We start from the raw sequence: 72,089 nt of genomic DNA, 5'->3' as shown, positions 1-72,089 counted from the left end.
TATGCATTATATATAAAAATAGTTTATAAATAGGCAAATAAATATGAAAAATAAATAATAATATGCATAATATATACAAAACTAATGAAATAACGGATTAAATATAATCTAAAAAAATATTAAAACATAGTTAATAATAAACCACCATAAATATAAAAATAATTCTAAAAATAGTGAAATAAATGAATACAATAAAAGCGAGATTACATATTAAATAATTAATGACAGAAAATAATTAGTAAAAAATAAAAGGAAATAAATAAAACTAAACACAATGCATTGCACAATAATCACTAACACAACATAGAAATCTGATTCATGTTCCAATTATTTTGCCCTTTAATTATCCATTCAAAAAACATGAGATTAATTAGAAACCCTGTTCCAACCTCATACCTCTATTTCTGTGTTAAAAACAAAAAGGACTTTGTGTCCTCTTACCACATCAGCAAAAAAGAGCATAGTGTTCCTCAATGGGGTACCAAAGCAACAACAAATCAGAACAATAGCGCGGCTACACGTATTCATGCGAGAACTTCAATGCAATTGGATCCGCTCATGCTTCCTCACACCAAACAGTTCAAACAAAACATGGCGGCAATATTTAATGAACGAGCATCCGCGGAGACCTCCGATAAGACTCGCATTTTACAACTATTGTAAAAAGAAGCTTTCTGCTGGTTATTCAAATATGTTCGAACCCGTGCGGCATTTTGCCCAATCCTTTGCACTCTACATCAAAGGGATTCCACGTCAAAGGGAAAAATAAGGAAATCAGGGAGCTGAAATTTCACCCAAATGGTGATAATGTCAAATTTCAATGAGGCATGACCACTTAGGTATCATGCTACCAAGAATGTGAAATTCTTTGGATGATGTGGAGTAAATGACTCAAAATGGGTGAAAGTACTGCATGTTTTGTCCAACCCTTTGGTTTTTATCACAAAAACATTTCACATCAAAGTTATAGAGAGAAAGCACAAAGGATCTGAAATTTATACGAATTTACCCCAGTGCAGTTTGACAACTTTTGGATCATTATTTTCCACATCATTCTCACAGTATTTTAGATAGGGATGGCACACTTCTTGTAGTATGATCACCAAGTGGTTGTGCACTTTTGGTTGAAATTTCAGCTCCCTAGTTCTTCTTTCAATGCTTTCCATTTGTTGTGAAATGTCCTTGATGCAAAAAAACAAAAGATTTGACAACATTTGTGCTATTTTGACCATTTTTGGGTTATTTTTTCCATAACATTCTCATAGTATTTTAGCTAGGGATGGCACACTCCTGGTAGTATGGTATTTAAGTGTTCGTGCCATGTTGTAATTTGACATGCTGTCACCATCTGGGTGAAATTTCAGCTCCTTAGTGTCTTCTTTCACTGCTTTCCATTTTCGGGTCATTTTTTTCCCCTATATCATTCTTGGAGTATTTTAGTTAGGGAACAAAGTGCTCGTGGATGTTGGGTAAAATTTCAGCTCCCTAATTTCTTCTTTCGGTGCCTTCCATTTACTGTGAAATGTCCTTTATGCAAAAAACAAAAGATTGGACAACATTTGTGGTATTTTGACCAGTTTTGGGTTCTTCTTTTCCACATCATTCTCACAGTATTTTAGCTAGATATTGCACAATCCTTATAGTATGATAATTAAGTGCTCATGGGGTGTTGGGTGAAATTTCAGCTCCCTTGTGTCTTCTTTTAAAGCTTTCCATTTGATGTGAAATGCCTTTGATGAAAACAACAAAGGATTGGACAAAATGTGTGGTATAGTGACCATTTTTGGGTCATTTTTTTCCACATCATTATAGTATGATAACAAAGTGATGGTGCCATGTGAAATTTGAAACGCTGTCACCATCTAGGTGCAATTTCAGCTCCCTAGTGTCTTCTTTCACTGCTTTCCATTTGATATAAAACATCTTTGATGAAAAAAAAAAACGGATCGTGCAAAATGCGTGGTATTTTTTACCATTTTTTGGTGTTTTTTTTCCACATCATTAAGTAAGTAATTGATCCTGACATTTTGAAATTTGTCACATCTGGGTGAAATTTCAGCTCTATAGTGCCCCTTTTAATGCTTTAGCCTTGATAGGAAATAACTTTGATGTAAACATTGGACAAAATACCACACAAGGATTGCAGAAACAAGAAATGTCTGCATTTTATCGAAGCGAACTTTTTGATGAAGCGGCATTGAATCAAAGATAAGCATCTATAACAACATTTCTCAAACAAAGCCGCAGCGTTGATTCAGTCCTTATGCAAAGGACTCTAATCTAAGCTCTTAAATCAACTCCCAGCTCCCATTTCAGCGCCCTCCAAAATGTCACCTTTTATCTCAGACGCTTTAATAGCCTGTTTTTGAATAAAGGCCAGGACAGAAACAAACTGAAATGCTCTCATTTTATTTCCTCTAGCACACGATTGCACTTTATTGTTGTTTATTAACGGGAGCATTTCCAAGATTCTAAAGATACGGTAAGAAAATGTATCAAACTATCTATCTAACTGCGGCAAACTAAGTTACAATTCAGTGAAATCGAAATATGGCCTGCCAGGAGCCGATTGGCTGAGGAAGCAGAGAAGGCGGGGCCAAGGACAAGACTGAAAATCCACAGAGCAGGTGAAACAAATCAGACTAAAAGACGGGAGTGCACGGATTGAAATAGAGACTTCCGGCTCATGAAAAATATCTCTGACGTCTATTCCCGTCAATGGCATTGAACGAGTTAAATGGTCTTCCCCAAAATTGCAGATTCTGTTTTTTACTCCAAAAAATGAATTTTTATTCTTGCACATATGCCAACGACGAATACTGGCAAGTAGAATAATTAAGTTATTTACACCCAGCCCAGTCAAAATAATATATTTGACGTCTTTTTCTGTCAATGGCAGCGAACGGGTTAAATGGTCTTTCTTATTTCTATTTTTTATATTTTTTCATTTTTGGCTAAATAATGGTCTAAAAAGGCTGCTAGCAAATACATTAAGTACTAACGCAGATCAATTACTTAAGTAATTGAGTACTACAGTAATTAGATCACGTAGGTAACACAGTGTAAATGTAATCATGTACAAAAGTAATTACTTTAGGTACTAAAATACAAAAGTAATCAACTATTCAAGGTGATAAGGGGATTAATTAATTTAGCTATCAAATACATAAACTAATTACGAGCCCTTGAATACGTAAAGTAAGAGGACTTTAGAACTAAATTACATACAGTACTTTAAGTAATCGATTACTTTAGATATACGTGATTACTTTTGTGCTTACATCTTTTAACACTAGCTAATTTTAGAACTTTGTTTCCAGCGAAAAAACAACAAAGTACCTGGGATCAAATATTTGGTCCGAGAGAAAAAAAAAAAACCCGTAAAATTACGTCTTTGGAATTGAACATTAAAAAGAATGAACGGTTCAAAAGTAGAAAGAAGTAATTTTGGTGAACTACTGTTATGAAACGTCCTTTCTAAGCTTTTCCCGAGCTCCGTTTTCAGCGTATCGCCGAGCAGGCATGACAGTCGCGTCGGCACGGCGAAACAAAGATAACACGTTTCCACTTCACTGACCTGAAACAAACACTTTGCTGCATGACGGCTTTTCGGGTCAAATGACTGGACTTGATTCATGAATCAATAGTTCAGCCTGATAAGTACAGTCAAATGGTGCACGAGAGCAAAATTGATGCTGGGAAATGAACCGACGCATTTTTTGGAATTATACTGACTGAAAAAAAAAAATGACATGATTGATTTTTGCATGAAAAAAAATATAAAGGTACTTGTTGGTTATATGCTAAAAACATAGCATCTTTTAAAGGTATGCTAGGAATAAAGGTATGCTAGGAACAAAGGCTATGGTTTTTTTTTTTTCGAAAAAATGTCTGAAAGTACTTGAAGGAGTTATAATCTACTCCTGCTCATTGGTCGATGGTCACGCCAGGAGCCAATCATGTGTCTTGTAGGAGAAATTTAAATTATTTTCCAACTCAGATTGTTATCATGTTTGGTCAGGCTTGACTCTAATTAGACTTCCGGGCGTCGCTAATATAACCGCGGCTCTCCGTGAGACTACAGCCAAATGGAAGGGATAACAGTACAGTTACTGTATCAGGTTCAAAAATGTAATATTGAAGTAAATATTTGTACTGCAGTAATATTTGTGTTAAATCTGTAAAGAATAAATACAAATAAATAAGAATAAATGTAAAGCTACTCGCTTTTTTCATTGGTCGATGGTCACGCCGGGAGCCAATCACATGTCTTGTAACCGCGGCTCTCTGTGAGACTACAACATGATGGGACAGGATAACTACAGTTTCTGTATCAGGTTCAAAAATTTAATTTTGAAGTAAATATGTGTACTGCAGTAATATTTGTGTTAAATATGTAAAGAATAAATATGAATAAATAAGAATAAATGTATATCTACTCGCTTTTTTAACCCATAATGGCTGAAGGAGAGGTAACAAAAGTCAACCGAGTTGTTTTTTTCCGTTCATTATCAATTACTGAATATCACGTATCACGATATCTGGAAAAAAAGCCCGGGTCGTACACGATGATGCAACACGTGTGCTTCCAAGTGTATTTTGAGTGAGCCATGATAACAAAAGAAAGCTGAGTTGATTATGAGAGTTCAGGTCATATATACGTCTCCCCCACCTGAATTCCCACAAGCAAATTGAACTTGAACTAATCTGACAGCAAGGTGTCACCTTCATGTTCTTGTGTGCATGCACTCCACTTATTTCTTGCTCCTGAGGGGACGAAAACAAATGAGAATTTTCTTGGAGGGTCCTTGTTAAAGTGCATACTAAAAAAAAAAAAACAATATTTTTTTTCCCTCGCAAACCAAATACCCTTTTCAATAAAAGTGCGGTATGTCTGATGTATTTTATTCAGCAACACCAAAAAGATAGATAGCGTGACATCATCAGTTATTTCCAAATAATAATCAGTTATTTAAATAAAGACATATAGTTTTTTTTTTTAAAAAAGCATTTTAGCAGGACGTGGCTTCATGTTCCAATTCATTTGCTCTTAAGTTGAAAAGAAAACGTTTCCTGTACACTGCAAAGAGTCAATCTTAGAAATAAAAAAAATGGCTTATAATAAAAAAAACAATTCTTTTTTGTCTGAAAAATGAAGTACCTTGTCTAGCAAAAAAAAAAAAATCTCAAGAACATAATTCTATAATAAAATAATTAGGTTCTCGACAAGAATTCTTTGTCGTTGACAGATTGTTTTGCTTAAGACAACAAAATGTGCTCTTTTTGCAGTGTAGATTTGCCAAATTAAGGGATGTATATAAATTGAGAAACATCCAAAAAAGACTCATCAGAAGACTTATTCAAAATCCATTTTTCAAAAAAGGGTTGTAAAGGCTGCATTTTTAATTTCATAATAGCATTCAGCCTTTTGAGTTATTGCACATCTTGCCGTAGCTAAAATCCTAAACAACACTCCAAATTGGCAGTCTTTCTTGTGCACAGCTTTCTGCCAAACAAACAACCGACAGATTCCTTCTGACCATTCCAAAACCTTAATCGTCTTCTGGTGAAGTCTTTTTTATTTATTTTTTTCAATTTTGCATTGGGTTGAAAAAAAGAAAACATTCAGGGTAAGAATGGATATTGGTTTGGATATATTTTATATGTATGTATATATTTTATTATTATTATCACATCATTTATTATTATATTTTTAGTTTATCAATATTTATTATTTTATTTTTATATTTATTTATATATTTTATTATTATGATTGCATCATTTATTATTACATTTTTACTTCATTGTTATTTATTATCATTACATTTTGTATTATTTTATTTTTAGTTTATTATTTATTATTATTATATTTTGTATCATTTAATTTTTTATATTCGTGTATATATTTTATTATTATTACGGCATCATTTATTATTATTATGTTTTTATTTTATTATTATTTATTATTACATTTTGTATTATATTATTTTTTTATATTTATGTATATAATTACTATTAAAACTACCATTATTTATTGTTGTTCCATTTTTACTGTATTATTTATTATTATTAATTTATTATTATTCATTATTATATTTTGTATCATTTTATTTTTTATATTTGTGTATATGGTTTATTATTATTACTGCATCATTTATTATTATTATGTTTTTATTTTATTATTATTTATTATCATTACATTTTGTATTATATTATTTTCTTATATTTATATAGATAATTACTATTAAAACTACCATTATTTGTTTTTCCATTTTTACTGTATTATTTATAATTATTATTTTTGCATTCTTTTATTTTTATATTTATGTATACTTTACTATTATTACTGCATCATTTATTATTACATTTTTATTTTATAAATATTATTACATTTTGTATTATTTTATTTTATATTCAAGTTATTATATTTCTATATTTTCTAAAAGGTTTTACCTGTATTTTTTCAACCTGAACATTTTGACATTGTGAGAGCGGTCTTGCGGAATTCTTGGCTGATGAGCCAACGCAATTATCTTGGTCTTCGGGGTCCCGGCGCATTGAGAGATGCTTAGCATCGACGTGTCCACACAAACGCATTCTCATTCATTCGGTCCTTTTGTGGTCCAAAACAATCTAGCAGGGTGCTAAAGTCACCAAGTACATTATAGTGATGGATTTTGGAAAGGCCAATAAAGAGCTTTTTATCAATGCCCGTTCCAATTGATTACTTTTAATGAGCGCAAATAAATAATGCAGGTTGGGTAGAGACGCACGCACTGAATAAAAAGGTGGCTTTACCCTTTGTTCAGATTTCTTTGGGGACTTACCTATTAGCGCACGGAAATCTAATTGTAGCTTATCGGGCGTCGAGACTTTTGCGGTAACGAATTGCAAAGGTATAAAGTTCCCAAATTCTTCTCAGAAAGGATTTGGGGAAAAAGAGCAAAAAACACAACATACCGAATGAAGAAAAGTCAAGGAATTGACATAATTGCATTTAGATGCAGCGTAACGACTAAAGGCTGCTTCACCGTGTTTACTTTGAACTGTCGGCGTGACTAAAAAAAAAAAAAAATGACCCAAGGCAAGTGAAAGTGCTTTCCTGCTATGTCAAATTACAAAATGGCAAATCAAATCAGGCCATCAAATATGAAAATCACCAATAAATAAATAGGTTAATAAATAAATAAATTAATAAGAAGCTAGTTAAAACGCTTTCATATGAATATCGTCATGAAAGACTAATTGTAATGAAAGATTCATTCAAACATACTTGTAATTATAACTTGAATGTACTAAATTATAAAAAAAATACAACCTGTTACCGTAATGCTACAGAAGTTGACGGTTGCCCCGTTGCATTATGGGAAAACTGCTGTAGTTAGCATTTGGCTCACAAGCTTGTTCAAATATATTTGCAAATACCTCACATTTCATGTAGGCTAAAAGCTAAAAACAAAGCATCGGTTCCGATAATCCCATCGGACATATCCCTTTGCATTATGGGTAAAATTGCTGTTAGCATTTAACTCGGAACTACGTCTGAAAATATTTTCAAGTAGATTTGAACGTATTTGCAAATAACTCACATTTCGCGGAGGCTAAAAGCCAAAAACAAAAAATGTATTCCTGTAATACCACGAAGCGTTGACGAGCACATCCCATTGCATTATGGGTAAAGTGCAATTGTTAGCATTGGGCTTAGAACTACGTTTGAATTTATTTTTAAGAAAAATTGAACATATTTGCAAATAACTCACATTTCGCGGAGGCTAAAAGCCAAAAACAAAAAATGTATTCCTGTAATACCACGAAGCGTTGACGAGCACATCCCATTGCATTATGGGTAAAGTGGAATTGTTAGCATTGGGCTTTGAATTTATTTTTAAGAAAGTTTGAACATATTTGCAAATAACTCACATTTCATGGAGGCTAAAAGCCAAAAACAAAAAATGTATTCCTGTAATACCACGAAGCGTTGACAAGCACATCCCATTGCATTATGGGTAAAGTGCAATTGTTAGCATTGGGCTTAGAACTACGTTTGAATTTATTTTTAAGAAAGTTTGAACATATTTGCAAATAACTCACATTTCGCGGAGGCTAAAAGCCAAAAACAAAAAATGTATTCCTGTAATACCACGAAGCGTTGACGAGCACGTTCCATTGCATTATGGGTAAAGTGGAATTGTTAGCATTGGGCTTAGAACTACATTTGAATTTATTTTTAAGTAAGTTTGAACATACTTGCAAATAACTCACAGATAGGCCAAAAACTAAAACAAAATATTTTGTGTCCATAATACCACGAAGACGTAAGTCTGTGGTCTGACGAGTCAACCTTTGAATTCTGACCTTGGTTGGAGGACACCAAAAAAAAAAAATCACCTGAACAACTCAATCCCTAGAATGAAATAACACACGATGAAACACTTCGATACAATTTTTTTTTCAGTTTAAACGTCACCCGTGAAAATGATTTATTTGAATATTAGTCAGACGTCATCTTACAAAATGTTTCACTCCAGATGCCACACAAAACATCAAATTGAGAGAACGCTTAACATCTAATCAGACAAGACTCCAAATACATAAAAAAAAAAGAATACATCTACTTTCAAACACAATAGAAAAATGGATAGAGAAAAAGGCATACCGCGCTGTTACAATCTGCTCCCAACCGTTTCAATTTTTGGTAAAAGAAACCAAGCTGTGTATGTTTTCCTTCTCACCTATTTGTTACTGCGAGAGCACACAGTCAACGGTTAACAAAACAGGAATGAAGGAAAATGTTTGAAGATATACAATATATACAGAGTGTGGACTTTATATATATATATATATATATATATATATATATATATATATATATATATACATATGTATAGACGAGCCAATAGAATGAGACCAATTAGTGAACATTTCTGTTTACTTTCAACCTATTTTTTAATGGAAAAAAAAATTCTACGAATTTTTGAACTCCATAGCATTTAAAAAAAAAAAACATTCACATCTAAACAATCCGTTTTGACAATAACATGGAATAATTAAATGACACCGCTTCTTAGTTTTCATTCTTTTGTAAAATGTGCATTTCTGCTGTGTATATATATATATATATATATATATATATATATATATATATATATATATATATATATATATATATATATATATATGAAAACCTGCTTTGACTTGATAACAGTACATGGCACCTTTTTGAATTTTGCCGGGTGTAGTAAACCACTTCTGTCTTTAACTTTTCACACAATTTCAAGCATTCTGACAGACAGTATTGTTTTTTTTTGTTTTGTTTTTTTTAAATTCCCAAATCATTTTCTCTACCCATTACCACTTACGAAAAGTCAACTAACGTCAATGGCGCTCCTTGCTAGTCTTGTTGACGTCCTTTTACGTCAACGCCACTCGAAGAGTTACCCCCCAAAAAACATGCACAAATATATATATATATATATATATATATATATATATATATATATATATATATATATATATATATATATATATATAAAACACATTATTAACCAAGCTCATTTACCGTAGCCATACTTTCCCACGCTCAGAAAACGCGCTTACGTCAATCCCTTCCAAGCGCAGTAAAGTTTGCCAGCGATTCTCAAGTAACTGTACTAAACACCCGGGAGTTGTTTGGAATTCCAGGGATGAGCTGGGCCTGCCCTTCAGCGCCCACACATCATGCTCCCAGGCTGGAAGGCCCTTGATGAGCAGCCGTCTCTGATGTTATCGCAAAGCTTGACACACTATGGGTCTTTGAACCGCTTCGCCGAATCAAGTTCATGTCCTTCTCGTCTTTTGGAGCGCGAAGCTCAACTTTTGCTTCGTAAGCGGAGAAGGGACTCGGAGGCCAGGGGAGGTTCATTTGAGGTATTTTATACTCGGTTAATGTTATGATTTTGCTAACTTGGCGAAACTACGGGCTTGACTATTTTATCATTACTATTTCAATAATCATTGCGGTTCATTTTATAGGGTATGCAAAATAAGATTTGAATGAGAGCATATTTTAGGCGTAGGCTAGACCACAGGTGTCAAACTCAAGACCCATGGACTAGATCCGACACCCTCAAAAGGCTGATTCGACTTCAACTTCCTGGTTAAAATACCACATTTGCAAAACGAGCATTTATTGTTCCCAATTTCTCTTTTTAACCGTTTTACCGGCCTCCGATTTAGTCCGATTTAGTTCGGTGGTAGAGTGGTCGTCTCCCAGCTGGGAGCGGACTGTGGGTTCCATTCCTGACCATCAAGACCACGACAAAGTGTCCTCGAGCAAGACACTGAACCCCGAGTTGCTCCTGATGCCGGAACATCAGTAGGTAAATGACTAGTTAGTGAAAAACGCAATTTAAGTTAAAGTCCATTTACCATTTTACCATTTTAGTTACACATGTGACAAACACATCAAAAATTATTTGATTTTACAGTCATAGTAGTGATCTTTTGTCCAGATCTTTTGCTTCGCTTATTACTTATTTTCTAGAATATACATCCATTTTCTAGAGCCGCTTATCCTCACAAGATCGCAGGCTTGCTGCTGCCTATCCCAGCTGACTTCGGGTACTGGTTGCCAGCCAATCACAGTGCACAACGGGACGAACAACCATTCATGCACCCAATCACACTTAAGGACAATTCAGTATGTTGAATACACCTGCCGTTTTTTGGCGTGTGGGAGGAACGCAGGCTCGGGGAGAACATGCAAACTACACAGAAGGCCGAAAGTGTACGGTGGACGTGCTAACCAGTGGAAATGAAAATGTATTTAACAATAATAATCCATCATATATGTTCATTGCGAAATCTTGCGAGAGGGGCGGGGTACATCCTGGACCGCTTCTTAGCCCACTGCAGAGAACACCATTTTTACTCCAAGTAAAATATATAAGAAGGAAAAAGCAGAAATCAACCCTAAAACAATTCAGATTTCAAAAGACAAGACAATCATTTGCTAAAAGCCTTTTCTAAATGCAACGCCTTTGATTTGTGTACAGATTCCGTCATAAAATACAACTGGCCTTTTATTAGCCACGCGACGGGGTTATTCCACTTTTTACAAGAGCAAAACGGACAGCGGAGACACAAAGCTAAAAAAGCATAAATCTAATCTAATGACTTATTTACAGCGTCGGGCGATGATGAGAACAGTAGTGAATAAATTTTGTAGATACTCGAGCCGGCGGTGATTGTGAACAGCGGCGAGATTAGCTAGCAGCGTTGTGGGAAAACTACACAATTTAATAACGAGCCTGCGCTCAAGCTGTTGGGAAGGTAATAAAACCTTAACTCATTCAACGCCAACCTCGTTAAAATGGATTTTCGACTTATACAGCTGGAAATGTCAGAGAATGAGTTCGCTTATTGACTGGCGTTTTGAGGTGAAGGACTTAAAGTCACTGAAGCAGCTCCTGAATGCTTCGATTAAGCGGGAGTCCTTGTCCGTGTGCGTCCCGAGACAGACCTTGGCTCTACTTATTATCCGGGTCCCAGCCCCTAAAAAAAAACAAAAACGTCTGTTTCCACAATTGAGTTATGTTTGTCCTCAGGAGGTCCTCCGTTATGCCATCAGCTTCCTTCAGTAGATAGACTAAAAAGTGTTTATGGACAAGTTCAGTTCCAAGTTCTGGAAAATTCATTTTTTTGTATTCATCATTTTTCCGCAGGTGGTGGAGGCCAGAGCGCAAAATCTGAAAAGCAAAAAGTGAAAAGAAATGGTCCAAGAATCGTTCCCTGCGGGACTCCAGTACAGTGGACAAGTCCCTGAAATTCGCCCGTTCGAAGAACATGCTGGATAGCAATGTGTGACATCACAGTTAGGGAGAAAAATTTGATTTGACTTGATAACAGATCCGTTTTCAGAAAATTACTCAGAAATATACACATTTGTGTACCTCCACATTTTTTCGTGCATCAATGTAATTTTTTTTTGTGGGATACTTCAGCTTCCTCACAAATTCTAAAAACATACATGTTAATGTTAAATAAAGATCCAAATTTGGGGTGCAAGGATCGGATATTGATATGAGTCCAATCTGAGTGGACATTTCTTTTTAGGCTTCTGATTCATTTCATTTAACAAAGTCCTAGTGTCCTCATTTGAGGACATTCTGGGATTTCCAAGGGGATGCCATCAAATGTGCTCACTTATTGAGACAAAGTGGACAATGAAAAACAAAAAGCCAAGGCTGGCTCTCAGGTGGATGAAGTAACATTCACAATAATAAAAAATATCGCTAGTACAGTATATAGCAAGCTAGCTAGCAATCAAAATTGGCTACACATTGTATCATTTTGCCATTTTCTGTCATTTCAACAGACAAAAAGTATCAAATCATTGTGAATGAGTTTTCAACAGAGTTGAACGATAATAAAAACTGATCCATATCCCCCGAGATCCAGCTTATTAATTTGTGTCCACTGGAGTGGACATTTAATTTTGGTCTACATCTTTTGACTCATAAGAATTAACCAACCAAATCTTAAGTGTCCTCGAGGGACATGCTGGGCTTTCCAATATTGTCTCATGTGTTAGAGTGGGACGCAATTAGTTTTGATGTCTTGGCTGAGACAAAATGGACGCAAATGAATAGCCTGGATCTCAGTGCAATGTAGTGGGGTCATTTTGTTTATTTTGTAATCATTTTATTCAGTAGATTGTCATGTTTCATATCATGTTTCATGTATCGTATCAAAAACGTTTTTTTTTCTTTGCGGCGTGTCCAGTTTGTACCCCGCTGTTAGCCCAATGAGAAAAATTCTATTAGATAATTCATCTCATTGTTTTATTAATATGTCTAATTTGTGAAGACAGGAAGCAGTTTTACAAAGCCTAAGTGGTCTGACCTTAGATTGTCAAAGCGATCCATTTATCAATACTCCGTGTGGACGTTTAGTAAAAAAATGTTCCTCCTAAAAAATCAATTTGTTGCTGGTGAACCTCCAGAGACCCCGTCTATTCATTTGCGTCCACTGCTGTGGAAATTTGCTTTTGTTCTATATATTTGAACCCATTGACGTTAACTAAGTCCTGGTGTCCTCAATAGAGGACATCCTAGCCTTCCCAATGATGGCTAACGTCTTTAGGTAGGACGCAATTAACTTTAATGTCTTGCCGGGTCAAAATGGACACAGCGGTGGACATAAATAAATCGTCTGGGTCTCGGGAGGATATCACAGCGAGAAATACAGCATTTTATTACGCGCGTCAGCAAAATGCAATAATGGCGAAAGTCATTATTTCTCCAACCAAACACTCAAATTTGTTTTTGTAATGAGCTCTATCACACGGGAAGAAATTTTCAAAATAGTTTGAAGGATAATAAAGTCTCAGCCAGTTTCAATGAATTCTTCAGTGGTCACATACTGGGAATTATTCATGAATTGTGACATCCAATTTTATTCATTCAGAGGGTGCAATACAAATAAAAATGGCAAGGACATGTTTGTTACTTTTTTCCACATCGAAGCTAGCACATCGAAATAAAGCTAAATCTGAAATACGGAAAAAACACCGAACTCCGAGTACCGCTCCTCCCCTTTAAGCCTTGATCGACAAGCATGCACATTTTGTTTCACAAACGAGATGGAAATGTATGCACACTAGATCATTTGAACAGCTTAAAGACAAATGAAACCCATGAAGGCTAATGGTAACAGTCAAAAATGAAATTGGGTTTTTTTTTCTTTTTTTTCCCGTCGTGGTTGAAAGGGCCTATTCACAATGAAAGGCACGAGCCATCGGTGTCAGCTATGTATACGGCACGAACATTAACGCTAGGTGCTTGAAAGAAAACAGATGTATATATCATTTCATATTTATAGATATATTTATAACACAAATATAGATTCTTCTTTTTCCTCGTTCATTTGCGACCGAATGAACCGCATGACCCGGCCAAACCAGAAGGTGATTCCTCCATGTGAGGAGTCCGTTTTCACATGGGAGCGTTGGAAAGATGACCTTTGGATGAAAGGTCATCCGTCTGATTCTAAGGAGGCAGATGTTTGTTTGTTTTTTGTTTTTTTTACATCTCGTAGTGGCTAATAATAATGTGCCCGGTGCATTAATAGTAGTGGCTGGGAAATGAGGCTATACCGTGAAGTCCGTCGGAGGAGGAGGACAGAAAACAAGCAAATCTCGTGTTCGCTTTAAGAGCAAAACAGAGACGGGTGTGAGATCTGGTTTCGACCAAGTCAGTTCCTCATACTTAAGCCCCTCCGCAGATTATAACAAGGCCTCCCTCACCAAACCGTAAGCCAGAAGGACGACAGCTAGTCGGTAGCGGGCTGATATTCTTGTTCCTGTGGGAGACAAAACAAAACAAAAAAGAAAAATTTAGAGTTAGACGCGCAATCAGACTGCTTTCGTTGGATTAGCTACGTTAAACGCGCAAACTAGCTAGCAGTCAGTCATTAAGTCATTATATATATATATATATATATATATATATATATATATATATATATATATACAGTATATAGGGTCAGGGACGAGACATGTTTTTTTTTCAAGGCCAATAACAAATACCGTAATTCTCCAAATATACCTTTTTTCCCCCAAAATGAAAAACAAAAGTATGGGTGCGTCTGTATTCTTACAATAAATACCGTGACAGGACAAGCCAGTGCCTTTTGCAGCTCATGTAAGCTGTAGTTGTTAATGCATTATTTTTTTAAAAAGAAGTGAGCAGACTGAACCAGCGTACGAGTTCATACTCAGAAGAAAATTACTAAAAGGGAGAGGATCATGTAAAAGTTACGGTTTCTGCAGCTGATTCAACGGTTAGAGCTAAGATACTCCATTTGACTCATTTATTAATTTTATATATATATATATATATATATATATATATATATATATATATATATATATATATACATATATATACAGTATATAGGGTCAGGGACGAGACATGTTTTTTTGTTCAAGGCCAATAACAAATACCGTAATTCTCCAAAAATACCTTTTTTTCCCCAAAATGAAAAACAAAAGTATGGGTGCGTCTGTATTCTTACAAAAAATACCATGACAGGACAAGCCAGTGCTTTTTGTAGCTAACAGCAGCTCATGTAAGCTATAGTTGTTAATGCATTATTTTTTTAAAAAGAAGCGAGCAGACTGAACCAGCGTACAAGTTCATACTCAGAAGAATATTACTAAATAGGAGGAGATCATATAAAATTTACGATTTCTGCACCTGATTCAACGGTTAGAGATAAGATACTCCATTTGACATTTATTAATTGTATATAATAAACTTGGTGAAAGACAAAGTCTGTGCAACTTTGGGTATTTATGGTAAAATGAACTCATCTGTTTCGCGAGGAAAATTGATGGTTAAGTTTTTGCTTTGGAAAAATAATGAAAATTTAGCCCAGCACAGTGAATGTGTTGAACAAGATTGTGTACAGTATGCATTTTAGTTAATTCAAGAAATAATCAACATTTAGCCCAGTACAATGAATGCGTTGAGCAAGATAATGTACAGTATGAATTTCAGTTCATGAAACACGAATTGAATCGCAAATTTGCGTTGATTTGACGTAATTTCTGGTTTGTTTTGTACAAAATGTCAAAGTTGGATCATACTGACCTAAATAACGGCCCGACCCTTTCCTGAACCATAATTGGATAATTTTAACCCTACTTTTCAAGTTCACGCTATTTAGGATGATGTCACGCCATTGCTTTTTCCCATACAGCCAAAGCACAGCGAACTTTGCGATTTCTGCCGTCCCTTGTGATTTTCCTCTTTTGAATCCCGCTCGTTTTTTACCCAAGTTCATCACATGCCTCTTAATCGTTGTTCTGCTGCTTAACTTTTACAATAAGCCTCTTAAAGTGTCAGCGTTGAATAGCAAGTGGAAGTGTTCATTTAATTTCAACGGGCAAGCAGCCAGCCTCACAATAAAAAGCACAACCTTGTCAAATTTGAACAATCTCTCCCATCTCCGAGTGCTGCCTCCTGTCGACACAAATAAATTGCTTTAGTTTAATGATATCGAGGCGGGTGCTGTGGCGGGATTAAAAAAATTGCAAAAAAGAGCAACCGCACCCTGGAATGGACACTGATTGGCTGTCGTCGTGTTTGGCATAAACTGATAGGCTCCTGTTGTTCAAGATCAGGAGAAAGAGGAAGACGTGAAAACGGAAGAGCGTGTGAGAGCTGTCGGTCCGATGATTGGTAAATTTCACTTAAAAAAAAAAAAATTACACTTAAAGCCTCACTTACCACAAAAGAAGTTCGGGTTTAGTTTACCCCATAAATGCGAAGCACACAGATACAATCAAACACTCCATATTAGGGCTACCGCGATTGAAATATTTTTAGAGCAAATATTACATTGATTAATCTGATGAAATTTAATTTTTAAGTAGATTATAAAACAAATTTTCCGATTTAGTAATAAAATTTATGATTTTTGGACTAATCAAAACAATATTCACTAGCTTTATCATTTCGAAAAATATTCGAGTGACAGCTCTACTTGGGACATTCGATTTCTTGATTTAAATATATTTATAAAAACATGTTACAACTTTTCATTTAACAGTGTTATTTTTTTTAAATGTTGTTTCTCAGGTTAAACAAATGCTACTTTTTAAAAAAATATAAAAAATGTGGCACTGTTAACAATTCAGAATTTCCTTGTGACCCATTTGCTATTTCTTCGTTTTTAATTACTAATAATAATACTATCATTGTTTAATTTGTTCTGTAAAGCGCTTAAAAACACAATTTTATCAGATTAATCAATGGAATATTCGCGAAAATAAATAACTCGAAAAACATTTGGATCGTGAGAGCGCTAGTAGCTAATGGACGATATTTGATATTAATGTTATATTTAAATGATTTGGCGATTGACAAATGTAAACAACACCGATCCTCCAGATGCTCAAAACTAAAGGTTGCGGCCAGCATTTGGGGCTCGTCTCAAATGCTAAAAGGTAATATATTTAAATTGGAAAAAACAAACAAACAAAAAAAACAATCTGAGTTTTTCTCAGAAATTTTTTGATGATATTCGAACGAGATCATTTTTTTTTCAAATCTTTTGACAACACTCGTCGCTGCGAAAAAAGGCTAGCTTCGACTACAAACAACCAATTTTGGAAGCAGCCAAAAATTAGGAGCGCCGCTGAGGAGCCAGACTTCAAACAAACTAGACAACATAATTTACAACAAAGTCAGTGGACAAAAAAAGCAAACGAGTCGAAGACGCACGAACCCCTTCAGCCGGTCGGGGATCATCAGGGACGGATCAAAGTGAATCTAAAGCGGTCCGAGCTCCCCGTGGAGGCGCCGGTGCTGCACCTCATTGTCTCTCTTTGAGCCTCGTTACCTCGCGGCTTTGAAATTTTACAGAGACGTCTCAGGGAGCCAAAATATTTTTGGCAAACTTTGCAAGTTTGTGTTTCGGTTAAGTTGAACAAAATGAAAAACATCCGATCATTTCCAGCCAGTCACACCGATGCTACTCAGACAAGAGACACATTATTCAGAAACATATCCTCCTCATTTGTGTCCAATGTTGTGTCCATTTTGTCTCAGCTAGGACAAAAAAGTCAATTGCATCCCAACCAAATGCATAAAATGTCACTGGAAAGGCCAGGATGTCCTTGACTGAGGACAATAGGACTTAGAAGGGTAGCACCAATGAGTCAACAGATATGGACCAAAAACTAATGTCCACTACATTGGACACAAATAAATCATTTTTGTTTCATTAGCTCAACTCGTTAAACCTCCTGTTATGTTGTGGGTCAAACTGACCCATTTGAAAAGTTATAGTTTTTAAGTTCTATTTGGCTGATAATGACAATAATTAAAATATAATTCGTATGCAAGACTTTTTTTGTTAATTTTTTGCAACTTTTTTTTATAAAGAAGGAAACCTCGGGTCACAATGACCCGAGAATATCATTACTGTTTCTGAGTGAGAAACCAAGAGGTATGTTAGTTCACAGGATTATACATGTAGACAAAATATAAATCTGAAACTCTTGGATAAATAAACAATAACATCGGGTCAAATTGACCCGAGATGTTACTATTTTGGAGGTACAGAAGGAAGATGCAAGTGGAAGCTGAGTGGTGCTTTTGTTTGTGAGTGTTTTTCCAAACATAAACAAAATTTTGAACACTTTTGGATAAATGCACACACCTCCGGGTCAAATTGACCCAGATACACCATTGCTATTTTTGGAAACTAACCATAAATCACTGTTTAAAAGAAAACATTGGATTATGATTTTATGCATTTTGGACAGATATGGGTGACTAAATACATCCCGGGTCAAACTGACCCACGGACCTTCTTGCTTTTCCTTACAAACAAACAAAACAGTGTCCAGATTGATTCATTTTTGCTTGTTTGTTAGGCGTCTGTCTTGTAAGAAAAACAAAAGAAAAGAAAAAAGTCTATCATGCATATTTACCAGCAAGAGTCCAAACCTCTCAGGTCACAAAATAAATAAAGGGTATGCCGAATGATAAGCGGGTCAGAATCAAGAGGAGAAAATGTTAGCTTTGGGATGCTGGAGAGGTGAACTTTCCTGCCCTCTAAATTAATTCAAACGAACTAACGTGAAGAAGTTATGAGCAAGTACTTTTCATAATCAGGCTTGGCGTGTTTCCAGTCTCGGTGTTTTTTGCCCACGTCTAATCCTAAATCCTCGTCTGCCGAGTCAAACGAAACAGGCAAAGTGAAGTAATTCTCGTAATTCCCAAAAGATAACTTAATAATTAGATTTAGATTTTATTTTTGACACAATTTAGGAATATTGATCTGGAAGCCACAAAGTTTGTGTTTTCATACACATTTTAATGTGCATTTTTAGGTTGTATTCTTACCTAAAATAATTATAAAATTATCTAATATATAATATAATAATAATAATAAATTATATCATAAAATTATAAATGATAATAAAATTAATTATATGATAAAATTATAATAAAATAATTACCATAACGGGACAAGTCAAGTGGACGTCAGTTGGCTGTTAGCAGAAAAAGAAAAGAAGCGAGCAGACTGAACCAACGTACGAGTCCATACTTGTTCCCGCAGAGAAATATTACTAAATCGGAGAGGATCATGTAAAAAGTTATGCTATCTCCAGCTGATTCAATTAAGAGTGCACTGGTTAGAGAACACGAAAATGTATTCCATTTGACACATTTATTAAATGTGAACTTTTGGCATAATCACACAATCATGAATTTAGTGAAACACGGATGCTGCTCAACTTTCGGTATTTATAGAAAAATGAACTCGAGCTGTGTCACGAGGAAAAGGAAAATTAACTGTGAATTCTACATTACACTGGAGAGGCGTTCAGTGACCACTCAGAATGTGGGAAATCTGAAACACACTTAACATGCCACAAATATATAATTACGGACATGAACACAAGAAACTATGAAGATTTTAGGAAGATTATATTTATCCTTTTTTGCTATGGTTTTTAGATTGTTGCAAAAGTATTGGTGCGCCCAATACACGGTTTAATAGAAAATACCAGAATTTGACCCCCAAATTAAGGGTGGATCCAATCTTATATTTGGGGAAATGATGGTATGTTTATGTATTGTAAGGGAAAGATATGGTTTGGAGATTTAATAAAGTCATGTTTTGGACCTCAACCCCACATGACACTTCCGAGTTCATTTCGGACGACAAAGAAAATGGTCTCCCCGGACAAATTGCCATTTAGAAGCATTTCTCCATCTGACACAGGAGTCATGTGAATGTCAATAAAATATAAGTGCTGTTGGCAAGGCAATTTCAGCATCAAATGACATTTTTTTCCCCCCAACTTGCCCATTTTGCTGCGGATCATCATTTTGACATCTATTTTCATCACTTGACTTAATGAACGGTAGAAAAAAAATAATATTTTGTCTATAATCAATTTGATGATAAAATTATTTCCCGAATGAGGAATACCTTTAAAAAAAACGTTTTTTTTCCCCATTTACGGCCGACTGAAAAAGACCAACTGTGCTCAAGGCACGGATAATAGCCAATCACGGCTCAGTTTTCATCAAGCTGAGCTGTGATTCTTCAGCACATGTGATATTATTTTCAGTTGACAGCAAGAAGAAAAAGAGCTTTTTAAAACTGTTAGTTGTATGTGAAAAATTTCATAAAAGCGATGATAGGAAAACTAAACATTTTATTGAAGATATTTTGTCGCGTGAGAATCGGATTTTAATAGAAAAACGGTTTTATTTACATATCTTTATTGAGAATACTTTTTGTAAATTGACTGAAGAAAATGCGCAATTTGCATGATTTTTTTTAATGTTTTGGCTGCTAATTTTGTTTATAATTGTTGCTTGTTATCGATCAGACTTTTTGTATGCTTCTAAAATGACAGATGACAAAAAACTTCGAAATAAAAGAAAAATTAAACATTGAGGGAAAGTTGGGGTTTTGTCTGTCATTGTACGGGTACCCGCTTTGCATACTTTAAATTTCAAATTCACGAATTTAAAACGAAAAAAAAATTAGATGTACTAAGCATTGACAAAAAGTGGGGTTTTGTCTGTCATTGCGTGTGCACAGTAAAGCGTTAAAATTGAACGACGAGTGATGAGAAAACATAAAAACGATGAAAAATGCATTGACGGAAATCGTGTTTTTGTCCGTCGTTGCGTTCGTCAGTCAGCGGCAGTTGGGCAATTCGTCGTCGGATCAACGGACTTCCTGTCGGTTGGTGACTGACGGAAACACACTTGACAGACTAGCAAAACATGTAAAATCGGAAAAAATGGTGGATTTACGATAACGGAAAGGGGCCCGGAGGCGCCGACGAAATGGTTGACCAAGAAGCTGAAATTTTACGTATTCTGACCATTTTCCATCTAGAAACAATTCATTGATTACCAAAAATATCAACTGATTAATTTGGTAACTGATTAGTCGCTCATTAATCGTCGCGCCTCGAAATTCTCCAACAATGGCGGCTCTTAGTAATCGCAAATCAGTTCCATTGACGTGTTAAACCCACACAAGATCAATTCAGCTACCGCATTCAATTTTATAGCTTGAATCACAATGTTTGTTTACAGCTAGTCTGAGTCAGAAACGATGCGATGTGCGGAAACTGACAAAGCGGCATGACATTCATCAGGTTAAGAATAGGGACGCTTTAAATAGCTGTTTTGACATTTCTAACTGGCAAGATGACTCATCCGTGCTCAACTGTGAAAGATATACAAAAGGTTTCATTTTCTTATGGTCGCCTTTTTTTTTTTTTTAAATCTATAGGGGAACAATTTGAAAGCTGTGTATTAGACATCGATATTGTTGACATATTGCAATACCAACTGTGTGTATCGCAGTAAGACGAAGTTTCCAAGCCATAATGTATCAATTTTGACATACCTTATCGTGGTAATATTTCATTATAACAAAGTATTTGATACATGAATTCTAATGATCTTTTTGTCTTTTTTACCAAAAAGGCAAAAATATTCCACAATAGAAATTTCCATTCAGGCAGGCCTCAAGTTTACGAACGAGTTCCGTTCCCACACTGGCAAAGTACTGAAATTTCCGTGTAAATCGGAATTAACTCGTTAAGACCCCTAAACAGCCCCTAAATTTTGAAATAAGTGTCCAAATACATGTATAATATTTCACACGGAAGAGGGTGAGGGTAAAATACGGACTTGCTCTTAAGTGACTGAAACTTATGGCTTTACCGATGCCCGCTGACGTTGCGCCTTTCTCCGATCTTTTTTCTGATATTCAGCTTAATTTCCGTCATATTCCGTCATCGCTGTCGTCTTGGTTGAACCAATCGCTAGAAGATTTCATTTTTGGGGGTGTGATGTTAAAAACGGCGAGGATACAGAGAAAATTACGGCGCACAAATGACACCGGTGGGCTACTGCGGACAAAATGGCGAAAAACTCTCAGTCGTCGTAATGTGAAAACAGCGTAGGTCGAGTACCAGGGAACCCGAGATTTGACGGTATTTATTTCAAGACGCCACGCTGTACTGATGTGTATTATTACTTCAGTACGTGTAATTCTGAATACGCACATCTTAAATTAGGTAGGCGAAATCTTAGTACTGATATTTATCGTTTTTTTTCTGACTTCAAATATTAACACAGTCAAGGGCGTGCTCAAAATGAAAATACGTGAACATGCTGATTTTTTTTAAGAACCTTTAACGTAAGATGTCAACGAAAAATACTCCAAAGAATTTCTCCATTCCATCAAAATGTTTTCTGCGTGTTTTCAATACATTGCGATCCGTATCGCGATACGATTTCAATCGGCAATACCAAGCACTATGTCCCATTTAAAAACCCCAGAATAGGAAAATTGCATTTTCCTCGACAGTTTGAATGTCATCGCAAGATCCTCATCTTCCTAGAACCTAAACCCGGGACGTGATAAAAACTTCAACAGTCACACCTGTCTTCCCGTTAGGTGGGCGTGCACGGCACAGAGACACATTTTATCAGCGTCAAACACGCGCCGCAACATAGTTGTCAGCATAACGTTCCCGTCTGATAATCTACGACACCGAAGCCCCCGGGGTTGATTGAACTTGTTTCCATCGTTCAAAAATAATCTATCCGCGTTTTGCTTTGGGGTGCGGGAGGTTTTTCCAGCCCGGAGCGTGAGTGACTTCATGTTGAAACTGCCTTGACCCGCTGGGGAAATGATTGGCATTTAAAGGTGGGCCAGTAAAATTATGACTGAAATTAGTTTGATAGGGAAAGAAATGAAAAATGTGGAGGTAATGAGAATTTAATCTCCCGAGGATAAAAAAATGTAGACTATCACAGTACAAGGGCGGGTGTACTTTGACGAGTTGAATAAGAAAAGAATGTGACTGCAAATGTGACTATAAAAAGGAAATATTGCTTTTAATTTGGCAGTAAAGTGTTAGAATAACATTTGTATTAGATGTGGGTTTAAATGATGAAGGAAGCCACGGTTTCACACGGTGGTCCAGTTTTATTCAGTTTACCATTGTACGGATTAGCTGGGGGCGGTAAGGCTTAGTCGGGTTTGAGTTTGCAATGAATAAATATGAGTAATATCTTCTGTGGTTGGTTTCTCCGGGAGGGGGTCAGCGAAGAAAAAGAAAAGGCTAGCAGGAATTTCACATTTATGTCAGAATTCTGACTTTCAAATGCTCATCGTTTTGACAAATGAGAATTCTGACTATCCTCAGGATTCAAACTAACTTAAAAGTGAGATTTCTGATTTTCGAAGAAAAAGAAAAGGCTAGCAGGAATTTCACGTTTATGTCAGAATTCTGACTTTCAAATGCTCATCGTTCTGACAAATGAGAATTCTGACTATCCTCAGGATTCAAACTAACTTAAAAGTGAGATTTCTGATTTTCGAAGAAAAAGAAAAGGCTAGCAGGAATTTCCCGTTTATGTCAGAATTCTGACTTTCAAATGCTCATCTTTCTGACAAATGAGAATTCTGACTATCCTCAGGATTCAAACTAACTTAAAAGTGAGATTTCTGATTTTCGAAAAAAAAAGAAAAGGCTAGCAGGATTTTCACATTTATCTCAGAATTCTGACTTTCAAATGCTCATTGTTTTGACAAATGAGAATTCTGACTATCCTCAGGATTCAAACTAACTTAAAAGTGAGATTTCTGATTTTTCGAAGAAAAAGAAAAGGCTAGCAGGATTTTCACATTTATGTCAGAATTCTGCCTTTCAAATGCTCATCGTTCTGACAAATGAGAATTCTGACTATCCTCAGGATTCAAACTAACTTAAAAGTGAGATTTTTGATTTTATTCTCATAATTCTCATGGTTTTAATGCTCAGAATTCTCACTTTGATTGCTGTGTAAAGAAAAAATGGAAAAAAAAGTCAGAATTCTTACAACAGTATAAACTATTTTCAGATTATTCATTTTTATTCTCAGAATTCACACTTTGATAAGCGTTTCATTCTGAGTGCATTCATTCTGAGAAAATTATTTTGCATTCTCAGTAATGTTAAAACTCAGGTCTAAGAACTGTCAGTTTTTTACTCTCAGAATTTTGACTTATTTCTCAGAATTATCTCTAGTCAGAAACCTTACTTTTCTCAAAACTCGTTTTTTAATCTCAGAATTCTGATTTTATTCTGAGAATCCTCAATTTAATAAGGGTGTAAATAAAATAAAGAATTCTGAGCATTAATTCAAAATGATCCCGAAAGTCAGAACTCTTCCTAATATCATAATACTATTTTTTTCTTAGAATTTTCACTTTGATTCGTGTGTAAAGTAAAAAAGAGAATTCTAAGGAAACTGTCAGAATTCTGAGCAAAGTCAAAATCCTCACTTTGAAGTTAGAATTCTCATTTTTCTCAGAGTGAAAAATCTTAAAATAGTCTGAACTCTAAATTCAGAACTGTATTTTCAGAATTTTCAATCATTTTAAACTCAAATATTAAAACCAAATTCTGACTTTGTTCTCTAAATGATCATTTTGCCAAGCGTGTAAATAAAAAAAATAGATCCTGAGAACAGTCATACATTAATGCCAGAATTCAAACTTGACTCTCAGAATGCTGAATCGTTCTATTCTAAGAATTCTGACTATCCTCAGAAGTCTCAATCTTTTTGTTCTTAGAATTCTGGCTTTATTCTTAGAATGATTTTTTTTTAACACAATTTAAATAAATAAACGAGATTCAATCGAAAGATTATTCGATAATCCAAATCATTTTTAGTTGCAACGATACGTTCAGCTACGTCGAATTTCTAGTGTTTTGAGCATCCTATGGAGCATCCTCCTGAGATCCATTGTCCACTACCGTGGACACAAATAAACAAACATAACTCCATTTACCCTGGACAAATTCAGAGGTACGTAATTAATACTCAAAGCATAATCGCGGATCGTCTGGTATGAACTCGTTCGCCTTGTTGACGAGCGGCCTTGGGTAAAAACGGACGACACAAAGAAACCTTCTCGCTCAACGGATGCGATAATAATGTTGGATAACTTCCGGCATGGCTTCTTATAGGCCGAATGATTATGCCCCGGCATGCCCATTGTATCTCGGATGTACGAGAGCGGCTTTCGCCATCTGTTCCAGACGACGGTTATTCGCTTGTTTACAAAGGCAAGTGTCTGCCTTGATTGCTTTTATGCCGTTCACAATCCCGAGCCGCCGCTCGTAGAATATCGCGATGAGCGAATTGACTTGTGAATCCAAAGCTCATCGCATCATATTCAGACGCACAAGGGCACCTTGTTCAAAAAGTATTTGGCGCGGAAAGCAGAAGTTGAAACTTCTTTTCCCAATGAATCAAAAAAACAAACCAAAAAACGGATGTATCCCAAAATAGACAATATTGCCTATTATCAGGTGGATGTGGAATTCAAATTGAATAAAGTTTGACAGAACAATAATGCGGCATAACCTGGTGCGCCTCATAACTGGTTTCCTTGGAGATCGCGGCTTTTCACATTTAGAACCCTTCCTATTTAATTTCTGAAAAATATGGTAGTTTACATTTTTCCGGAAACAGCAATTTTATTAGTGCTGAATCGAGAAATGGATTGGAATAAAATTCCTTAATTGCTGCACTAGTTTGTTTACCTTAATAGGTGGTAATGCGTCGTATAACCCGGTGCACTTTATAACCGGTGACCCTTAGAATTCATCACGCCTTATAACAAGTCCATGTATGGATGTTGGCTTTTCAGTTATTATAATTAAATTACTTCCAATTTACATCGTTGGAAAAATAACGCCGCTCTATATCTGTTGATGAACACAAATGCATTTTTAATTGGGCTAAATCTAGAAATAGATTCGAATAACGTGACTTATTTGCTCTACTGATTTGTTTCCCTTCGCATTTAATATGTCGAATAACATGGTGCATATTTTGCATCTTATAACCGGTATATCTTTAGATACCGGCATTTCAAATATTGTTAAATTCCTTACTAGTTACACAGCCCAAAAATATATAGTACTTTACATCTGTTTATCAATATCAATAATAAATATGTCCCTTTAGATTTCGATTAGTAAAAATGCATTAATAGGGCCCAATCTAGAAACGGTTTTGACTAAACAGACTTATTTGCCGTACCATTTTGTTTCCTTTAATAAGCACGTTATAACAAGGTGTGCCTTGTAACACGGTGCATCTTATAACACGGTGCACCCTGTATATAGAAATCCCCAAAATAGACCTGCTCTTTGAGATCGCACCTTCGAACCTTACACTTTGCCTTATAGTCCGAAAAATACAGTTCCGTACTTTATTTGTATAACCAGAGAGGAGCCAAGTGCGGAGATCTCAATTTATATCATTTCAGAGTTCATTTGGAGGGTATCCATACGCACATAGATAATCACTCTGGTTTCATCTGGATGACTGAAGTGTGGAATCACTTCGAACGGAGACATTTCCATTTTGTTCTCCCGGACTCAAGCGTGAGACATGCATTAATCAGAGCACACAGAGCTCCCTTTGTTCGTATTTTCTGCACCTATGCACACTATCCTTTCAGCTTGATCAAGACTCTCACTGTGACTTTGACCTACGACTGTTTTCCCCGTGCCTGCTCGTGTAATTTGGGAAATTAAGTCATTTTAACTGTGAATATATCGAATTTGGTTCCTTTCCTGGAAGCTTTATGGAAATGACTCAATTGATTTAGTGCGTCGCTACCGTCGGTCTGTCTATTAATGTATGCAGTTAAGCTGACTGCGGTCCTTTCGGCTCAACTTTAAGGAACTCTAGGACCATAATATTGAGAAGTAGACCTGAACTGATTCACTGCCAACCCGCCAAGTAGAAATGGATCTTTGACGTCTATAGTCATGAATGACAATGAAAGAATTACCGTTAAAACGTGTCCAATTGCTTGACTTATTTGCAAGCTCGCTGAATAGCAGAATGAAGAAACAAAATATTATTCAAAATTTTGCAGGATAGAGTCAAACACTAGAGAGAATTCCCATTCTCTCCGAAAAGTGCCAACAATTCCAATGGGTATCATTTAAAAAATATATGTATAACATGACTCAGATGAGTCCAATTACTTTTGCCAGACCGAGCCGACTTTAAATACATCGAAAGAAATAAATGGGGAGTCTTACCTCTTTTAATTGCTAATAATAATTCATGTTGCGTATGTACAGCTTCACGGTTCTCATGAGCATTAAGGTGCAAATACTTACCGTAATTTTCAGATATACTTAAAATCCCTACGTTTTCTCCGAAACTGATATTGCACCTTTGTACTCAGGCGCACCATTATTTATGCATGTCCTCTTTCAGTTTGTCTTTTATCATTTAAATTTCTCATGATTTCCGAAATTTGTTTGTAATTGTTCGCATTGCTTAATATGTGGAAATGTGCTTTCGGTATGTCCCCCATGCGCCTGATAACCGCAAGCACTTTCTAATTAGAAATGTGGAAAAAAAAAACATCTGCATATTGAGACTGCGCTATATAGTTGGAAAAACACAGTAAATAAACAACAATCTCCTCATTTATATACCTGAGCTGGGATGGTGTTTATCCGTGTTGGAGGATGTGTGAGAAGACGATGAGGAATCCACCCTCTGATCTGAACTCATACCGTCTTGGCCCAAAGATGAGACGGACTTTCTTGGTTTCTTGTCTGTCAGGTGCAGAGGGGAGCTTTTCTTGGGCGGCTGCAATGGACGTCTTGCTCTGGCGGAGGCGTTGACCCTCAGCCAAGCTTGGGCTTTGTAATCCACAATCTCCCCGTAGTTGGCCTGTGTCACCCGGCACTCGTACAAACCCTCGTCGCTCTTGCTGACTCTGGAGATCTGGAGCTTGTGGGAGATATCATTGCCCTGCACTTTGACGGTCTGTGAAAATATGCAGGGGTGGATACATTTCATTACACTGAAAAGCAGGACGTTTGGGTCAACATGCTGGCTACCGTTTACCATTTGGTAAAATCCACCGGTTTTAAAAGAGACAGGTGTTATAAATAAACCAATGAATGAAAGCAAATATTACGACTCAGGTCTTTTCTAGTTTCCTTATAGCTCTCCAGGACACTTAGACTACAGTTTTCACTTATCCGTTGGTCGGAACCCCGTCATAACAAAGTCATCGTTGTTTCAGAAAAGGTAAAGTTATATATGTTAAACCGTTCACTGCCATCGACAGCCATCATTGGCAATCAATGCATTAACTGACATCTAAAACTGTATCCGACCTGTCCATTTATTCAGCTTCTAAAATGGCCATGCTGAAGAAGATTGTTCGCCACAGTAAGCAAAGCGAGACTACCAGTGTCGTGAAAGAAAAAATGGCTACCAGCAACAGTGGTATGATTGAATGACTGGAACCAATTTGATGCAAATAATATCCTTCCTCTACATTCCGTTGATTAGCTCCTTAGGAAGAAGTTGTTAGAAAATCAGTTGCTATTGAGTGTATGCCGCATGCATCTGTGGATCATCAGCGAGGTTCTAATATAGATGCCGTTTTTTGCACATGCATACAGCAAATTATGAATTATTTCTTACAACGTTGACTGTTTCGTATTTATTTCACTACTTGAAGTAGTCATACTCAGAACTTCAGACCAGAAAGACAATGACTGGTCAAAGAACCCCCCCCCCCCCAAAAAAAAAAAAAAAAATACAATGCCTCATATGTTTTTTTTCTAGAAATGCAACAAAAAAAGACTCTACTATGGTGCATTTGAAGTAGTGGAAAGACACAATTCTTTTCCATTAATCAATTTATCATTGATTAAAGTACCGTATTTTCCGCACTATAAGGCGCACCGGATTATAAGGCGCACCCTCAATTAATGACATATTTTAAAACTTTTTCAATCACAATATAGTAATACTCAAAGTAATAACAAAAATAACTCTAAACTCTCAATAGCATAATAACTCAATGTTAATATGACCAACTATAAACACACAAAATAAACAGGTAAAGCTTACTTTAGCACTTCATTCCCCATATATGAATCCCAATCTCAATATTGATCCATATATAAGGCGCACCTGATGATAAGGCGCACCATCAGCTTTTTAAAAACAATTAAGGCTTTTAGGTGCGCCTTATAGTGCGGAAAATACGGTAATACTAGCTTGGTCTCAACAGGTCTTGGAAAAAAAATGCTGGGACTACCCAGGTCAAGACTAAAACAAATGTAAAAATGCCCTGGATCCTGAGACGAGATTCAAGACCCTTAAAAAGTGTTCTCGAAACCGTCCAAGTCTGATATCGAAAACTAAAACACTGACTATCTGAGTATTCGAAAGACCACATGCTCTGCTTTTCTTGTGCAGTTTCATGGTAGCAATCTCATTATCAAAGTAACAAAGCCTCAGGAATTTTCTTTTACGTTTTTTTCCCCGATCTAAGCAGCCCAGGTAAATGTCCAAAATGGATCACACATACACACGTGAACTCTAATTCCACAGAGGTCAACTTTACACCATTGTGCTCGGAATTGAGCTGAGGGTTTCCTTGCTTTATTTTCCCCGGTGTTTCAGTTTCTTCCCGTTTCTGTCAGTAATTGCCTTTCAAGTGTTGATTTAGCCACTTTGCTTTGTTTGCCACACTGATTGTCTTTTTGTGTAATGGGCCCTGTGTTAAGGGGTTAAACAGACTGTTTTAACAGCAAGAATGTTTTCGGTGGATTGGTTGGGTGAGCAGCCTAGCACATTTCTCTTATTTCACATTTCTATTATTATTATTATTTACTGTGCAGCGCTTTTCCATTTTTGAGGGCCTAAATATGCACGAAAAGTCACCAAAATTTGCACATTTGTTGGGCCCGGTGAAAAATTTGATATTTTTGTGTTTCCCAAAACAATGCAAAAAAAATAGCTCTGCAGCGCCACCTAAGGTCGAAAAAGTGCACCTGGTCCCCATTACCTACAACTTTGGCATGAATCATTATCCAACTGAGGGGCACACATAGTCCAAATATCGTGAAGATCTCTTGACATAAAAAATGAATCTTCTCCATATTTTTGGGGTGAATGGCCTTTAGGAATGTCTTTTGACTCATATGCAAGCGATCCCCCCAAGATTATTGCAATCCAATCCTTCCGTCTTTGAAACAATCTTGTAGCTCTCGCTTTTTTCGGGCGAAGTAATGATCACCTCTCAGTTCTTCCGTGTGGTGCTGTAGCACCTTTCTGTAGTGATTAAATTCTTTGTATTTGCTGGGTTGGTTGTATTTACAGAAGACACTTTATTTATATATTTTGTTTTATGGCTCCTTGCCTGGTGAGGATTGAGTTCTGGGCTAAGACGGGTAAGCTGTACAAGTTCATCCTTGACCGGCAGCTTTTCAGATATAAAATAACGGAATCCCGTTGTTTAAAAATAGACGTTGGTGGACTTCGGAAGCAGGGGTGGATTCATTTCATTTGAGTGGGGAACGGTATAACTGTCAATGGTTATGGGTGAGCTAAGCTTCGTTAAAATCGATGTTTGATGTCTATAGTCATCAATGGTAGTGAATGAGTAAGAAAAAAAAGATATTCAGAGGTAACTCTACTAATAAAGTTAATTTGTTCAAGAAGTCCATTTCGCAATGTGAATTTTTCTTAAGTAGACGCTTTTTACATGTCAATAGCCTAATTCGTTCCAAGCCTTACCCCCAAAAAAAGTTCCTAAATCTTTTATATGCATAACATACATTGTAGCAGTTGATAATATGAACATAGTTCATTTGTTTGCCTTGAGATGGCGCTAGCGTATTGGTGGTCCACGCAAACAAGTTTGTGTACGTCTTTTTATTTGTACGTTTATTATTTTGCATTTCCAGTGATCGAGGCATCATTTACACGTCCACATCAGCAGCAATATTTATTTGAGGATAATTTTAAGCGTGTAATTAACTTTTAGTTTAGTTTAGTTTAAGGTCATGTGAAGTTCTTCCTGTATGTCACGCTAACGTCAGACGGAACAACATGCTAGTTCACTTGCGATTCGAGAAATATTTTTATTTGAAAATGTACAATATTAGCTGTAGCTAATATCAGTTTTACGTTTGTTAGTACTACGGTGTGTACTGTTGGTGCAAAGTGTAAGACCACAGAAAATAGAGAAAAGAACTGTGTCTCTTGTTTGCAGACAAGCAGGTGTCTCAAGAAATTATGCAAATGTATCGTAGGAACCATAGGAAATCCTCATTAGAAAAGACGACTGCTAGTTGTGATCTTTTACATTATAGTCTTTCTCGAGAGAGGGCTGGTTTCTCGCATCTCATTATTATACGCAAAATATTTCCTCTTTTGTGTCCTGAATTTTATTTCGTAACTAGAGATCATGTTTTTCAAAAGAGACGTTTCGTTACCTGATTTTTTTGTAATAAGAGGCATTCGTAAGGAGAGGTACCACATTAATAGGCCACTGTAATAGAAAAGCTATAAACGGGCCTTGACGTTGACAAATGACCAAAAACGGTTGACGTTTTTTCACCGGCCGGGCTGGCCTCAACTCACACTTTGATGAGACGCTGCCAAAGGATGATGACGCTGCACTGGACAGCTGTCAGATTCTGTCATTGAAGGGATTACAGCTGTGCATTGTCACAAGCTGGTTCATAGGTTTGTTAGCCAATTTACGCGATTAACCGGATTTCAATATGTTGCACGTTTGCTAGGTCAAAGCACATTCAGTGCAGTATTTGTCAATTTGACACCCTATGATTTCCCACAATAGAAATAACCATTCCATACCATGGCGAATTTAATGGAGCTGGACTGCTTTTTTGGAGAATTTCTATATTCTCTCATTATCATTACAACATAGAAAATAATCAACAAGCAGTGAATGATTTTTTTTTCCCACCCCTCGCAACCATTCAACTTCAAGGATCCGAGTACTTCTAAATTGTCCAATTTCTGCCAATTACTAGTCTGACTGAAATCATAATTGGACCTTGAGAAGCACTGGCTTAATGGTTTTGGACTTACACTTATTTTTGTCCCCTCATCATCAGGCTCCGGCGTTATCTCCATCTGTAACAAAGAAAGAAAGACGATTAGAATTGTGGAAGCGGACAATCCGTGTCACCAGTAATGGCTACGTTTGCTTGGACTAAATTGAACTATAACCCTATTATTATTGACAAACATTACATTTCATTTAAAAAAGATCCCTCGATAATGCCATTGCATAAGCTATTGGAGCACATGGCATAATTACAGTCTCCCCTCTAATGTACCCATCTTATTAACCAATTCACTGCCAGCCCCGTTAAAATGGATTTTTATGTTTGTTTGTTTGGTTATTTTTACAGCCGTGAGTGGCCCTGTAAAAAAAAGGTCTTTGATGTATATAGCTGTCAATAGCAGTGCATGAGTTACCCTAACCTCACAGAATTATTATAGAACTGTATTTTTTGTGATGGCATATGGCTCAGTTTTAATCAACAGTTATATGGCACACCGGGTTATAAGATGCACCAGGTTATAAAGCACATAAGGATATAAGGTAGGCCAGTATATAAGGTGCACCGGGTTTTAAGAAACATCGGGGTAAAAAGTGTATCGGGATATAAGGTGCACCAGGTTAGATGGGACTGGCCTATAAGGCGCACCACAATAAGACGCACCAGGTTATAAGGTACAGGTGGTATAAGGTGCACCGGGATGTAAGGCGTACAGGTTTGTAAGCACGCAGGGATATAAGACGCACTGGAATAAAATGCACACGGGTTATAAAATAAACTGGGTTATAAAGTACATAAATCACACCAGGTTATAAGGCGATCGAGTTAAAGGGCGTACCAGAATGCAAAAGGCGCTGTGGGTAATAAAATGAATCGGGATATAGGGTGTAGAGAGTTATAAGAACAGCTGGATTTGAGGTGCACTGAGTTATCAGGCACACCGGGTGATGAGGTGTACCAATACGCAGAGAAATGTTACATATACGGGAATATCAGGTGCAATGGAATATATGGTGCACCGGGTTATAAGGAACGGGGTTATAAGATGCACTAAGGCACAAGATGTGCTGGGATATAAGGTGCGCAAGGTTATATGACAAACCAGGTTATAAAATGCATCGGGTTATAAGGCGCACAAGGATATAACACGCACCAGGTAATAGCGCCGGGATATAAAGCGCACCAGGTGATAAGACACACCAGAAAATAAGACGCGAGGTGCAGTGGGTTATAAAATTCACCAGGATATAAGACACACAGGATTACAAGAACGTTGTGATAAAAGGCACACCAGGTTATCGGGTAAACAAGATTATAAGGTGCACCAACTGACATCAAAATATAAGGCAGACTTTGACAGTAGACCTATTCTCACACACTGTAGAAACAACAAAAAAAGACCTTCAAAGAAGGATTCCGTGAGACAATATTTCCAGAGGAGGAACTGTGCCTCAATGCCATCAGTGTCTGCAGTAAAAGTATTATTACCGAATAAAGCTTATGACAATAATAAAAGCATGAAAAGTAGTAAAAATTCTTTTTGCGCCATGCCAGCACAATTCTTGACTACTCACTCTGCTTTGCATTGCTTTTAGAAGCATTACCGTTCCGTTTTTTTTGTTACGTCGGCTATACGATGGATGTGAGTCATGCCTGGTAAGAGGAGTTCCTGTGATAAAGTCGAACGGGTATGGGCAATGAGGGAGGACATGAGGACCGTCTAATGCCTTCCATGACTGGAATGAGAAGAGAAGGGCAATAGAAGGATAAAGATGGCTACTTATGAGCATTTGCTGCAGCGAACACTCCTTCAACTGCTGTAATTAGCATGGAGAAACCAGCGCTGCTCTCTGGAGGATGCGCTATGGACAGGTGATTAATGAGCAGAATTACTGCTGGATCCAGCTTTCTCTGCTCGCATGTAGTGTGACTCTTACATCTTGATTTCACAGATGGACCTGACATACTCTATTGTATTGAAGAGATGTCTTTAATGGGGAAGCATAATTCATTGCCCTCTGCCGTGGCATTAGACCGTTTCATGTCATTAATTTCAGCCTCCCCCTTTACAAACTTCACAGTAGTTTTATGGGCTGGCTGTGCAGTCTATATTTGTCACCTGAGAAGGATAAAGCATTTCACTGGAGGGGAACTTCTCTACCTGCTTAAATGTGATGCAACATACACTGCGGATGTTCAACAGGGGTTTACATGTCTCCGCAGAAGGCGATTTAGTACGGTTTTCGATACGTAGGGCGCAAAACCAGTGAAGGACGCTTCGATTTGAAAAGGGGAACGGTTTCATTCGGTACAGCTCGGATTGGATCCGATATGCTACGGACGTTGAATGTTGTGTCCATTGTGTCTGCTAAAGCCCCTATCCCACTGAGATATGAACATTTGCAAGTGTTGATGTAGGTAGCGAATGCATGTTCACGTCAGGGATTCATCATGCTTGCTTCAAACTCACAAGGCGCTTTTGGAAGAACTGGTAGACAATGTTTTAGAACGTCTGAAGTGGAGTTGTGACCTTGAACAAAACCCGAAGAGATCAAAACCTACCTTTCCAGAAAATTGCCAAAGTTCGCCCATCTGTGTGATAGGAGCTTTAAGTATGCATCTATCTATCTATCTATCTATCTATCTATCTATCTATCTATCTATCTATCTAGATCGAGCATTAACAGGCTGTTAGATCTATCTATCTATCTATCTATCTATCTATCTATCTATCTATGCTTAGCTAGCTACTGTAGCTAGATAGCTACTGAAGTTACCGACCTACCTACCTACCTATCTACCTATCTAAGATTAGCTAGCTATATAGCTACTGAAGTTATCTTATCTACCGACCGACCGAACTACCTACCTACCTACCTACCTACCTACCAATCTATCTATGTTTAGCTATCTAGATAGTTACTGATGTTATCTACCTACCTACCTACCTTACTACCTACCTATCTATTTATGTATCTATCTATCTAAGATTATCTAGCTAGATAGTTACAGAAGTTATCTTCCTACCTACCTTCTTACCTACTTACCTACCTATCTATCTATCTACCTAAGATTAGCTAGCTATATAACTACTGAAGTTATCTACCGACCTACCTACCTACCTACCTACCTACCTATCTATCTATGGTTAGCTATCTAGATAGTTAATGAAGTTATCTACCTAGCTACCTACCTTACTACCTACCTATCTATCTATCTAAGATTAGCCAGCTAGATAGTTACAGAAGTTATCTACCTACCTACCTTCCTACCTACTTACCTACCTACCTACCTATCTATCCTTAAATTAACTAGCTAGCAATCTATGACGTTACTGCTTATATTCTACCTACCAATTCCTTGTCCCGCTTTCAGAAAAATATAACCTTTGCACGTTATATGCTACGTTGGGCATTCAGAAATTGTGATTCAAAATGATCATGCCATTTAGTTGTTTCAAATGAATGCACGTCAAAGCACTGAGGAGCTCCAATGTACCGGGGTCATGGGATTCATCTTTAATCATCATATAAAAACAAATAAATAAACTCACGTCATCTAAAAGAGATATTTTTGTTCGAAACTTGGTGAATGAGGTCTATTTCTTCTCTTTGGTAGCGCATGTTCCCCGAGATGGTGAAATTTCAGTGACTTAGGGACGAGTGGAGTCATTATTTCCTCTTTTCATTTACATTACGGTTCTCTCTATATTATTGCATGAGTGCGTTCTTAGTCAAAGCCAGCAGCACTTAAAAGTATCTCAAATTCAATCTTCTGTCTCCTCATTGCAAAGCCCGTCCACCGTGACACTCGGCCATTCTTCGTTAAAAATGTCTCATTGACTACTCGTAAAATATGCGCTACAATTACCCGGCATAAAAAGCTTCATTGACACCCTGAAACTCAATTATCATCACATAAAGCAAAACTGTCATGACTTCAACTGGAATAGAAATGAGGCAATCCGCTGTTTCTTTGATTGTTTTACAAGTGTTAGATGACGGTGAAAGTCCTGGATGATTGACATCCATGACTAGTTAAATGCGTGATCAAAGAATCAATCAAAAATATTAAAAGAGACAGTGCATGAGTAGTCTATGTGTAGGATCTTGATACAAGTATGATATTCTACTTTGCGTAAATTTTGTCTCAGCAAAATAGCTAATTTAGGTAGCTAGCCAGCCATACATTAGCTAGCTTTGTATTATATTATAGTGAATGAGTTAATATATCCACATGAGACGCAGCCTATTCATTTTTGTTCATTTCCATTTTGTCTCAGCAAGATGGCTAATTTAGGTAGCTAGCTATCTAGCTATATATTATTTAGCTAACTAGCTATATATATTTTCTAGCCTCATATTATAGCTAATGAGTTAATATATGCTCCCGAGACCCAGCCCATTCATTTTTGTAGACTGTTGTGTCTATTTTGGTCAAGCTATATAGCTAATTTTGGTAGTAGCTAGCTAGCTATATATGATCTAGCTTTACATTACTGCATAATACAGTGAATGAGTTAAATATCCTACTGACGTGCAGCTTATCCCTTTATGTTGACTGTTGTGTCCATTTTCTCCAAGCAAGCTAGCTCATTTACATAGCTATATATCTAGCAATCTAGCCATCGATTAGCTTGCTAGCTATGCGTATTATCAAGCTTTGTATGATACTACAATTAGTTAATATATTCTTCGGAGACCTGGCCTATTTTTCTGTAGAATGGTGCGTCCATTTTGTTGCTGCAAGATAGCTACTTAAGATTAGCTAGTTTTAATTAGCTAGTTTAAATTTATATAGTGAATGAATTAATATACACTCATGACACCTAGCCTATTAATTTTTATCGACTGTTGTGTCTATTTTGGCTAAGCAAGATAGCCAATTTACGGAGCTATTTATCTAGCTATCTAGCCATATATTAGCTAGCTAGCTATATGCATATATATATATATATATATATATATATATATATATATATATATATATATATATATATATATATATATAATATTAAGCTTTGTATTCTATTAGTATTTTTACGTTGAATGCTGTGTCCATTTTGTTGCCGCAAGATAGCTACTGAACATAGCTAGCTATTAGCTAGCTTTATATTATATATAACAGTGAATGAATTAATATATACTCATGAGATCTAGCCTATCTATTTATGTTGACTGGTGTACCCAATTCGTCCTAGCAAATTAGCTAATTTAGGCACCTAGCTATTAAGCTAGCTATTTAATAGCTACTGTATCTTTATGATATAGTATAGTGAATGAGTTAATATAGCTTTCTGAGACTCAGCCTATTAATCTGTGCCCACTTTGTCTCGGAAAGAAGAATCTCTGCTAAAGAGGGCAAAAATTAATAGGCCGGAGGATCTTGGGATATACGTCCACGTTAGTTCAAGCATACCTGTCCAAAGAAATGAATTAATGTGCCTATAATGAGGCGTTTCATGTTGGAATCTAATCAGGAACCCGATTCAGATAATAAACGTCAGCTAATGAAAGCGCTTTGATGTGAGCCTTGACCTGCCTGAACGAAGGAACGAATGAATAAAGCAAGCATTGTTCTTCCTCTCGGGAACTCAACGCCAAGGGTTTCCCTTCTCTCAGGGTTAACAAATTGAGAGAAAAGAGAGGAGGCAAGACAGCTGGGTGGGGGATCACTAGCACGCTGTGTTCTCAAAACCCGATCTTACTTGCCCGTGTAGAACAGGGCACTTTCTTCTCACTTTTAATATACGTATTTTCATAGGCGCTAACTTTACACGCCATTGTTCCTTTCGTTAAATTTCTCCCCATATAATATAATATTATAATAAATATGTGCTAGCTAGCGATGCCTAGCTAGCTACCTAAATTAGCAACACATTTTTGGGAATTTGTCATTTCGACTGACGAAAGAAAAAAACAATTCACCGAATATAAATGAACTACAGGTCCAGCAATTAATCTACAACAAATAAACTTCCGAATTTTCATCGTTGATTATATTTCAAATTCGATTAATCATTTCAAGGCTGAAAAATGCTCAGAGTTCAAGCCTCTCAATTGGAAATATTGTCCGATTTCTTTACTTCTGTATGACAGCAGTTTGATGATTATTGTGCTGAATCAAAATGTGAAATTGTGAAAATATTTGCTTTCATTTTGGAAAAAAAATATGAGCAAATACTTTTGAAAAAAAAATGGTTGAAACACAAGTCAACAAAGAATTTTCTGTTTGCTGTGATAGTTTGACTGCACCTCAATGGAATGTTGCAAAAATCACAGGAAAATCAATGTCGTTTATGTCGTTAAAATGCATTTCAGAAATTGTGATTTTAATGCTTTTATATGGTCCAAAATTTGGACAATGATTATTTATGCAACCAAAATCTCAAACGTCCAGCTGCAATCACATAGAACGATTATAATCATTGCATTTTTAAATTTGCTGGAAATTTCAGCTCCCGAGTGTTTCTTTCTCATTGATTCCTTTGTGATATAAAAAAAATCCAGAGGAATTTATAATTTGTAATAATTTGTAGCATAACGCTACAAGGGTTAACTCATTCACTACCAATGACGGCTATAGACGTCAGAGTTAATTATTCTAATTGTCACAATATGTCGCTGGCCTATATTTAAAATAAAAAAAAATGCATTAATTGCTATGAATAATAGTCAATTATTTCACGGAAGAGCTTTTAACTCATTCACTGCCAATGACGGCTATAGACGTCAAATCCATTTTTACAGGGCTGGAAGTGAATGAGTTATTTGATTATTTAAACACACAAGCATTCCACATTCCAGGAATGTTTTTTCTTTTTTTTTTTTTTTGCATTTCAAAGTGGCTCCCTTTTCGTTTCAAAAAGCGCCGTTACTCCCCGTGGGTTTGAGGGGATGGCATACTTAATCCAAGCGTGTCACTGTGCGCTTGCTGCGTTTAGGCTTGTGCTTAAATTGAACGAAAAGACACAAAGAGGAGAATTAATCACAATAAAAGAACATTACCAAGCAACGGCACACACACACACACACACGCAAAAAAAATGTATTTAGAGAGACTTTGGGGCAGAGGATTTGTTAGAACGTTCCGTATTATGACAAAAAAATGGCGCGGCAAATATACCCTTTTCATACCAATGAGACGGGGGAATAAAAAGTGTAATGTTATAGAGAACATTAATCAGTGCAGTGGTGAACTGTAAAGGGATGCCTAATTACAGTGCTCACTGAGTCCCGCTTGAAGATGTTTTTGGGTCTAAGCTCAGTTGTTAACCCTAATTACAGCCCACAGTTGACAGGAGTTCCTTTCACATGCAAACACTAATCCCTTTCACAGCCCATCGGTGTATGACAAGGAATATGTTAATTACATGTAAAGTCTTCAATTGCACATATAAACACACGCAAGTGCACTGTTAGCGAATAGTCCCCCGATGAATACAATTTTAGAGAAAGTTAATATGAACTACAGATGCTCTAGGACTTGGCGTTCGTTTGGGTCAGCGGACGGCGAACTTTAACAGTTTTGACCCGGTTTCAACAGATAAGACAACCCTGGGACCCAATATATATATATATATATATATATATATATATATATATATATATATATATATATATATATATATATATATATATATATATTATGGTGGGGCGTCAGGGCCAGCAATGCCTTCTCTGCTGGCCTCACATTATTATCATAACGATAATAAACAATAACAATTAGAATAACTATAATAAAAGTCTCTCTCTTGACTACACTAATACAATGACAATAACACTTATATATATACACATATATATATATATATATATATATATATATATATATATATATATATATATATATATATATATATATGTATGTAACAATAATAATTAGGATAACTATAATAAATCTCTCTGAGAGAGGGAGAGAGAGAAAGAGAGAGAGTGAGAAAGGTTGACTACACTAATACAATGACAATAACACTAATAAATAAATATATATATATATATATATATATATATATATATATATATATATATATATATATATATATATATATAGAGAGAGAGAGAGAGAGAGAGAGAGAGATTGACTACACTAATACAATGACAATAACACTAATATATATATATATATATATATATATATATATATATATATATATATATATATATATATATATAGTGTTATATATATATATTTGTTCATTTTAATGCTGAATATAGTCATGAAACGTTTCTAAAATGTTTACAATGTAACTCATTCACTACCATTGACGGAAAACGACGTCAAATGTTTTAGGTGGGCTGGCAGTGAATGAATTAACTTTGTGATGACTCATATAGATCTACTGTTCTTGTCATTTCATCCTTTGATGTTTCGTTTTGGAAGACAGGAAGTTCCTAATTGAACTTGCATAACAAGTAAGTAAAGTTATCATCGAATCATTATCATCGAATTTTGCACTTTTAATTGATTCACAACTCGTTTTTCTGGCCGTGGGATCTTCTATATGTGTAGATTGCCACTTTATGCAGAATTATTAGTCGCCAATAAGTTATCTTTATTTCCATTAACTAAATCAGACTAAGATTTCCAGTTTGTTTGACCTTTGCTTCATTGGGTCATTAGCTGCTTGCTAACTAAAATTTGCACACAGATGCGCCGAGATGGTCACTCCATAAAGCGTCCCCAATATGCGATGAAGACGCACAATGGACATTTTGTCACAATTCATCCAGCGATTTTTTTCCCAAACTGTACTTGAACCAATCCACATCTTACTTTAAAAATACAGCTCCTCTCTTTTCTTGTATTTTTTGTTTTACAAGGCACTTCTGCTGGCAGCTTTATTATTGCACAAGCCAAAAGCCAATACAGCTGCTGACTATTTATGTCTGTGGCAGGCAAGGCTAGAACATCGGTAAATATGTCCGAGTTTGAAGGAGACGAGAAGAGATAAGAGGGGTATTAATGGGATCTCCAGTGTTTTTTTTTTTAAAGGAAGTCATTGTAGCTCATCATTTAAAGCTGGCAGCCAGCGCAAATTATTCAGTCAGCGGAAGCTATCACTTGCAATATTAATCTTACTTCAGATTTTGAGAGTGGGGAAACTGAAGGAGCTCGTGGATGAGTCGCAGTAATGTGAGATTTGAAGAAGGTTTCTGCAGGCAAAAGCAAATTTAATTTGATGCTTTTTAAAAGAAAGGAACAGGACGTTTCCTTTTCAAATTAAAAGCAAATTGATTGAAACATGAATCAACTTATTACAAAATTACAACGTTTAAGTGTCTAATGTTCAAAATCTTGGATACTTTTAGTTGTGAGTTTAATACCGTGAGAGAAACTGGAGTTTTCTTTTCAAATTAAGAGCAAATTGCTTGGAATAAATATCAACTTATTGCAATTTATGTTTTTGTGTCTAATTTGTATAATTTTGTAAGCTTTTGGTTTCAAGATTAATGCCATGACAAGAACTCTACAGTTTTCTTTTTAAATTAAGAGCAAATTGACTGAAATATGAACCAACCTAGTGCAATTTTACATTTTAGTGTCTACTTTGCAAAACCTTGCAGGCCTTTAGTTTAAAGTTTAATGCCGTGACAGGAACTCCACAGTTTTCTTTTCAAATTAAGAGCACACTCATTGTAACATGAATCAACTTATTGAAAATAATTCCTCTTTTCAGCTCAAACTGAAAAAAAACTGAAAAACAGCACGTGCTGTTTTGGCCAATTTTTTAATCTTTACATCAAAGGCATTTTACATTGAAACAAGACAATAGGGAGCTGAAATTTCACCCAGATGGTGGCATCGTGTCAAAGTTTGAAATGTCACAACCACTTAGTTATCACACTACCAGGAAAGTGACAACCCTTGGTTAAAATCCTACAAGTGCAATTTTCAAGAATTTGTCCAAAAAATGGACGCAATTGTAGGCAAGGGTTATGAAAAACTACGGGAAAAAAAACAAAACGCATATACCTGCAAAAACCATCTAAAATCTTGAGTGACATCATAGTTTTGATTGAGTCTTCTCAGGCTAAGGTCACGACAGTAAATGTTCCCGTTGAGTTTTCAGCCGATAAGATAATAATTGACAAATGACACAGAGCAGCAGTCCCTTGAGCAGCGTCTCAAATGGGGTCCAGTCAAAGGACAGCCATGAGTGGAAATTTAACAGGATGAAGTGGGCAGAATATGACCCAAGTGAAGGAATCCCGTCTTCGCTAAAGTGGCGCGGATCGAGATATTACACTCCCAGGTGTTTTTCAATTCTCAGTCGGCTTGTATTTTATTTTTTATGTGTCCAAGTGTGGAAATGTCCAGATTTATCTGGACATCTGCTCCCACTAACCTATAAATGAAAGTCACATAGCATTCATAATATCCACCTGAGATCCAACGTATTCATTTGTGTCCACTGTTGTGGACATTAGTTTTTGGTCTATATCTTTTAAATCAATGGCGGTTCCCTCATAAGTCCCAGTGTGCTCTATAGAGGACATCCCAGCCTTTCCGATGATATCTCACATGTTGGGGTGGGAGGGAAATTCGCTTTTGTGAGACAAATTGGACACAAAGGTGGACATAAACGAATAGGCTGGCTCTCAGGAGGGTATGTTGCACAAAAGCGAAAAACAAAAGGCAATATCCAAGACGGATAGCGACGAGCGAGGGAAAGGTTATGATAATTAAGCATGAAAATTCGCTGAACGGATGAAAAACGCTAATAGATTTGGGACGCTAACTTTTTTGTCACGATCGGTTAATCCATTTGCAGCGAGACGCAAAGGTGAAACGGCAAAGCGGGAAATGAGGTGAGACACACAGAAGCATTCACAGAAGAATACTGATTGAAATGGGAGACATTGTAAAATTCCAATTCCAGCCGCTGGCTACCCGACTACTTAACTCTGTGCATTTGGAATGTCTAATAAGGACAAAAAGGGGACATTTGAAGATCATATGAAATTGTGAAAAATGCAGTGCAATTGCTGAAAAGCTATACATATGTTTGAAGCTTCACCTGGGAAAAAAAAAAAACAAACCAAAAAAAGAGCCGCAACTAACAATTACTTTATTAATCGATTAATCTGTCGATTATTTAGTTTGGATCGATTAGTCTGTCGATTATTTAGTTTGTATCGATTAATCGCGTTTTCGCAAATTCCATCACATCCCTGCATGAAATTTGAAGCTGTAGAAAATGCAAAAAAAATTGTTTTATTTGGTAACTGGTTTTGTTAGTGGCATAAAAAATTAGGGATGTTAAGTCGTTACCTCTTGAGTAGTCACCAATTATCGAAAAAAATTTCCGATATCAAGTAGTTAACTCTTGAGTAGTCACCAATTATCCATACTAAGTAGTTTTGATACGCAAAATTTTCCCTTGTATTGCAAATATAGCTATTTCCTTGACAAAAAAAATCATGAAATCCATGTCACTTTTCCTCGAGTTCTTTTGAGTAGTCGCCGATACTAAGCGTCGATACCACTGTTTTTTTTAATACACAATATTTTCCCCTAAAAAAGATGGTAATTTAAAACAAAGAGCTGCATATTATATACATTAACTATATACACTTTAATATCTGTAATTTCTGTATATTTTCAAGCACTAAATAAAATCAATAACTGTCAATAACCATTAAATGCATTTCATTATTTTATTTCACGACGCAGAAAAACGTCTAGCAACTCCCCTGGACCAACATGTCTTTTTCCTTCAAATCTGACGAAACTAAGCGAATTTTCTCTTCTTTTAATTTGTCATTTCTAGCATGCGGCTGTACAAACGCATGTGACGGTAAACCTGCAAATTTAAGCAGGCTATTTCCTCCTTCACGTTATTACTATTCTCTCGCACGCATATCCTCATGAGTCACAAAACATGAGCATTATCAGCATGAGTTAATTTCCACATGAATAATATAGCGTAAACTAGTTGAATCCCAGGCCTGCTGATGTTGGAGGTGATGTAAATTTCAAGAGAGGCTTTTCAAAGCGCCACACAGGGCTGCAGTCATCTTACTGTAATCTATTATGCAAGGATGTTCAAGACAACCCCCGGGGCAGGTAAAATAAAGGAGCAGCATCTTAAAAAAAATGAAACTGCATAAGACATTCATATTTATTTCTATTAGAAATAAAGAAATAATAAATCACTAGCATAGACGTCAAACATCTGTCGTAGAATGAGTTCAAATTCATTCGATTAATTTGTTATTTTCTAACATAACATGCACACGCTTGGATTGTTAGAATGTAGCACCAACATAACAGTAACGTGCCTTGTTGTGTTAACTAGTGGAGAGTCTCATTTGATAGTCGTTTGAAGGGCTGGTACATATTTTTGAGTATTTTATGGATCTGATATGGGTATCTGGCTGTTACCCGGCTTTATTTCAATGTATCGGTACTCACAGTTTTACAATCACGAACTAGAAATGACAATAGACAATTCCCATTAATTGCATGAAATGCCAAGAAAAATGATAGATCGGAACGGGTAAATCTTTTCTTAAAGGAATGGAAAATGTGATGTATCAAAAATACTATATTTCTCAGGCAATGAACCACATTGGATTATAAGACACAAAAAAGGCGAATTTTTCATGGTATTTTCTATGAAACTCACTGTGAAATAAAAATGAAAGCTGAATGTTATGTTGGGAAAGTTTGCTGTACAATTTTTCTTATATAAAATGGGAATCCAAACACTAAAACACTCCGTACCGGCAAATTTTTCACACATTTTCTATGAAATTCATTGTTTTAACATGTGAAATACAGACTAAAACTGAATATTACGCTGGGAATGTTTGGTAAGCGATTTTGTTATACAAAATGGAATTCATCTTGAGGCCCTAATACATAACAAACCAGCTAATTTTTCACGCTATTTTCGAAGGAATTCACTGTTTTCAAGAGTAAAATACAGAATAAAAGCAAGTTTTGCGCTGGGAAAGTTTGTCATACGATTTTGCAATATAAAATTGGAATCTATCTTAAGAAAATAATAAATAATAATAATAAAACATAGCATACCAGCAAATATTTCACGCTATTTTCTACAAAATTCACTGTTTTAAAGCGTAATAATATAGAATAAAAGTTCTAGTTCTAGTTCTACGATTTTTCATACAAAATGGGAATACATTTTTGTAAACTAAAACATACCGTATCAGCGAATATTTCATGCTATTTTCTAAATAATTCATTGTTTTAACGTGTAAAATACAGACTAAATTTGAATATTACGTTAGAAACATTTGTTCTACGTTTTTCTCCAAACAGGTGTTCCGGAGCTATGGCGTTAAAAATTGTAGATAAAAACTAGTAACTAGGAAAAAAAAAATGTAGATACTGTAAGCCACAGGGTTCAAAGCATGAGAAAAAAGTCGCTGCTTATCGTCCAAAAATGTACAAAAATTGTAACGTTTTATCTCTTCGCATCACTTTGAGTGGAAAATTTTGACTTTAAAAAGACTCGTGGGTTTCTCCCATCGAACAAAGCCAACGCGATGTTCGGAGGCGGGCCCGATTGATCTAACGATGACGGGCGACACGCGTGTCCATATCGGTGTACGATCACGGTTATGACCGCTCCGGTGCGACAAAACATTCCGTTTAATATCCTTGGACTGCGATCCAGCCGGCGGGCCCAAAAGCAATTAACGGCGGAATCAATACCCAGAGTCAAAACACTGTGACAGCTCCATTATCCCTGGATGTAGGAGGCCGAGTGGGGTCCTATTTTTTTGTGTGTCTCCCTCCACGCGCGCGCGCACGTTTGTGCATCACAATTACAGGGAACGAAATTTTGTTTGACTGTAATTGATTGTTGTGAATGGGAAATCATTTGAAATTTGACCCCTTTGGGCACATAACGATGGCGGTGACATCACAGGAAGTCATCTGGGAGGCTTTGCGCCTGTTTTTTTTGTTTTTTTTAATACTCTTGCTAATTCCTCCCTCGCCCTTTCCGTCTTTTGCCGTTGAAATCCAAGACGTCGTCGCGCTGACGGCACTTTTATCTAATCGCACTCTTTAATGTGCTCCGGCTCATTTTATCCTCAGAGGAAGCAAAAAAAAAAGGTAAAAAAGAAGAAAAAAAAAGACTTCCTGTCTGCATTTGTTCATTTTGACACGTAATCTTGTGCTTCGTTGACCAAGTGAAAATACAGAGAGATCTTTTCAAATGTAGGGTTTGTATTATATTATTCATCTTCCTGCTTAATAAATTTACCAAAACCAGAGCTGCAGTGGAGAAAAAGAAATTTGATATTTCATTTTCATTCACTGACTACCACTGACGGCTAAAAACGTCAAAAATGACAGTTTTGATGATGTTTTTCACTATATCGTACACAGAATAGAATCAGCGATTGAGTTAATAATTGATTAGTCAGTAGTTTAAATCATTCGACGCCGGGGGGGAACAACGTGAAAATACGTCCCTGGCATTGATTGAGTTAAATATCTGGGATTGAATGCCTGGACTCTTAAAAAAAACAAGAAAAAAAAAAAACAAAGCAACCCCAGCCACTACTGTAGCTTCTATTCTTCACTACTGTAGCTTCTATTCTATGTGCTTAATAATGCGGTGCACCCTATATATGAAAACATTTTAAAATACGTGATTAATTGAAGGTGCGCCTTATGATTCGGAAAATACGGTAGAGGTGATCTTCTTTTTCTTCTTGTATCAAAAACTAGTATGAAGCAACCCCAGCAACTACTTTAGCTTCTATACTAAGTGCCTTATAATGCAGTGCACCCCAGATATGAAAACATTTTTTAATTATAGGTAATTCATTGAAGTTGCGCTTTAAAATGTGGAAAGTACAATACAGGTGATCTGAAAATTAATCAACGGCACAAAATTACTTTGCTCCTTGTATCAAAAATAGCATAAATCAACCCAAGCCACTACAGTAGCTTCTATTCTATGCGCCTTACAATGCGGTGTACCCTATACATGAAAACATTTTTGAACTAGGTCATTCATTGCGCTTTATAATGTGGAAAATACGGTACAGGTGATCTGAAAAGTAATCAATGGTACAAAATTACTTTACCCCATGTATCAAAATTAGCATAAATCAACCCAAGCCACTACTGTAGCTTCTATACTAAGTGCCTTATAACGCAAGCAGGCTAACTTAACAAAAATCCGTTTTTAGTCCGTCTCCTTTGTCAGTCATTCTTGCGGACTCCATACACGACACCCACAGCATTTGTGCCAAATATTTGCAGTATTCCTTCTGCTCCATTACCCTGTAAAATGAATCTGCGTGTGACATTTATCATTCGGCGCAACAAAATGAAGCCCGCAAATCCAAAGTTGATGCATCCTCTCATGACTAATTTGTTTTATTCATTTTGATGCCATCAACTGGGGGAGGATTAGATACAGTATAATTAATTATGGAGAACTGCACGCCATCTCATGGGTTATTATGACAAGCTATGAGCCATTCCGTTGGAGACGTTTTTTTTTGTAAGGAACTTTCAATACAGAATGACTTTGCAAAAACAAACAAAGAAAAAAAAAGGCTCATTCCCGAGGCAATTAGAAATAAGGGTATTAGGATTTGTATCCTTTGGAAAAAAGAAACGTTCACGTGATGTGAGAGATAGCTTCAGCACTGATTGGTTATGATGTGGTATGTTCTGTGCACGCCGTTATACGGTTAAAAGGAACACTATGATTATACATTTGTTTATTATTTTTATTCCACTAGCTTGTTTTTTTTTGTCCTGTTCGAACTCACGCGTAATACATTGGATTTTCATCATTCCAAAATCTTTATACAGTGGATCCCCTGGTTACAGCGTCCCTGTGTTACGTTTATTTTATGTTACGACGTGGAATACTGAGTTTTTTTGTACCCTCGTCACGGTATTTGCAACAAAAAACAACTGTCATGACCCTAGGGGGTTGGCTGTATTTGTGATGTTTTGTCTCCATCTGCAGGTGTTTTTAGATAAATGCACTTATTTTCTGTTGCCGTCACGTGACGGAGGTGCTGGTCGGTCTCACTCGTTTCAAAATGGCGGAACGGTAAAGCTTTGTTCCATCGCGGGTGGTTACAAAACCATATTTATAGTGCATTTTATCGCTTAATTCAAACTTGAAAGGATTAGCCATGGGTCCTAAGATTTCTAGTGATGTTGAAGAGACAAGTAAGACGATAATTTATATGGAAACAGAGCTGGACATAATCAAAAAATACAAAGCTAGCCTAGCCTTGGCTAACCTTACTAGGGAAAATGGGCATAACAAGTGCCACTCAAAGGTAAATAAATCTTTTCTATATTTTTTATTTATGATGTTTTCTGATTGTATACATGTATATTATATATACGTAGCATTTACTATACTATTTATTACTATATATATATATATTAGTGTTGGCTAAAGGTCTCTCTCTCTCTCTCTCTCTCTCTCTCTATATATATATATATATATATCTCTATATATATATATACACATTTATTAGTGTTGGCTCAGTGTCGATATTCGGAAAAGCAGAGTATGTTCCCCATCTTTTTCATCATCGCTCCATGTCAAAGCAAGAGCCGACAAGTTTTTTATTAAGACAACCGAGCTGCGGTATGCGAGGTCAAACATCATCACTTGGTACATGCTTCATATCGGCACCCCGCTTGGCAGAATTTTCCGCCGGCTCCTTTTTTTTTTTCCTTGTGAATCAGCGTTCAATTTGTAGTACGCACACATGGGGTACTAGGTGCCGTTTGTCAACATATATATATGCAAGCGCATTAGTTTTTCTACGAACGCAGTTTATCCGCATTTTTTCAAAGTTAATACCAACGAAAACGACCGTAGTCAGGTTATTTTTCACTGCTTATTTCCAATCTTTACGGCTACTTACATTCATTGTGATACAACAATAAGAAGAATTCATCCATAAAACAATTGAAGGGCTCGTAGAGCACTCCGAGGAACTTAGCGTGTCGTGAAGAATGCCGAGCGTAACCTTCAGACAAACCGCATTGTCACAAACAAGCAACTGTGAGACTAATGACAAAAGTGTCTCTAGAGTGAGTTTTACAATAAAAAAATATATATATACGCAGTACACTTTGTGATTATTAAGTAGGGGAAACAATGCTCTTTATGTCATCTCATTTATTCAGTCAAACAAGGATTAATTAAAGTACAGTTAGGGAATAGGGAACAAGAACTGGCTTGAACTAGCAAAAAAAAAAAAAACGCATGGTGAGTCATGTACATATTTTATCTTTATTAATTTTGTATATTAGTTACCCGTATGAGATCCGATATTTATTGCTGCTCCTTTAGGTTTCTTCATTGTCGCATAGGATTGATCTCTTCAACACATAACATCAAGTTTTAAATTGTCTAGTTTATTTCCAGTGCAGACTGCCGAGTCTAGTTTTCGACTGGTTCTCCAAGTCTGGCTTTAAAAACGAATGTCCGAGTCAAGTTTCTGAGTCGATTATCCGAGCCTAGTTTCTGGCTAGTTTTTCCAAGTCTTGTGTCAAAATCTAGTTTCTGAGTCAAGTTTTCAAGTCTGGTTTCCAAACCTAATTTCTGAGTTGTAAAGAGTAGTTTGAGTCCAGATTCTGAGTCTAGTTTTCCAAACCTTTTTTCCAACTTGGTTTCCAAAGTCTAGTTTCCAAGTCTAATTTTACTGTAGCATTTTAGTTTCGGAGTCATGGCTTCAAACTCAAGTATCCAAATCTAGTTTCCTACTACCATTATACAAAGCTTGTTACAGTGTGGCAATGTTGTTGTAAATTTCCGTTTTCTGTCAGGTTTTGAGTCTAAATTCCAAGTTTAGTTTACAAGTCTAGTTTCGTAATCTTGTTCTCCAAGCATAGTTTCAAAGCCACGTTTCCTGGTGTAGTTGGCAAGTCTAATTCGCAAGTGTGGTTTACAAGTCTAGTTTCTGAGGCTTGTTTTCCAGGTCTAGTTTCAAAGTCTAGTTTCTGAGTCATTTCCAGGTCGTGTTTGAATACAATTCAATTTCCAGGTCACGTTTCCAAGTCTAGTTTCTGAGTCTAGTTTCTAAACCTAGTTTAACAAGTCAGTCTTCAAATCGAGTTTTCTGAGTGGTTTTCTAAACCATTTTTAAGAATAGTTTCTGAGTTTTGAGTTTTTTTCTGAGTCAGGTTTACAAGTATAGTTTCAAAGGCTAGTTTCATTTCCCAGAAAGGTGTTCGAGTTTTTTTTTTTTGAGCCTCATTTCAGAGTCTAGTTTTATTAGATCTAATTTCCGCTGCTCCTTGTTTTTACGTAACATTTTTGTGTATAAAAACGTTCAACTTTTTTTCAATTTCCGTGTCATGACTACTCCTTGGTCTAAATTCTGCTCCTCCTATGACATCATCACCGATCTTTTTAATATTAGGAGTCTCAAACATAGCAAAACGCTTTGGGTAAGGAAATAGTTTTGTCCCCAATGTTATCAAATCACGGACAAGAAGCGGTGGCAGCTTGCTGGAATGAATCAAGACAGCTTCAAGCCTTAAGCGGGTTCATGCCATTGTCCGACCAATAAAAAGGCCTGATTTGATTCACATGGGAAAGTAAATGAGAATTATTTGCACGCATGTATGAATCTTGCACATATTTCCCTAGAGGCTTCAAGGACCCTTATTGCGTCACACCTCCCATATGTTTTTTTTTTTTCCATCTGCTCATCTCTTCACTCCACCATCTTATTTGTCCAGATGCAGATAAAAGCAATCAACATGGGTCAAGCAGTTGCTGCTCAGACAAGAATGTTTTTTTTTTTTTAATCCCCAAATTTGCTGTCAAATCAGAAGACGGAATAAGATCGAGACACAAAAAAATGTGATAACGTGTACATTCTTGGCAACGGATGGAAATCATTCTAATTATTCCAATTGTGATTAATTCCGTGCCAAAAGTGTCCAAGCGATGTCGTCCCCGCCCATTTTCACTCAGAGCTCATCAAAAAATGATGCTTGGTAACAGGCTCTTGATGTGACATGATGCCGCTAATAGAGCTTTGATCCCACTGGGTCAAACTGTCACACGTTGTGTTTCGGGCGAGTGGCCAATCACGCTCAAGAAAGAAAATCAGCGCCGCAACTGCTCGGCAAAAATAAAAAAATATATATATATTATTTGATAGACGGAGGAAATCAAGCGAAGGAAGGAAGCGAGGCATCTAAAGTGCATTAAATCTGATTTCGTTTTCAGAACCAATCACTTCATGTGATCAGATATGGAAATTTTAAAAAACACAGTTTAGAGCAGAATTTAATCACACACACACATATATACATATACATATACATATATATACATATTCATATACATATATATATTTAGACTAAACTGTAACCCATAAAATTTAATATATTAGTTAATGCGTAAAAACATCAGGTAAAAACATCAACATTTTATATACATATTAAAAATGATAAGTAATAGTAAAATAGTATAGTAAGTGCTACTTATATATAATATACGTGTACATAATTAAACATCATCATAAATAAAAAAAATATATAAAGGAAAAATGACATTTTATTGATATTGGGAGTGACGTGACTTGAGCTAGTTACGGCCATATAGCCTAGCAAGAGAAACCTAGCCTAGCCTAGCCTAGACCTCTTTGTAGAGATGAAGATCTCCAGCATTGTTTCCATATGAATCATCTTCTTACTTGTCCCTTTAACATCACTAGCAATCTTGGCTAAACAATTAAAGTTGGAAATACGCACCAAAATGCACAACAACTACGATATTGTAAGCACTGACACGAGATCAAGTCTTTAGCATATCAGCTAATAGCAGACCTGTATCAAATTGACGAAAAAACTTAGTATTCCACTTTGTAATGTGAATAAAAAACATAAGGCAGGGACGCTGTAACCCGGGGGTCCACTGTACGATTTTTGGTGTTTTGTATCAGATCTCCGTTGTAATGACCTGTTTACATATCAAGTTGCAATATTAAAAAAAAATACATTCTGTAAATTGTATTTTTTATATTTCCCTAAAACATTGGACTTAAGTGAGCAGTCGGCAGCTGTTTTGGTGGACATCATCCAATTAGATTTTCTGTTTCCCACGGTTAAAACTTCACCACCCCTATTAGAACTTATTATTATTACTAAAAAACTGAAAATGAAAGGAGGAATACTACTCCACTAAAAAGCAGCTGCCGTTGACCGTAAACGGAAAAAAAAGCCTCTGTGACCGATGACCGACGCTGAGCTTGAAGCGGGCCAACGGAGAAACGAGAACAGGAAGCACCTGTCAATCTAAGTGTGAGCGTGTGTGTCCAACAAAAGACGAGCAGCATCCTGCAGAGAGCAAACCATCAGGAAAGCATTACGATCATTACCGACCTGTGCGGGCTAGCGGGCTGATGGCGGTAGTTAGCGGAATGATGCATTGTACATCGCGACTCCGGGTGGCGTTTTGTCGGTTAAAGCGCGAGAACAGCCTCGATTGACGCAAAGGTCCGAAAGGAGGACGCCATTTCAGGGATTCAATTATCCCTTGTTTTTACACCTCTCGTTTGGTTAACTTGCAAAAATATACGACCGGCTATGATTAGGGAGAATCTTTTCGGGCAATTATAGTACGTGGGTATTTTAACCGCGGGACCCGGCTTATCCCGTATTTAGCCGCGGGGCCGTCTTGCGTTATGTCCTCTCTCCTATTTTCTTCTTTAAACACTAAAATGGAAATGTGGTTTAACGGCGCCCACGTCAGTGCAATCCAGCTGCACTTTGGGCGGTCTTGCAGGTATTAAATGCAGAAGGAATTTGTATTAAAATCTCACAAACGTGCACGTTTGTTTCAATTTTATCTCGCTTGTTTTCTCATTTACTCGCAGTTAGACGTTCTATAATTTACAGGTTTTTATTTTTTGGATAATAATCGCAATTTTTTTTCTCATGAGTTGAGCCCTGCGGTTCATTGTCCAGTGCCTCTTATCTACAGTTTTTTTTTTATTTTTTTTATAGTATTACACATATACAATACATATATGTATAAAATGGATAAGATCTTATATGAACGTTTGTGATGAATAGTTTGTAATCGAGTTTTATTCGCGAGCACGATTTTGGCTGCCATGATTAATTAAGCGGATCCATGGCGATATTAACATTTAAAAAGTCGAGCACTGTTTTTGATTACAAGTCAAATCATGTACTACCTCTAGGGGGCAACGTTTCACACGTTTGCATGAGAAAAGCTTATTATTTTCTTACCCTACGAGTATATTGTTTACCATTGTCACCCGATTTCTAATATTTATAGTGCGAGCAGTAAATTGAGACCCATTTTGAAAAATCAGTTAGAAATGACCAAAAATGACACTTTGACTGCTAACTGATTAAAATTTTCTTAAAAGTAAACAATGTGCTTGGTTCTAAGCAGGCTTCATTTTTTTTAAGTACCGTATTTTCCGCACTATAAGGCGCACCAGATTATAAGGCGCACCCTCAATTAGTGACATATTTTAAAACTTTTTCCATATATAAGATGCACCTGATTATACAATTATTATTATTAAATAATATTAAATAATAATTATCGCAATATAGTAATACTCAAAGTAATAACAATAATAACTCAAATAATAACTCTAAACTCTCAATAGCATAATAACTCGACCGACATAATGACTGACCTTGTTCAACTGTAAACACACAAAAGAAACAGGTAACGCTTACTTTATCAATTTGTTCCCCATCTACGAATCCCAATCTCAATATTGATCCATATATAAGGCACACCTGATTATAAGGCGCGCCATCAGCTTTTCAAAAAAATTCAGGCTTTTAGGCGCGCCTTATAGTACGGAAAATACTGTAAGTTAGCTGTGTTGCCCAGTGTGCCGCGTTTTTTGCCATTGATTACTATTTACTTGATTTTTTGGAGTTTATTATTATTATTATTTGTAAGTCTCAAGCCTTGAACCCTTATTCCTATACTGCTTGTCAATAAATCGACATGCTTGACCAAACACGATGAATAATCTTTACTTCAATATTAACAAAAATAATCGAGGTTATTATTGTTTTGGTCGTAATCGTGCAACTCTAATATATATGTATACATGTATATATATATATATATATATATATATATATATATATATATATGTATATATATAGCAGCTAGAGAGCTGACTGAATAAATTGACTCTGTACCTTCATGGCGATGTTTATATTGATTGAAATAAAATGACTCCTGACGTGCCTCATCCATGCACTTTACTATCATCAAGGGTATACTCATATGCATCCTCCATTAAGCAGTGGCTTTGTAGAGACATTTTAATCTAGGCAGCAGGAGAGGTGTGTTGTGCCGTGTTTTGTTTTTTAATGGGTAATATCCCTTCTGCCTTTCTATCAATAAACATGTCATTTTGTGTAGGGGGAAAAAAGGGCATATAGAAAACGTTGATTTAGCCGCGCTTCGAATAAGAGCCGCATCCTCCCTATCCTAAATAATGAAGGTCCAATTTGTTTTATTTGTCGTTCAAGTCTTCCCTTTTCCTCTTCCTTTTTTTTTCTCTTCGCCTTTTTGATGTTTGCATAACACTTTGAGAACATCCATATCCATACATACTGAGTCAAAACTCTTTGTTTCTGGGCAGGGATCAAATTCATGAGTCACGGTTCCCAGAAGTAAGCCTGTGTACAACCGAGGACAATTTGTTCATATTTAGCGAGGATTTTTCTGGGATTAAAAAAAAAAAAAAATTTATCAGCTGCCCCTTCTTTGCCATAGCCCCTAGGTTAGAAACCGCTCTTCTGATGTGTTATCGGCCCCACGCAGGCCCATATACTGTACATTGGATAAGGTTGAGTTAACTGACAGAAATAAGGCCACTGCCAAGTGAGAAGTCTGTTTTGGAAAGAATATTTGACTCCATACCGTGACTTTCCGTATATATATAAAAAAAAAAATACTTCATGGCAAGAACATTTGCATTTGGAATGTATTTACAATTTATATCATAGCTCTAGGCGACGTTGTACTTTATGTTTAATGAATAAAGGTTGCATATCTAATGCGGTAACGCTATCACCGGCATTGTGACGTTTACTGAATTATACATGACTTTGTGGTATTATATTATGGGGGTGCTTCGGCGTGTAACCTTTCACGGTGAACGTTGGTCATCACTTTGTAAAAGTCACGTTAGGTATTATGCATCAAATGACTGTTTGGCATTATAATTGTACACAAATCATACGTTGCTATACGATAGGACTGCGACTGCGCGTATGTCGGATGTCTAGTCAAAAACATTATTTTAAAATGAATTCGCAGATTCAGTTGCTAGGTTGGTCCCTAAAGACAGACAAAAAATGGTAAACGCGAATTTTATTTTGACTCAACGTGTTGATAATTTTGCCTTCACAAAGGACTACAAAAAGCATAATTACTGGTTGGATTCAGAACTAGAATATCTAGAGAGTTAAAACGGATTAAAACGATTAATCGCTGAGCACAAATAATCACAATTAATCATTGCAGCTCTATTTGAAATAATTGTGTATTTATTCAGTCATGAACATGTTTTTTCTTTTTTTATTGAAGATTTAAGCCACTCATTTTCTTCCAATTTTCCCTACTTGAAAGTAAAAAAAATGGCAATTTTATTTAATAAACAAAATAATGCAATAAACATGGATTTTTATTTATTACTGGTTGACCTTGCAAATTTTCTTGGTATTTTTCCTTGTTTATTTTTGTAACAAAAGAAGCAAACTAAAAAAAGGAACCAAAGCAAAAAAAAAAAAAAAAAAAATCTACGTGTTTTTGTAGATATTTAATTAACCCCAGAGAAACCTAAATTGCCTATGCAAAAAATAAGGGTGGATTCTGGTGGTGATGCATATTCTCTGCTTCAAAAAAAAATAAAATAAAAATCTGCGTGGCCCTCCCATCAAATGTCTGGACCAGTACTGGGCCGCAAACCAGTGATTGGACACCCATACTGGAAAATTTTAGGAAACCATAAACTAGTGTTGCTGCTCTCTAAATACAAACAATAAAAAAAAAGAGATTACAGACTACGGATCAAGCCCGGCTGCACGTTTAAGGGCAATTCATGTTAATTATTATTTACCATTATGGATATTAATAATAACAATAATCCTAAACACCATCGGGGCATGGATCCATCCTGCCTTGATCACGTTACTGGCAGGCTGCCGTGTCGCAGCAGTCATTACGTAACAAAGCTGTATTTTGGGGGCACTTGAAAAGCGTGCCGAAAAATTTGCATATTTGTACAAAAATATTGCAAGACAGCATGCCAGTGGCCGGACATGTTTCAAATGCACTGTGACAGGACACCGCCGCAGATTGGCCACGTTGAAGTCATGTGTCATTTAAAATATACGCTCAAAACAAAGTATTTTGTTCCCATAATGCAACAGCGTATTGATGACCATAACTCATAATATTATAGTTAAAAAAAGCTGTTTTATAGCATTTAGTTTACAAGTATGTTTTTGCAATTATTTATGAACGTTCACGCAAATACATCTGAACTTTGCTCTAGGCTAAATGCTAAAAAATTAGCATTTTGACGACATAGCATTATGAAAAAATGCTATATTTTTGCATATTACAAATATTTTCAAGCATATTTACAAGTATGTTCAAATGTACCAATATCTTGAAACGTACTTGCAAATATGACTGAATGTATTTCTAGGCTAAATGCTAAAAACGTAGCATTTTGTTCCGAAAACGTCATGGGGTACCACATAGCATTATGAAAAAAATGCTATATTTTTGCATTTATATTACAAATATTTTCAAACATATTTACAAGTATGTTCAAATGTACCAATATATTGAAACGTACTTGCAAATACGTCTGAAAGTATTTCTAGGCTAAATGCTAAAAACATAAAGTTTTTTCCCATAATGCCATGGGGTAGTGATGAGCATACTTTTTAGCATTAAAAAAAAATAAAGCAACATTTTTAGCATTTGGTTTACAAGTGTGTTTAAGCTTATTTACAAGGTTGTTCGAACGTACTGAAAATACTTCTAAATGCGTCTGAATGTACTTGTAGGCCAAATGCTAAAAACATAGCAAGTTTCCATAATGTCGCAGGTTGTGAACAACTATATTTGTTTAGAATAAAATGCTGCGTTTTTAGCATTTAATTTACAAGTATGTTTGAACATATTTACGAATACGTTTGAATGTACTTGCAGGCTAAATGCTAAAGACATAGCATTTGTTTGCGTAATACTATGGGCTGATGATGAGGATACTTCGTAGCATTAAGAAAAAGGCTAACTTTTTCGCATTTAGTTTCCAAGTATGTTTGAGCTTATATACAATTTTGTTTCGAATGTACTGAATGTAATTGTTGGTTAAACGCTAAAAACATTGCTAGCATGTTTCCATAATGCCAGAGAGTTTTAGCAACCATATCCTGTCGCATTATGAATAAAATGCTGTATTCTGAGCGTGTGATTTACAAGTATGTTTGAACTGATTTACATGTTTGAGTTATTTGGAAATACATCTAAATATTTTGTAGGCTAAATGCTAAAACCATAGCATTTGTTTGCATAATGCCACAGGATGTTAATGAGAGTACTCCGTAGCATTAAATATATTAGGTATTATTAAGTATTTTCAAGCTCATAAGCAAGTTTGTAGGCTAAATGCTAATAACATAGCATATGTCCATAATGCCACAGTTTTAACAACCATATCCTGTAGCATTATGAACAAAATGCTATATTCTCAGCATTTGATTAACAAATATGTTTGAACATATTTACAAATACATTTGAATGTCCTTGCAAATATATCTGAATGTACTTGTAGGCTAAATGCAAAACACATAAAATTTCTTCGCATAATGCCACAAAGCATTGACAATCATACACTGTAGCATTATGAGAAAAATGCTCAATTTAGTATTTGCGGGGACACTCAAACATATTTTTAAACATTTTCAAACACACTTGCCAATCCAAAAATATTTACTTTATTATTCAACCATAGATTTGTAGCTCTAGCAAGAATATGCTCCCCAAATTTCAGCACTTTGTTGTATATGTGCCCAGGAATATTAAGGCAATATCTCTAACGCTGTTTGTGCAATAAAATAACTCCACAGCAAATTTTCAGCAATATTTCTTGACTCTCTCACAATATGTACAGTATGTCCTTGGATGTTGAATGTAAATGCAGCAACCCACACGCCGGGCTATCAGCCAACATTTTGCACTAATTGCTGCCAGTTTGCTGAAAAACACATCAACTAGTGCTGTCATACTTTCTATAAATTCCGCCCTCTCCCTTTCCCGACTGCAAAAAAAAAAAAAAGCAGCCTTGCAAGTCATAAACGCTGGGTTACAGTGTAATGTCTGCATCAGTGGGCCTCTTAAGCCTAACACCCAAGAGTCATGTGGGATCAAATCCACATCAAAGCCCGGCCAATGAGAGCTGTGCAACAATAGAACAATAATTAAAGCCTCGCGGATTTCCCAAACACACGCAGACACACTATATCACGGCTTGAAAGAGCCCCGCTTGATGTTTGTCACAACAATACGGCAACCTTTTGTCAGTCTTGACACATACGGCTACCTGCCACGCAATATGGATGTTGCCGCGTGTGTTCGATGCGGCAAACGGAAGACGTCGGGGTCGTTTTGAGACAGCGGTGCAGTGGATGTTCGTTTTTGGGCTCGATTGTTGGAGCTACACAACTAAGTCCTAGTGTCCACAAGTGAGGACGTGCAGACACTTCGCCACCTATGAAGGATTTGGCACATTTTCTGGTAAACAAACCGTTTGCCTAGTGCGTTTTACCCCGCTGATAGTGTATTGCAGCGGTTCTCAAATATTTTCCAATGATGACCCCCTGTGAAATATGTTTTCAGCCAAGTAACCCCTTAATCAGTGCAAAGCATTTTGGGTGAAAAAAAAACATAAAAAGACGTAAAACATGCCATCAGTGTTTGATTTGCTAAACTTTAGAACCCTTCAAACTTTATTTGTGTTAGTCCACAAAAAAATAATCATCATAAAGTGTCCTCTTTTGGATCATAGAGGAAATTTGTTGTCAAAAAGAAATAGCTTATTATTAACAAATACTTTTCTACAAAAAAATAATCAGTAAAGAGCCAGACCTGTTCTAAAAAAAAAAAAAAAAATAAGATTCACATAAACAAATCATTAACCTAATTATTAATAAAAAATGTGTCCATAAAAATAATCAACATAAAGTATCAAACCTGTTTTTAGAAAGACACAAGTATAAATATTTATCCACAGAAAAATATTCAACTTAAAGTGTCCTCTTTTGTGATCATAGTAGAGATCAGTTCACAAAAACAGATCATTAACTTGACAGGTAACGAGAGGAGGCATGTAACTGGGCTAGAACTGCTATGAAATACAGTGCAGTACACGGGAGAAAACGCTTCCTGTCAATCCTCTCCATTTTAGTTAAACAGGAAATGCAGCTCTCGATTCACAAAACCCCTTTTTTTTTTTCCGATATCTTTTTTTACGACCGATTTTTATGACTAACAGCTTACGAAAAAAAACAGTTAACGAGCAGATGCCCCGTAACCCATTCGTATGTAGAGGAGCTGTAGCGGCATCTGATTGGTTGTGTATTAAATGTGCTATATGAATAAAGTTTGTTTGTCTTGTTTTGAATCCCAGCTAGCCTTCTATGCTAACTTACGCGAGTAAACAATGGGGCTGCATCCAGGCTAACACCCAGCTAGCTGCTAATTTGTGATGTCATCGCCCGCATCTTCATGGAAAAAAAATATTTCATCACAAACGGTGAGAGAAAAGTGTGTGTGTGTGTGTGTTGTGTGTGTGTGCGTAAGCCACAATAGATTTTTTCTGTATTGACAGTTGATTCCTTGAGATTAATATCAGCTGTAAATATCGGTTATCGACCCTTTGACTAACGATAATCGGTATCGGCCCTGAAAAAAGCTCCAGCTCTAATTTTGGGGAAATATCAAAAACGAGCAATTTCTTTTTATTTTTGGGCCACTCATTGATTGCCATTGACGTCTATAGACGTCAAAAATCCTTTTTCCTGGGCTGGCTTTGAATGTGTTGCATACAAACTTTCTGACCACAATATCGTCACCTGAAGGTCACATTTTAACACGAGCAACACATCCCTCAAAACACCCCCCCACCGACCCCCCCCCCCCTTTTTTTTTTTACCTCTTCAGTATCCACAACCTCCGCGGCCTCGGTCGGTTCCGGCGCTTTGACGAACCACCACTGGATCTCCAAATAAACTGACGTGGTTCCGCTTTGGAAGGCGCACGCCATCTCTATGTTTTGTCCCTCTTTAACTGTCATGTTGGAGGGGAGATCAGTGAAGCGACCTGCGGAAGATGGAAGGGAGATAAATGTGTGTGTGTGTGTGGGGGGGGGGGGTGGAGATAATGAGTAAAGGAATAAGGAAATGCAGGGGAATGAGAGAAAGCATTGTGGGAATAAAGACGATTTTTGCAACACACACATTGTTGAATATATTCATTACAAGTATTGCGCAGAGGGCAAATGACTTTGGGGGGGGGGGCGGAAATTTCAACAATAAATAAATAATATGCTGCAAGCGTCAAAAGCTGCCTGTGTTTAATTCAAATGGCCATAAAGAAGTGGAATGTAATAAAAATGAAGGACATTTGGATTTCAGGACCAGGGACAGTGACATTTAGCAGTTTTCCGCGAAGCGAGACATTTTGCGTTTGTGCGTGAGGGTTTAGAAAGCCAGACAATTTTTTTTTTTTTATTAAGTCGATGCGCTAAAAACATAACAAGCAGTCACCAGTTGCTTTTTTTTTTCAGCGTTTCATCGTGATCGCACTGTCTGGGACGTTTTTTTTTTTTTTTTAAATCCTGTCTCAATCGTAATTTTGACCGCTCCCGATCATCTTTCAAAAACAAACAAACCGCGCACTTTTTTTTTTTATAATAGTTTCTCACGCATTCTTACCTTCAAAGGAGAATCCAAAATGCACGCAAAAGCCAGCCAAGAAAATAAATCCAGCGGTATCGTGAGAGGTCCACATCATTGCAAACTGCTGCGAGGTTTCTTTACATGAAAACAAAAAAAAAAAGCAAAACGGAGCCAGCAAAAATAATCAAACACTTGCTGGGTCGCTGTTTGGAAACGGAGGCTGCCGCAGGTTGAACATGCCGCAAACTAGCGTCAACTTCTTTTTTTTTCTCTCTCTCTCTCCGTGTGTCTGTTGCTGCGGCGACTGTCGACTGGCTCGGCTCGACTGGAGTGTGCAAAATAAGCAGCGAGCTGCGGGACTTGCTGTGCAACACCGGAGAGACGTCAGTCAGTCTGCTGGTGAATCACTGTGTGGCATTCGCACTTCACTTTTTTTTCCCCTTTTCTTTTCAGCGCTCTATCCTCCGGCTATTCATTTAAACATCTCCTATCCTGTCGGATTTATGCAAAGTGCCACAAGCTAGAATATTTTTTTTTTTCCGAGAAATATGGACGAGTCACTATTCCGCGACCAAATAGTATACGTTTAAATTCCGGTGTATTTAATGGAACGTGGGCGTGGCCTAGCTTGCAGTGTAATTGAGCTCCTGGAAAGTCGGTCCCGAAGCATAAAATAGGAAGGTGTGGGGGGGTTGAAAGTGGGGGCTGCACAGGCAGGGCAAGTGCAGCAAGTCATAAGTCATTAGTATAGAAAGGATCCCGCTGGAATATTATTAGTCTCATGGGCAGACTGAGAACATGCAGTCCTTTTGCATTATGCACACATTGTGCCACTCCTTGGATTTGTGGAAATGTATTCAGAGTACAATCTGGGTGCAACCATCTGGAGAAATCACCTTTTCCCTTTTATTAGCAACACTGACGAGGAAGATGAAGCAGAATGCTGGTAGATGTTTTTTTTTTCTTCTTTAAAAGAATATTCATGGGGTTCTTTTGGGAAGCGCCCCAAACCACGAAAAAACAACAACAAAACAAAAACTATTCAGTTATTTTGAATATTTTTGTCATGTATAGGCTGCACCGGACTAGTGTTGGTGAGACAGGTAGGAACATCAAATCGTTATGCAGCATGGGAGATTTTAAAATGTTTGTTTTGAATTATATCTTTTTTTTTTCAAACTGTCTGCTTGCAGAACAAACACGCCCTTGAAACAAGTTGAACGTACCTGCACATTTAGAAATAAGACTTCAAAATCACAGACACAGTGGGGTTGTTAGAATACTGCATCAACACTACAGTAACATGCCGGATTGTGTTTACAAGCGATGAGGGCCCCTGGTGGCGATGGAAATACCAGTTCAAAGTCTAAATCAATAATTGAGCAAGGATGTGAAGGTTGTGGACTTAAATGCATTCAAGCAATGTAGAGAGGCCGGTGTAAACATATAGACAAAATATGTAATTTAATTACAAAACTGAAAATAAAGGAAACAAAACACTTGGCAAAACATAAACATATGATTTAAAAAGCCCAAAACAAAACACAGTGACTCAAAAATCAAGAATAAAGAATAAATACATTTATAAAAAAAAAATTGAAAATCCGGGGGGGGGGGCGGGGGGGGGGGGGGGGGGTGTGACGAACTAAAAATATATGAATTGACCAGAAAAACAGTACACTAAACACACTCCAAACCAATACAACAATAAATAAATGAACACCTGGACAAGACACTGTTGGTGCAGGGAGGTGATTGGCTAACACAAAGGACCAGGTTGACGTGGACAAGTGGACACAATCTTACTAACAAGCCTATGACACAAGAGGACAAGAAACATGATCTAAAAACACGAACGAAACCCAACCAACAAACCAAAAATCCGGAGTAAACTTATTAAAAACAAAACAAAAGTAACTTAGAAACCAAAAGTGTGTTGGTGGAGACAAACTACGCATCTGAACTGACCAGTACTGAAAGCAAACAGTAAATTAAAGACAACAATGACCACCTGGACAAGACACAATTGGTGCAGGGAGCTGATTGGCTGACAGAAAGAACCAGGTTGATACGAACAAGGTGGACACAACGAAACAAAGAAAGACAAACTAAAAACATGAACAAAACCCAACCAAAAATCCCCGAACAATAAAAGAACAGAAGACCCAGGTACCAACCCAGAAAATAGCACTTTTGATAGCATCTTCTTTAATTTCTCTTTGTTTACTAGGAAATTGCCCCCTGGTGGCTAGTAAAAAAAACTGCAGCTAAACAGCAGGATTCAAAGAGTGAGAACAAAGACGCGAGGTATAATCCAAAATTTACAGTGCATAAAAAAGGCTGCATGTCTGATTTATTACTTTAGAAATACATTCATATCAATGAACGTTGTTCCGATACCATTTTCAAACTCCCGATACCCAGACTATGCAATATCGGCCGTGCCAATACCGTATAACACTATGAGGATTTTTCTTCTTGACTCCTCCAGGAACATAAATGGGATTATGGGTGGATTTTTATATAAGCCATTTATAGTGTCACTTGGCATATAAGAAACACGTAACAAATTGGTTTAGTGTTGTTCATGTCAGTACGATAACAATACCTTTCCGTTGCTGAAACCCTCCCTAATACATTCATTACTTCCCGCCGCCAACTTGTACGCGCTGGGAGAATTTTCTACGGCTCTTCATCCAAAGCCCTCGAAAAATAAAAACAAATGTATATTTGGAGCTCTGGCTTCTCGCAATCTAACGTGGAGTTAAGATGTTCTCGCTACACTCCAGAGTATCCAGCACAAACTCCTCTTCGTCGTCTACAAAGCCTCCTCCGGCCTGACTTCAAGAAGCGAACTGGTTTACAGCCTCCCGCTCCCTCAGATCAGCGGCCTGACATTCACACGTAGAGACATCGTGTTTTTTAGGCTCATGTGGCAAGATGACCAAAGCCGGAAAAATCGATACCAACACAGAAATAACCCAGTTCAACTGACATGATGTATGATTAAAGTTCCGACAATGCACCACTTTATGCCATATATATATATATATATATATATATATATTAAGAAAAGAACAAAATAACATATTCCCATAATCTCATATTTCACTGATACCAAGTATCGATACCACCAGCACTTAAGATACAATATAGCCATTTCCAATGCACAGGTATTTTACATATAGAACTGAGTGAAAACTATTGACACTTTATAAAACTGAAATTTATCTGCTATTACTTTAAAGTTCACAGTCCTAATATATGTCTATCTATCTCTAATATATATATAAGTATATCTATATCCATGTAGCTAACATATATACGTATAAGTGTTCATATAAATGTGTGTGTATATATATATATATATGTACACACACATTTATATGCATATATGCATATATTATGCATATATTAACATTTAAAAAGTCAAGCACTCTTTTTGATTACTAGTCAAATCATGTACTACCACTAGGGGGCAACGTTTCACACGTTTGCATGAGAAAAGCTTATTATGTTCTCGTAAGGTTAGCCTACGAGTATCTTATTTACCATTATCACCCGATTTCTAATATTTACAGTGCTAGCAGGAAATTGATACCCATTTTGAAAAATCAGTCAGAAATGACCGAAAATGACACAACTAACCTTTAACTGATTAAAATTTGCTTAAAATTAAATAATGTGCTTGGTTTTAAGCAGGCTTCATTCTTTTAAGTACCGTATTTTCCGCACTATAAGGCGCACCGGATTATAAGGCGCAACTTCAATTTTTGACACATTTTAAAACCTTTTCCATAAATAAGGCGCACCGGATTATAAGGCGCACTCTCAATTAATGACATATTTTATATGTTTTTCAATCGCAATATAGTAATACTCAAAGTAAGAACAATAATACCTCAAACAATAACTCTTAACTCTCAATAGCATAATAACTCAATGTCAATATGAGCAACCTTGTTTCAACTGTAAACACACAAAAGAAACCGCTAAAGCTAATTTTATCAGTTCGTTCCACATCTACGCATCCCAATCTCAATATTGATCCATATATAAGGCGCACCTGATTATAAGCTATCAGCTTTTCAAAAAAATTCAGGCTTTTAGGTGCGCCTTATAGTGCGGAAAATACGGTAAGTTAGCTGTGTTGCCCAGTGTGCCACGTTTTTTTGCCATTAATTACTATTTACTTTATTTTTTGGAGTTTATTATTATTATTTGTAAGTTTTTTCAAAAAATTAAGGCTTTTAGGTGCGCCTTATAGTGCGGAAAATACGGTAAGTTAGCTGTGTTGCCCAGTGTGCCGCGTTTTTTTGCCATTAATTACTATTTACTTGATTTTTTGGAGTTTATTATTATTATTTGTAAGTTTTTTCAAAAAATTAAGGCTTTTAGGTGCGCCTTATAGTGCGGAAAATACGGTAAGTTAGCTGTGTTGCCCAGTGTGCCGCGTTTTTTTGCCATTAATTACTATTTACTTGATTTTTTGGAGTTTATTATTATTATTTGTAAGTTTTTTCAAAAAATTAAGGCTTTTAGGTGCGCCTTATAGTGCGGAAAATACGGTAAGTTAGCTGTGTTGCCCAGTGTGCCGCGTTTTTTTGCCATTAATTACTATTTACTTGATTTTTTGGAGTTTATTATTATTATTTGTAAGTTTTTTCAAAAAATTAAGGCTTTTAGGTGCGCCTTATAGTGCGGAAAATACGGTAAGTTAGCTGTGTTGCCCAGTGTGCCGCGTTTTTTTGCCATTAATTACTATTTACTTGATTTTTTGGAGTTTATTATTATTATTTGTAAGTTTTTTCAAAAAATTAAGGCTTTTAGGTGCGCCTTATAGTGCGGAAAATACGGTAAGTTAGCTGTGTTGCCCAGTGTGCCGCGTTTTTTTGCCATTAATTACTATTTACTTGATTTTTTGGAGTTTATTATTATTATTTGTAAGTTTTTTCAAAAAATTAAGGCTTTTAGGTGTGCCTTATAGTGCGGAAAGTACGGTATATAAAATGCTCTTTAACTAGTTTTATTACACTTGATTTGGCTGAGCCATATAATAGAAGCGAAACCGCCATACACATTTCTCTCGCGCTTGCAATGGCGGCAAATTCCGAAAACGTACTTGTGAAGCCCATCCATTTATAGTTGAAAGCGTATCCTTTTCAAACAAGAGGAGGGAGATAACGTCCGCTTCCTGTCGTGTTTGTATATTTTATTTTAATGCCGGTGACAAGCCATCAGCTGCTCACTGCAGTGGGGGACAACCATAAACACACGCCCCCATAGGCTGACTCGGATAGTTTATCATAAATTTGACTGGCCAGACAAGTCCACGGTCCGCCGGGAAGCTCACGCCGCGCCGCGCGCGAAGTCTGCAAAATCCGTGCGAACACGCGCTAGCATGCTGTTTCGCTCAGGGGAAAGCGCAAGGGACTTTGTCCCCGAGGCCAAGACGCGGCTCGATAAGCCCCTCGTTTGCTATGATACATAATCAAGCCATCAAAGAACCATATTTGGACTGCAGCGACATTCATTTGTATGAACGCGCCGCTTTTGAAGTACGGTGTGCCACGGACTCCCCGCAGAGGTTGGACGGGCGGAGGTGGGCTTGTGCAAAGGATCTCCAGGAGTGCAAATCGGTTACACCTTTCATGTGTCAGGTGGTGAACTTGCCACCCGGTAAGATACTATTTTACAAATATTGTAAGATGGCAGCCGATTTGTATTCCGATGAGGGGGCGGACTAGCAGGGTGACAAACCTTTTGCTTGGTTTTTCATTGTGGTTTCCATTGTGCAAGGCCAGACGTGATTCATATTTGAGTGAAGCATCTTACGCTGATGCCATATGGTTTCGCAAAAAATCGATCAAAGAATATGTTTTCAATGATATAAACTATAACTGCAGTGCTCCAAGGGTGGATTGCTCATTTGTTTTCATTTGTATATATATATATATATATATATATATACATATATATATATGTATATATATATATATATATATATATATATATATATACATATATTTATATATATATATACACATATATATATATATATATATATATACATATATTTATATATATATATACACATATATATATATATATATATATATATATATATACATATATATGTAAATATTTAAATAAAAAAAATATATACATACATACATTAAATAATTATATATATATATATATATATATATATATATATATAAAGATTTGAATAAAAAAATATATATACATACATACATTAAATAAATAAATAAAAAATTATATATATATATATATATATATATATATATATATATATATATATATATATAAATATTTGAATAAAAGATATATATACATATATACATTAAATAAATAAATATATAAATAAATATTATATATATATATATATATATATATATTAAAAAATATTTAAATATATATATATATATATATATATATATATATATATATATATATATATATATATATATATATATATATAAAAGTATATATACATATATTTGTACTTCAATTTCATGCTTTTCATGCAGTGTTGTTCATTGGTTTATCTGCTTTTTTTTTTTTTTAAACCTCCTGTTATTTTGCGGGTCAAACTGACCCATTCGAACATTAATGTTGAATTTAGTTTTTCAGCTCATTCAAAATCATAGGTTATAAAAATGATAGTGATTTGTATATATTTTTGTGAAAGCATTTACCACAAATCACAATGAAATGAAGTTAAAGTTATACATGCTCATGGGTCAAATTGACCCGGTATGTTATCACTAAGCCTCAAAAGTAGTCACATAACACCTGTATTTTTTTTGTGAATTTTTTGTTACATTGTTAATCTGTGAGTGGATTGCCACAGAAAAAAAATGAGTTTTTGACACTTTGCTAATTTAACACGCCTCCGGGTCATAATGACCCAGACACAAAGTTGCTGTTCCTGAGAAATGAACATAAAAGACTGATTAAAATGAAATATTGGATTTGGATTACATACATTTTGGACACGTATGGCTGACGACATTTGCCACTGGAACATTGGACCCTGGAACGTTTTTGCTGTTCCTTGCAAACAAACAGAAGGCTTAAACCAGCAAGTTTGAGCTGCTATTTTACTCGCCACCAGGGAGCAATCTCCGCTAATATACAGGCGCGTTACAGTTGTGTTGGCGCAGTATTCTAACAATCCAATTGAGTCCGTGTTACGATTCCGCCCAACCTCAAAGGTAATTTTTGGAAAATGACCATGTGTATCTTCCAAGCCTCAATTTTTGAGGCAAATATTGAGGAGAAAACTAGTTGAGAAAGAATCTCAAACTACTTTTAACTCCTTCATTAGACCTTCCCCAAGCCTAGCACGGAAAAGGAAAATCGCCTTGAACGAACGAGTTAACGCCTAAACGGTCATCGTAATATAACATTTGTAGCGTGTCAGTCAGGGATATTCAGAGCGCTGTGCGAATCCAGCCGAATGGATGCTCAACGTCCAAACATACTTAATATTCCATAACGTTCTACTACAATGCTTTGATGGTGAAGCGGACAGGCGAGTGATGCTGAGTCACTTGTGATGCGGTCGATCTCAGTTCAAGTCGGTGCACAAAGCAAGACCATCTGCTCTGCCAGTACAATGGCCATTAGGCAGCGAAACCACACTTTGAGCTGGTTCCCTGCCAGCATTCATTTTGTCAGCCCGAGCACACTCCATGATGCTCTCCGAGCGCAACAGAGTGCGGCAAAAAATAATTAAACACTTTTTCCAGGGAGATGATGCAAACGGTAATTAATTGCCGACCCGTTCGGCAACGTTCGTTAATGCGACCGCCGCAGTAATATTGCTTTCTGCCGCGCTCTCATCTTTTCTTATCGCTCCGTCCAAGCTTTCAGAAATTCTTGAGGACACACACTTTCCTGCTAGCAAGTGAGCATTGAGGCATTTGGATTTGATAGTGTGTCATTTTCATGCACCGCATGCACGGCTTTGCCCTACGATCTTAGTGGTGCCGTATCATTGATAGAAGGGATTTCCTAGCCCTTAATCTTAATCATTACTAACCCTAACCCTGACCCTAACCTAAACCGAAATCTGATTTAAAACTAACCCTAAAGCCAAATCTTGGCCCTCATAAATAATGACTCATAAATAAGATTGTTTATATAAAAAAAACACACACACACACACAATATGGTCCGCAACATGTAGCAAAACAAACACACACACACACACACACACACACACACACATTTATGTGCCTGTACATTGGCCTCACGGGAGTCACCATGTGTGTGGAAAAAAATACACACACACACACACGCACATGCACACGCACACACAGATACACGTGTGTTGTAGGAGAGCCCATCTCTCTCATGACATTCAGACATACTGTTAGGTAGAAGCGAAGGTAGAGCAGGAAAACTTTGGTGCTTGACTCAGAAACTTGACTCTGAAAACAGACTCCAAAACTAGACTCTGCAAAATTACTTGGGCACTTGATTTGGAAGCAGGACTCAAAAATTGGACTTGGACACTTGACTCGGAAACTTGGCTCGGATGCTTGAAACAAGACTCAGAAACAAGACTCCGAAACTTCAACACTTGACCCCGAAAACTGACTTTTAAAACCTGCATTCAACCATGCTAATTACGGCCCCTGGCCTTACTTGCGCACTCTATTTGGAAGCGGGACTCAAAAACTGGACTTGGACACTTGACTCAGACGCTTGACTTGGAAACAAGACCCAGAAACAAGACTCAGAAACTTCGACACTTGACCCTGAAAATTGACTCTGAAAACCTGCATTAAACCATGCTAATTCTATATATATATATATATATATATATATATATATATATATATATATATACACATACACAGACTGTTTACTGCATGTGTTAAACTCCTGGCGGAGTTACTTATGAATCGGGAGCCCGATTCAGATTGGGGACCTTTGACAAACGACATATTTGCGCGCCCGAGTATAATATTGTCCCTGCAAGTCCTTCATCTTATCAACAATGATTGAGGCAAATACAATCAGCGTTGAGAGGAAGCCGTAAGCCTCTCTAAGGCTAAAATGCAAAGCCGGTCGCACATCAATGCAGACATCTAATCAAATATTTAAGCTATCAGCTCCACGGCAAATCCATTTAAATGTGTCGAGCCTCAGGTATAATTACAACCCGTGATGATAAACAGCCTCTTCAGCAAAAGTTAGAGGGACACATTATGGCAAATGTGCTACTTCCAGCCAGGTGATGAGGTAAATGATAGCAGCATGACAATCCCAACACAGTTTCTTTCTTAATGATAATTGCCTCCCCCACAACGGCGGATTCCGTTAAGAGCGTTATGTTTATGTCACCTTACTGCTCCGCGCGTCAAATGATATCACACAGAGAAAACAGGGGAAAATAAGTATTGGCATAATTGTTCTGAGACTTTTTCAGAATGGCTGTAAATTTGGCTGAAAGGAATTTTACATCTTAAAAAAATCCAATAGTGCGTGACGGTCGGCCGATAAAGCACAATTGCGTGACCCTGAAGCACGTAGATGAAAATCCAGCGCTATTCACCACTCGGTCACACGAATGATCTCATAATGGCCGCGTAAACGAAGAATATGTCAAGGAAGGAGCTTTTGAGCGAGCCTGAAGTTTTGAAAGCATACCCACACATTGGTACATTTGAAAGGAGGTAAAAAGTTTCCCCAACTTGTGAATAAAAACTTGTACAAACGGAATTTATTTTTTAAACTCAGAGATTTTGGTGTGTTGGTTTACTTCCAAAATCTGGTCAAACATAATTCTGTCACAAATAAATTCTAAAGATGTTGAACTCTTGTTTTCCAGTCAGGTTTCAGAGTAAAGTGTTCGAGTCAAGTTTTCGAGTCTTGTTTCCAAGTCCAGTGTCCAAATCCAATTTTCGACTCAAGTGTGCAAGCCCAGCTTTTGAATCTCGCTTCCAAAACAAGTCTGCAAGTCCAGTTTTTGATTCAAGTGTCCAAGTAAGTTTCCAAGTCTTTTTTTCAGTCAAGTTTCCAAGTCAAAAGTCAAAGTTAAGTTTCCGAGACTTGTTTCCCAGTCAAGTGTCTAAGTCAAATTTTCGAGTCTATTTGTTACAGAGTCTTGTTACAGAGTCAAGTTTCTGAGTCAACTGCCGAAGTCAAGTTTCTGAGTCATATTTGCAAGTCAAGTGTCGTAGACAAGTTTCCAAGTCAGGTGTGTGAGTCAAGTTTCAGAGTCAAGTGTCTGAGTGCAGTTTCGGAATCAAGTATTAGAGTCAAAGTTTTTGAGTCAAGTGTCCAAGTCAGTTTTCCGAGTCAAGTTTCCCAGTTAAGACTCCGAATCAAATATCCGAGTCTTGTTCCCAAGTCAAGTGTCCAAGTCAGTTTTCCGAATTTAGTTTCTGAGTCAAGTGTCCAAGTCAAGTTTCTGAACCAAGTTTCAGAGGCAAGTTTCCCAGTTAAGGGTTCAAGTTAAGTTTCCGAGTCTTGTTCCCAAATCAAGTGTTTGGTTTGCGAGTCTAGTTTCTGAATCACATGTCAGAGTTTCCCAATCAAGTTTCCGAGTCAAGTGTCCAAGTTTTCTGAGTCTGGTTATCAGATGCTCTTTGTGGTTACCTTAGATCGTCTGTAAAAAAATTCTACTTTTATACTTTGGTTTATCAAGAAATAATGCAAATAAATAATGATAAGGAAAGGTCAAAAGAAAAAGGTTAAAAGAAAATAATCACAAACAAAGCTAAGATAATTGGACGGAGGGCCAAGGGAACAAGCAACAATAACACAGCATGTGTCCTGTGTCGAATAAATGCCCTGCTGATGATGATTGCTGGCAGGTGTGAGGCAGGGGACTCCGCCCACTGAGACAATCGCAAGAAACCGCAACAGAAAACTAACAAGCAGGGACAGCAACAAAACACAAAAATAACACAGATACATGCTTATGTGTTCATTTTACTTAATTCAATCTTACGAATACGGCGCCAAAAACAGTCAATCAATTTTGATGTGTTGATCAAGACTGATTAAATGACAACGACAAAGACATATTGTCTTCCCTTTTTTATTGGAATATTCCGAAAATTGGCTGGTGTAATATGTCCCAGCTGCCGCTTCATCAACA

At 36.5% G+C, this 72,089-nt stretch overlaps 1 protein-coding gene across 1 annotated transcript; it reads right to left on the bottom strand.

The window, feature by feature from the left end:
• Positions 1–13,419: 13,419 nt before the first annotated feature.
• Positions 13,420–61,523, bottom strand: vstm2a (V-set and transmembrane domain containing 2A). Its single transcript, XM_088402322.1, has 5 exons — positions 60,986–61,523; positions 60,205–60,371; positions 31,995–32,039; positions 27,560–27,896; positions 13,420–14,340 (listed from the first exon to the last, which is right to left on the bottom strand). Exons 1-5 carry the CDS (start codon positions 61,062–61,064, stop codon positions 14,264–14,266), a joined length of 705 nt encoding a protein of 234 aa, XP_088258448.1. The 5' UTR covers positions 61,065–61,523; the 3' UTR covers positions 13,420–14,263.
• Positions 61,524–72,089: the final 10,566 nt, after the last annotated feature.

Source organism: Hippichthys cyanospilos, chromosome 19, assembly GCF_059441005.1.
Source record: "Hippichthys cyanospilos isolate Australia breed blue-spotted pipefish chromosome 19, RoL_Hcya_1.0, whole genome shotgun sequence".
Classification (NCBI taxonomy): Eukaryota; Metazoa; Chordata; class Actinopteri; order Syngnathiformes; family Syngnathidae; genus Hippichthys; species Hippichthys cyanospilos.
Note: the sequence above shows the minus strand (reverse complement) of the source record. Positions and strands in the feature narration are given on the sequence as shown.

Coding starts and splice junctions, on each gene's coding strand:
- vstm2a (XM_088402322.1), bottom strand. CDS start 61,064: ATGATGTGGACCTCTCACGATACCGCTGGATTTATTTTCTTGGCTGGC. Junction 27,897..31,994: donor ATGAGGGGACAAAAATAAGT/GTAAGTCCAAAA, acceptor ATATTTTCACAG/ACCGTCAAAGTGCAGGGCAA. Junction 14,341..27,559: donor TAAACACCATCCCAGCTCAG/GTATATAAATGA, acceptor TGTCTCCCACAG/GAACAAGAATATCAGCCCGC.